Consider the following 61,362-nt stretch of genomic DNA (forward strand, 5'->3'; position numbering starts at 1 on the left):
GAGCTGTGGCAGCCATTCTGGGGCCATGAGGCAACAAGCATGAGGGAAAGAAAACCCAGCACACTGCTGGGCCTTTGATGGAATCGATGAAGAGCAGAACTGACTCAAGCCATCACCAGCCCCCAGAATTCTTTTTATAGGAGAAAATGAATCCCTGTTGTCAAGCTAGTGTGGACTGGATTCTCTGATACTTGTAGTTGGGTTGTTTGTATTCATTTCTGTGTCACTGCTTGTACTGAGCTGGTTCCCCCACTGGGTCTCTAGTAGCCCAAACAAGGGAGGGAACTTATGCCTCTTGGACAATCTTGATGCAGTAGCAAAGCCTCTGTCCTCGGGAGGGAAACAGCCCAGTGCTAGTTGCTGAGAAGCTCAGAGAAAATCGGAAAGCGTTGTCTCCACAGCCAATTTTTCCCCAACAACCAGCGTCGGGCTTTATGCCAAGGCATTGAATCCTCAAAGAGACCCAAAGATACAGACACTGTCGTTGCCCCCTTTCACAGAGGAGATGACTGAGGCCACAAGGCTGACTGTCTGCTCAAGGACACAGACTGTGCTCAAGTGACGCTAAGCTGGCCTCAGGGGTGTCTGACTCCAGACCCCTGTCCAGGCTACACTACCCCCACACTCCAAATCCTGCTTCCCTGGAAATTCTAGAAGGTCTGGGCACCTGGAGTCAATTGTGGCCTCTCCGCATCCCAACAGGGCAAGGTGGGGAGCTTCTGGAACCTTCTAGTAGATGCCAAAGAGAGGGAGCCAGCACCACTGCAGGGACATGGCTGGGCTCCCTTGGAGGTGCAGGTGGACAGGTGGGGTGTCATGATAAACAAGCTCCTGAAATGCAGGGGATCAAAGGGGGGTAACAAAGCAGGATGGAGCTAAGTAGACCACGGGCTCCATGTGGTGCCCGAAGGACACACAGCGAGTGTCCCATGAGGAAAGGAAGTGGGGGTTCTGTTAAGGTGATATCCAAGGACACCCACAAGGGATCAACTCATGGAAATTATATGTTATTTATGGGACCTCATGAAAAGGAATACCATCTAGCCATAAAAAGTCCTGTTTTCAAAGAATATGTATATTTTTTTTAATTTTTTTCAACGTTTATTTATTTTTGGGACAGAGAGAGACAGAGCATGAACGGGGGAGGGGCAGAGAGAGAGGGAGACACAGAATCGGAAACGGGCTCCAGGCTCCGAGCCATCAACCCAGAGCCTGACGCGGGGCTCGAACTCACGGACCGCGAGATCGTGACCTGGCTGAAGTCGGACGCTTAACCGACTGCGCCACCCAGGCGCCCCACAAAGAATATTTTAAGATACAAGAAGACATTTCTTCCATAAAGTTAGGTTAAAATCAAAACCGAGGGGCGCTTGGGTGGCTCAGTCAATTGAGCATCTGACTTCGGCTCAGGTCATGATCTCACGGTCCATGAGTTCGAGCCCCGCGTCAGGCTCTGTGCTGACAGCTCGGAGCCTGGAGCTGCTTCGGATTCTGTGTGTGTGTCTCTCTCTCTGTCCCTCCGCCACTCACACTCTGTCTCTCTCTGTCTCTCAAAAATGGATAAATGCTAAAAATTTTTTAAATTAAATAAAATAAAATAAAAACCAGGACCCAACCCCGAGTATCCAGCATCATTTCAATTTTGTGACATTTCGAGTTAACATATGTCAAAGACAATGCAAACAATTAAAAAAAAAAAAAAAAGCCAGTGGCCGTCCCTCGAGGTGGGATCAAGGACCCACTTTGATCCTCCTCTGTCTATTCCGTGCATTTTCTGAGTTTCCGTAATGCACAGAGGGCGTTCAAACCAGAAGGAAGTTGTCACAGCAAGTGCTGGAGGCTGGGTGGGCTGGCCTCACCTCCCTGGCCCCTCTCCTCCTCCCTGAGGACGCGCTGGGGAAGTGACAGCCACAGACACGCCAGGCTGCATCTCGTCTCATCCTTCTCTCCGTGCTTTGCCGTCCCAACATCACCGCCACTTAGAAACCCGTTCTCGAGGCCGGCCCCTCCGTCCGCCCAGGCTGTGGGACCCCGGGGTCCACCCGAATGACGGTTTCCCAGGAGGAACCAACAGCTGGCATGAGACCCATCGTTTCGGTACATGCTCCCCGTGTTCTGGAATCTGGTAGCTCTGCCTTGGGACCTGCCGCTTGAGAGAACAATTTTAATTGGAATGGTAATGATGGAGTTTCTTCTCCCCAAAGATGGCGTGTGCATGGTGAGCACTGTGTCCCGAGCCTGGAAGCTGGCCCACAGGAGGCCACGGAACACAAATCCCTACTAATGAGGGCTGAGCCCTGCCCAGGGCCCTGTGGCACCTGTGCCTGCGGGCAGACCCCAAGCTTGCCGCCTGGACAAAGGCTCTCTTCACAGCATCTCGTTCCGGAGACTCCTGCAGGGCTGGTCACAACGGCTGCCCCAGAAGTGACTCCCCGAATTCTAATGCAGGTGAGGAACCCACTCTCCATGGCAGCCTGGTGCCATCAGCCCACCTCCCAGAAATTCCCAGGGTTGGGGGGGGGTGACAACTGCATTAAAGCCCCTGTATGGCCTACGGAAGCTTTAGCAGATGTGAACCCCACTGATGACAATCGCCAGCCTGAGGCCATTCGTCCGGCTGAGGCATGTGCGGGGGTCGGGCAGTCGTGCGTTCATTCAATGAACATACAGTGCAGGCTCCGGTGGCTCTGGGGTGACACGGCTGGGCTCTTGCCACTAGACCCTTCTGGGTCAGAAGGACCCAGAACTAGCCCTTCTAAGTCTTCATGCCCTGCAAGGCTCCTCCCTTCCTGCTTTCTGGGGTCCCCACTCAGCTCCCAGGAGCATGGCTGCAGCGAGAAAATGTCTACCCCTCCTGACCCAAAGAGCTCCCAGGGGGACTGTCCCACAGCAACAGGTCATGGATGGAGCATGTCAGTGCCCTTGAATAGGCCACAACACCATTGCATGCTGACTGAGGGGGGTTTGAAGTCAGGGTTTGTCTTCACTGATGATTAGACTTGTGGCCCCGGTCAGGTCCTTTCCCTGAGCCTCAGTTTACCACCTACAAAATGCTAGGACTGTGCCAGACAAATGGTCCCCTTCCCGCCCTGCCCCCTGAGACGGTGGGTGGGGGTGGGGGTGGGGGTGGGGGTGGGGGTGGGCTCCCTCCCAGGTGCTCGAGGAGAAAGGCTCCAAGAAAGGAGGCCCCGGGAACCGCGAGATTTATCTCCTGGGCAGAATCCCTTTCCATTCCTCCATGAAGATGAGTGGTTTTCTGCATCCCAGGCTGTGCCAGCCTGTCCCATCCATCAGCTGGGCCGAGCAGTGCTGGCAAAACTCAGCGCTAATTCACGCGAGGGGATCTCAGGGCGGCCGCCCCTCGTGGGGATCCATCACGCCCCGTCAGAGGTCCCTCTGGCTGCGTGAGTGACATCACGTGCGGGGGGGACCCCGTGATGAACAGCCCGCACACGCCACCCCACCTTGGCACCCGAGCCGCCTGGGCATGGAGCCGCACCACCAGGGAGCTGGACGTCATGCCTGGACCCCGCTTCTCCCAGGGGGCGTGTCCCGGCTGGGGCTCCCCAGCTGCCCCCGACACTGGGCAGAGTTTCTTGGGGACGGGGCCGTGGACTCGGGGCCCAGCACGGAGCCAGCCCGCTCAGCGCAGCTGGGCACACGTCTGCGCATCCCTGGGGTGGTCAGGAAGCAGGACAGGAGGTCCAAGAGGGGTGACCGTGGCGAGCCTGCTAGGGCATTCGAAGGAGTTTACACCTCAGGGGATGGGAAGCCAGTGGGCGCTTCTGAGGAATGAGGTGTTCTGACTCACACTTCTAAAGGATCACTCTGAGCGCTGCCCAAACAGACGGGTGGCAGGCGGCCAGCGAGGCAGCATCCCAGAATTCCTCACGCAGGGGGCGGGTGGTGGTGTGGACCGGGGAGGCAGAGCTACCTTCCTGGAGGTGGTGCTGGCCAGATTTGCCGGAAGGTCGGCCACGGGACACACGAGAGAGGGGAACAGGGCGGATTCCAGGTGCGGCCCACGGAGGAGGCTGTCATTCACTGCAGGGGAGAAGCTGAGCGGAGCAGGTGCGCACACGGGGAGCCTGGGGGCCCGTGAAGGGAGCGGCGGGGGGTGCTCCCACAAGGGGAGTCCCGCAAGGGGGCTGCATCCCTGACTTGGTTCTCAAATGCTGCCACAAGCATGAACAAAAACCAAGATGTCGAGAGAGATCTTGGAAGGCGGGGTGTCACAGAAGTCCGATTCGGGTGGGTCGGGGAGGAAACCGGAGAGAAACGGAGGCGTCTGATCTGGACAATGAGACACGGAGAGTGAGCTCGGCTGGGGGGAGCCAGGGCATTCTTGCTCCAGGCGGGAAAGGCTGGCGACAGCAGCGGGTCAGAGGGAGACCGGTGAGCAGAAGAGAAGGTGGCTGTGCGGAGGCAAGAAAGGAGGACACTAAGGTTCCGTCCGGGGCAGGGCGGGAAGCCGGCCTCAGCAGGCACGCGTGGCCTGGAAGGAAGTGTGGCGACGAGGCAGAACGCAGGCGGGTGGGGGCTCGTGGGAGCTGGGGGTGTCCGTGAGTGGGGGGGGGGTTTGGAGGGGTGGGGGGTCGCCAGGGGAGGAGCAGTCCGGAGCGCTCGGGGGGGGCACAGGCCTCGACCACAGCAGGGGCATCCGGGCTAGCCGGCAGGTGGGCCAGCAGGGGTGGGGGGCTCTTCTGCAGCGAGGGAGCCCTGCGGGGAAGGGTGTGCGGAGAGGAGGGGCTGGACGTGAGCAGAACCGAGGTAGCTGTTGCAGGAAAGGCCGGTGACAGCGACGTGAAGGGCACGGAAGGAAGGAAGGCGTGTACCTGGGGAGGCCGGGTTACCACGACCAAGGCCAGGGAGGGGGAGGGGAAGGCGTGGGCGGGGAGGTGAGTGTGACCCTGGAAGCATCAGTGCCCCGGACGGTCCTGCAGAGCTGCAGATGGCCGGTGCCTGGTAGAGAGAGGCCAGAAGGAAGGGAGGAGCATGTGACAATGTTCAGTGGCTGGACGGTGACAATGCTTGACCCTTATCCGCGGGCCGGGGGCTGTCGGACCAATGGCCTGCAGTGGCTGGGCGGCCACCTTCCGTGGAGGAAGGACCCCGCCCCCCCCAAGACTCAGTGCCTCAGAGCAGCAGGTCATATTTCCTTCCACAGGGCTTGCCAGATACATCTCTCCCTGCGCCACGGCGCCCCTGGAGCCGGGCACGTGGCTGGCAGCTGGGGGCTCAGCTGGGGCTGCGATTGACACGCTTACACTTGGCCTCTCCACACACTTGGGCTTCTCACAGCAAGACGGCCAGGTTCTGGGGGGAAGCGCCGCAACCCAGAGTGTCGGCGTCCCAGCCAAAATCCGCATGTTGAGACCCCAACCCCCAAGATGATGATGCCAGGAGGTAGGCAGCCGGATTCAGACGGGGCCATGAGGTGGAGCCCCAAGATGAGACCTTTTGTCATCATCTGCCTGTCGCCTCTCTGTCCCACACCCCGATAAGCCCAGACCCTGAGGGCCGTGTCCCTCCCTGGCGGAGAAGCGGGACGGTCTCCTGCATCTGTGACTTTGCACACAAATTAGACTCTCTGATGACCTGGAACTTTTCCAAGAGCCACAGTCGGCGAGAGGAAAACAACGCAGACGTAATTCACTTCAACACCAGCCTGCTGTGTGTGCTGGGCAGGAGGGAGGAGGGAGGGGCGAGAACCGGCCGCCTCGGGCTGCAGGGAGGGGTGTGTGTGCGTGGGAGCCATCCAGGACAGCCGGTGTCTGACTCTCACTTCCTGAGCCAGGAGCTGTGACAGCCGAGCTTGCAGAGGAGGTGGGACAAGTCCCCAGGAAAGGCAGACAGTGTCCCCACTTTATGGAAGAGGAAACCGAGGCTGAGAGGAGTTAGTGTCCCATCTAGGAGCACAGACACCACCAAGACAGAGCGAACCTGCGTGGGGTCTTCCCCGTGCCCTCTGGTGGGCACCAGCCTTTCCGGCTGGCCTCTAACTGGGTTTGGGGGGGCATCACAGGGGGTGGGCATGAGGGAGGGGGTGGGAAGAGCTGTCCTCTGTTCACCAGCCTTTCCAAAGCAGCAATTCCAGAACCTTTTCCCATTGGCCCAGCCATCTGCTGGGGCACTTCTCAGGACCCTGTCGGAAAGGTAACGGGTTTCCCAGGCCCGAGAGCAGGAAGGCAGGGTTGAGGCTGGTTTCTGTCCTGGGTGCCAAGCCCTCAGCCCGCTTTGAGCCATGTGACCCCCGATGTGGTAGGACCTTAACAGAGCCAGGCAGCCCTCCAGGCTTTCCGCCAGCTGTCCCTAAGCTGAGTGTTCCCGGAGGTTCTGCTGACGCCACTCGGGGAACCCCAACCCCCCGGGGCGAAGGGATGTCACAGGTGCACCCCCACAGGCAGGCCCCTAGACAAGGGTCTGAGAGCTGCACAAGAGGTGGGGCCAGGCAATCACCCTTCAAGACACTCCCCCAGCTTGAGGAGAGGGAGCTGGACAGACATCCTCCTGCAAACGTTGAGCCATCATTATGGGCCACCAGGGGGGCTGCCTCCTCCCGGGTGCTTCCGGCTCCCTGTGCACATGGCCAGGTTCTCCTGCAGCCCAGGGAGGCTGCTAGAAGCAAAGCACACAGGAGCCAGGGGGGCGTGCACAAAGCCGCCAAGGGGATCCCAGGGCACCAGGAACTCCCCCTCCTCTGCCCAGTGCCTGCTGTGGGCCAGCTGAGAGTGCTCTGCCTCCCTGCCCTGCTCCGCTGACCCGGTCCTCCATGCAGACCTGTCTTCCAGGGGCTTTGGTTAGGGTCCCAGGAAAGGTAGGGAATCTCTGCTCTGTCCCTGTCTCTGGTCTCCGTCAGCAGATCAGGACACGTCACTGCAGAACTGGAAGGACCAGCCATGCTTACCCTACGAGATGGAGACCGAGGACAAGCCCCAGATGCCCTCAAACCCAGACCAGACCTCCTTCTCTGCCTCCCACCTCAGCGCCCAAGGTTAGGAACCCCGAACAGGAGCGAGCTCCTAAGCCCACCATTTATTCCTACCATAGTTCATTCCATACACGGTGTGAAGGCACCGTGGCAGACACAGAGCACCTGCTGGTTAGAGAAAAAATGGATTTTTTAAAAGTGTTCCTAATACTTACTTTTGGCTCAAGAAGTAGCATGCTGAGCTGAACTTTCAGCGTTCTAAAACTAGACTGACCCACAACAGGATCGGATCATCACCCTATTATCTGACCTGAATGGACTGTTAGCCACCGGCCCTTCTGGACCCTCTGGCCATGGCTATAAATTCAAGCGGAGTGCCCTGAGTTCTTGGAAAGGGTCCGGCTTCTAGGGGTGGACCCGGATGGTAGGCACACACTATTTGAGGCTTTATACAAAGCAGTCAGATGATAACCTAACAGCCTAGTCCACAGGGGGATTCCAAATATATCACTGCACGTGTGTATGGTCAAAGGTAATGAGAATGATAAGGGCTTCCCCTGGGCCGGGCACTGCCCCCAGCATCTTTGCTGGGCCATCTGCCGGAGAACCCTTGAGAAGGTATCAGAGCCTCAGGGGGCAGGGCAGAGGCCAGGGCACCTCCAGAAAGGAGGACCAAGTGGAAGTTACCCCTAAAAGCCAGACTTGGCTCGGGGGGCTGAGGCACGGGGTGATGGACGGGGTACGAGATCTGTGTCCGGCTCAAGAGGCTGTGCAAGCTCCAGCCTCTTCCTGCAGGGCCGCGAGGTGTCCAAATGGCCACACTTGGGCACTGATTTACTGTGTTTCCTAAAAGCTGGAGAACCGTAAAAGACACTTTCTGTGTCTATTGCAGCTCCATAAAGAGATATGAAACTTAAACCTACATTTCCTGGCACCCCAGAAGGGGTTAATAACAGCTGACATTCATCAGGCACCTACTGTGCACCAGCACTTGCCTTGTGTCATTTTTCCCTCCCAGCCACGGAGTAACCGGGACCAGAGACGAAACCGAGACTCAAAACTAAACAAACACAGATAAGATCTGAATTCAAATTTCTAACCTATCCTTCCGAGAACAAGTTCTCTCATCAGCGTGCGGAGGGTCCTGACTCAGCCGAAGGGGCCCAGCGCAGCCTTATTTATCGGTTTGAGAGTCCTTTGCAGGGGACTCGTGTGTGCCTTCTACTCATACATTCAGTACGTATTCGTTGAGTACCTACTATGTGCCGTGCATTGTTCCAGGGTCTGGAGGACAGAGTGGCAAACAGGACAGACAGACAGTTGCCCTCATGGCGCTTACGTGCAAAGCTACACCCCCTCGCATTTTCCTCCCGGTGGACCCTTTTGCTAGAACCCTTGTGTGTGTTCATCAGCTCAGATCAACGTGTCGCCAAACACTTACCAAGTGCGCACTGTGCTGCACACACCAGAGACACGGCGCTCTCTCCCGGAGCTCAGCACCATGGACAGCACCTGCAGGTGCGCTCACGGGACCGGGGAGGCACAGGGCTGAGTCTTCAGTAGTGATGGCTGTTATCAGAGTGATGACCTTTGTGTCCATGCTCTGGATGCGGGAAACAGCGAAGTGCTTCGCCCAGGGCCGTACAGCAAGCTGATGTTGAAGTCGTGGACGAAAACAACTAGCGGCGACCGTCTGTCAAGGACGTGTTGGGGGGCCAGGCGCTGCGTTGATACTTGGCACTTCTGACCCCTACGATGACCCCTGAGTTAGCACGATTGAGTCCTCAAACACATGCAGGGAATAAACTTGTCACAGAGCCCCTCCCATGAGCCCACGGCTGCGACATCCCTGCCCCACACCCCACACCTCGGGCCCCATGTGTTCCCACAAGGCTGGCTCAGGCTGGGCCCACCTGGGTGTGTCTGGCTTGCACAGGAAGCCGAATGGGGTGCCTTCTTTCCGGGGCCCCCTGGTGACAATCGGTAGCACTAATTAATTGACCAGCAATGATCTCCTAAAACCATGACTGGAACGTAAGCACACGAGGTGTGTTAAATCCTCATTGTTTCTGTGATTCGGTCCCGTGAGCTGAGACCCAGCAGCAAAGGGAGGCCACGTGACCCCAGCGCTGGTGACCACGCACCAACTTCCCCCTGAGCCAGAGATACTTACCCCCACTCCGCACCTGCATTATTCTCCTTCCTGACACTTCAGCCTGGACCACGGTCTCAGCCCACAGTCCAGCCACGTTCATGTTCCAATAGCTGTTTACCCGAAATAAACGGGAGGCTCCATGGATGAGCCAACAGCCCATGCAAAGGCCCTTGTGCATCCAATTTGCCGATTGCGGTCTAACTGCCCCACACTCCCCACATCTGCTTCTGGCATTTATGAGGCAGGCGTGGTGGCTGGAGACAGAATCAGCAACAGGACATAAAGGACTCTCCATCCCCCAACTTACCGGGAGGTCCCGGGGCCGCTGGGCAGGGCCCTCCCTGCTTCCCTGGGTCGGGGTCTCCCCACTCCACACCGTCTGAAAAGGACTACGGAGTAAGAAGCTGAGAGCGACAGTCCCCGGGGTATGTCATCTCCCTGCACCTCCCGACCACAGGAAGCCAGGTCGGGAGAAACGTGACTTCACCAGAGACAGCACCTGCCACCTGTTCCCCTCTCACCTGTGCAGACGCTCAGCTCAAGGTTCTTTCTGCTTCACCTCCCTTAGCTCTTCCTGGACTAGAGATGAGGCACTCTGGGTGCCCCTCTTCTACACACAGGGACCCTGAGGCTCCGGGAAGCGTCTTGACCTCTGCAGGGCCACACAGCTGGTGACTCGGAGGGTTGCCATTTAAACCTGGTCTCAGAGGCTTTGCAGCTCAGACTCTTACACAACCTCCCATCGCGGCCCCGCCTATAAATACAATCACTATTTGGAGCCTTTATGCTGTGCTGAGAACCACACAGGCACTTGCCCGTCCGACCTCACCCCTTCCTGCAAGGTGACTGCCATTGCATTTCACAAGAAGGAGGCCAGGAGCCGGGCAGGCGGGGGGACACTGAAGCCACACAGCCCAGAGGAGACCGGATCAGGCCAGCGGTACAAACGTGAACCAGGGTCTACAGAGCGAGCGTCCTATTCACTGGCAAGTCTGGCACAGCATTAAATTCACGTGGAGGCCTAGTGCCCAAGAAGCGAGAGGTATTTCACTAACTTGCAGAGAACACAGACCTGGACGGGGCCGAGCGGAAGCCGCAGAGGCTCCCCTTAGATGTGGGGAAACATTTCGTCTCTCTGGGCCTCAGTGTCATTCTGTGTAACACGGGGACCATAACACCCACTCGATGTGAAGATAAACCTTAGAACATAAGTACAAAGGGGAGAATATTTGCAGAGTGACTGGCTGGCTACAAACCCTCAGAAGATACAGCTCTTACCTTCTAATCCAAAAATCAGAAAAGTCAAGTTTATTCAGAGAAAAAAAAAAAAAAGGATATAGATTTCCCAGTCAATGTGCTACAAAATTCAGCTTTATTTTCATAAGAGAAGGGAGCCATTGTTTGGAGGCTGTGATTCAGTAAAGGTCCTGTAAAGCGGTGCCCTGAGGGCACATGTCTTCACGAGGCTGGGGCCAGAGTTTGGGGCAGCTGAGCCACAACCCTCAGGGACCGGGTTCCAGGCAGGACTGGGGGGTTGGCTGTGTAGGACTGGGAGTCCATGCAAAACCCAGACCCAGGTGGAGACCTTTAGGGGGGCCAAGCCTGCAGCCCCTCCCAGGCCAAGCAAGACAGGCAGGACATTGGAGGCAGGGAAGATGCCAGCCTCGGGGACTTTCTGAGCCCGGATCACATTCCACACCTGGCAGGAAGTGGCCGCTGTCCCCCATTGTGGCCAGGAAGTGACTCTGTAGCAGTTTCATGTCTGAACAGGCCCCAGGCCCGCCAATCTCAGCCTTGGACCCCGACCAAATCAAGCAGATGCTGGGCCCCAGGCAACCTTAAGAAAGCCATCAGGCCAACCCTACAGGCTGGTGGCATGAGCCCAAGATGAGGGGGGCAGAATACTCAGTGTGACACTGGGGACACCTGGATGCCACCCCAAACCAGAGATTATGGCATCTTCCAGAACAGGGATGCTGGTCAAGTGAGGCAAAGCACCACCCAGCTTCGTTACTGGGCAGGACCTCGTGTCCAGCTGTAGGGGAGTGATTCAGCGACAATGCAGCCATAAAATAAAAAGCTCTCCCACATTAACTATGAAGCTGGAGGAAACTAATGTCCGTAATAAGTCTGCTTATTTTTAGTAATTTTATAAGATACATCAAACGTGCAAGATAAAAATATGTTCCCCAGTTTAAGAACATCCCGTAGGAAGGTCACCGCTTCTGTTACAGGGGTGCCTCCACTCCGAGCAGCTCTCCAGTTATAATCCGCTCCCAACCTCCAAGAGGCACTCGCCAGCCTAAATTTGGGGTTACTCTCTCCTTTTTTCCTCTCATAATTTTTCCACAAACGTACGTGTTCCTACACAGCATGTTCCAAACGTAATAAATGGACTGTCTGCGTATGTTCCTCTGACTTGCTTTTATGGCCAACGTTGTTTTTCAGAGTTGTCTGTGTCTCAGGATGTCGCGTGGCCGTCACTTGTACACTTGGGGCCGTGTACTGCGATGTATTCAACCGTGTTACTGTCACTGGGACATTCAGCTTTCCTTTTTCTCGATTACAAAGAAGACTGCTGTTAGCATTCGTGTGCCCTCGAGCTTTTCTGGGGTTAAGCGCAAGGGCGTGGGATCGCTGGTGTGTAAGGGGGTACGTCTTCAAATGTGGATTTTGAAGGCAAATTGTTTTGCACAGTGCAGGTACCAGTCTGCACTCCCACCAGCAATGAATAAAGACTCCTGCTGTCCCGTGGCTTCTTCAGTTTCTGGTGTTGTAATCTGAATTAGTCAGGGTCCCGGCAAAAAGCAGATTGCTCCACAAAGAGGCATTGACCAACAGACTTCTTTCCAAAGAGCGGATGGGGTTAACAGAAGGGACAGAGGTGGTGAGGCACGGAGGGACTTGGAGCAGGAGGCTGGTACCACCCATAGGGGAGAGGGGGCCTGGGGAAGAGGTGTGGCTGGAGCCCAGTGACATTGGAAGTGAGGACGTAGCACATCTAGGCGTGGAAAGGCAGGTACCGTAAGGAGGGAACAGAGACGCGGGTAGGGCAGGATGATAAGCAGCCCATCACTTTTATATTTGTACTCATCTGTTGGGGGTGAGATGGTTTCTCGTTTGGATTTTAATTTATATTTACATGGTTAGTAATAAGGGTAGGAATCTTTCCATCAGTTTTATTGGAAATCCAGAAATCTTTTCTCCGATGAAATGCCTATTTGTAACATTTGCATACTTTTCTTACTGAATTACAAGATTTCTTTGTGTCTTTAAGGCACTAATCCTTGTTCAGTTAATGGACAGAAAACATCTTCTCCACTTGGCAGTGTCTCTTGCCCTCTTGATGATATCTCTGGATAAATAAAAGTATTTAGACGTTGATGCTGTTAATTTTATCAGTCTTTCACTTGATGATTTATTTCCTGACATGTGTTTGTTTTCCTGGATCACATGTTCACACATCCATTCTCCTACAAAAGCCTGAAAGTCTCTCAAACATTCTGCTTTTCACTTTTAAGTGCTTGATCCAACATGTATTCTTTCTATAAATGGCGTGAAGGGGTGAACATAGTGCCTTTACACAAAAATAAACAATTGTTACAGCATTACTGATTGATTAGCCCTTCCTTTCTCCACTGATCAACAATGTCACCTCCGCAATATGCCATTTTGTCCTCTGTGATACATCCTTTTGTCTATTGCTGTGATAAGACCATATTGTCTTGATTTCTATAGTTTCATAGTAGATCTTCATACCAGAATAGGCAGGTTCCCACACTCTGTTCTCTCTCCTTCAGGGGTATTGTATATAAATCTTGAAATCATGAGGTCAATTTCCACATAGCACTCTACTGGAGGTGTGATTGAAATTATACTGCATCTATAGACCGATTTGGAGATACCTGACCTGTTTATAATATTGTCTTGTCCTAGCCATAAATATGCAATGTTTCTTAATTTATTTAAGTATTTTAAAGATGTCTCAACAGGGTTTATAATTCTCAGTACAAGATCTTGAATATCCTTCTCAGATTTATTCATAGTTTCCTTTTATTGTCATTGCTGTTTATAAATTTTATTTAGTTTAAATGTGTAACTGATCATTGATGGTGTACAGAAATGCAATTTACTTGCATATAGATCTGGTATCCAGTACTCTGACCGAACACTCTAATTCACTCGTAAAATATGTCTATACATTACTTCAGATTTTTCTAAAACAAGCACATCATTCCACACATAATGACAGTTTTATTTATTCCTTCTAATCTGTATATTTTTACTCGTTTTTCTTGTCTTACTGCACTGTTTAGTTCCTCAATACATTGTTGAATAGGACTGGGGTTAATGGACATTCTTGGCTTGAAGCAATGCTTTACCTGTTTTTGTCATTGAGCATGATGTTTGCTAAAGGTGTTCAGAAACTGCATCACTGTTTTGGAGTCTGAGTAAGATAAGTTTCCACCATAACACAGCACTGAATTTAAGTAAATGCTTTCCCTGTATTTATTGAGTTGAACGTATATTTTTTTCCTTAAGCTCTTAATGTGGAAAAAGTTAATTAGAACATTTTCTATTTTTGCTCTCTGGAATAAAGCTGACTTTGTCACAATAGATTATCTGTTTTCTACCTTGCTGCTGTATTTGGTTAGCATATTTTTAGGAGTTTTGCACTCATGTTCATGTTTGAGGTTAGCCTATAATTTTCCTTTCCCAAACTGTCCTTGTTTTGATATCAAGATTATATACTTCCATACGTTGATTTTGTAAGAACTATTCTCTGACAATTTTTGTGTAAAAAGAAATATATCTGTTCCTTGAATAGTAAAATCTGAATGTAAAAACTTTCTGGGTCTGGTGTGTTCTTTATAGGAAGATAACTAAATTCAATGTTCTTAATGGTTATAGAAATATCCAGACTTCCCATTTCTATTCAGCTTTGGGAATTTATACTTTTCAAGGATTTTAGCCATTTTGCTTAAGTTTTCAAGTTTACTGGCTTAAATTTGCTCATAATGCTTGAACTTACGATCTTTTTTGTCTATGTAGCCTCTCTCCTCTACATGATATATCAGAGAATAAAGTGAGTCAAAAAGTAGCCTGTAAAGTATACCAAATTATGTGCCAAAAATGTAGGAGTACTTACTGCAAAGTAATTACTTCTGAATTATTAATGATTTCTGTGTTCTTCTTCATACTCTTTTACATTTTCCAATTTCCCATAATGAACATGTATTGCTTTCAAAACCAGGGGAAAAAATAAATATCACTTGTTTAAAGAAAAAAGACAAAAATATTTCAGAAAAGGGAAGCTGGACTATGGTTAAACAGCATGTATTCAGCCCTCCTCTGTATGTGTTTTGAACTCTCCCCCACAGACCCTACCCCATCTTCCAGTCTGTCCTCTTCCTTCTCCCACCACCCTGGCTCCATGAATGACTGATGGAAACTTGACCTTGAGCACAGGAACTACTTCCTTTGCCTGCCCCTAATCTCGCTGTTGGCCAGACCTGTCTGCCTGGCTACTTCTTCCCTTGAGCCTGCCTCAAATCCCAAGAGAGCCCCAAACCTGGCATGTTTATTGTCAGATAATAAAAAGTCTTCCAGTCACTTTTGGTCCCAGAAACCTGTCACTTCAGTAATTTAAATGCCCATTGTGATTTAATAGGCAAAAGCCCAAACATCCTTTGAGGTTAAAGGTCCCCACCCCCAGCCAGAACCAGTTTGATGCCTTCAGACTTCACCGCCTTCTGACTGAGCAGGGAGACAGGTAGGAGGGCAGGAAGCCTCCCCTTGTCCAGCACCAATGTCAGCAGGTGTTGGTCTCTTCTGGCCATGGACACCCTCAGATGATAAAAGCAGTGCCCACTACTGGGACTCACTGGGAGTCCTTTCAACACCCCCAAGGGAAGAATTGTCAATGTGATTCATGTCATTTACGTGATTCAGAAGATGCATTTCCCTCCATCTGGACACTTCTGTTTACTCGCCCCTCCCTGAGAACCTGGCTGACCACCCATTTGGGCTCTCCTTACATCTCTAGGAGGACGTGCTAGCCAGGGTTTTAAGTATCTCCAGGCTGGTTCTCTCTCCAGTGTCTACATCTGGTCTGAGAGAAACACAGAGACCCTTTCCCCATTGTTGGTGGTAGTTTGCCTGCCTCTAAGGTCAGGAGGGCACATGTCAAGTCTCTAAGTGGCCCACTTGAAGCCCCCTCACTACATTCAAAGCGAAGATGAAGACCCCTGCCACCCACCATCATGGGATTGAACTCACCACTGACTTTTGGTATTTAAAATCCAACCTGCCCAAAACTGAACTTCAATGTTTCCTGCCAGACTGGCTCCATCCATGTCCCTCCTTATCTCAGTTGATGGCAACGCCTTCTCAGGTCAAGTCTGGGGGGCCATCCTTGACTCTTCTCTGTCCCTTACAGTCTCATCCAGTGGAAATCCAACCTTCAAACTGTGTCCAGAACGCCACCACATCTCCAACCTGCCACGTGGTCTCCCAGCTTCTGCCTTTTCCACCCTCTGTTCATCCACGGTGCTCAGTGATCCCCTCACTGAAGGGTTCTTCACCCCAAACCCCAGAAGGCTCCCTGGTACAAACAGGGAAAAAGCCAAATCCCAATGTGGCTTCCAAGCTCCCCTTGCATGACCCCCAGGGGCTGCCTGACCTCACCCTCCCTGGAATGTCGGACTCCACCCCCAGCAGTCGCACTTGCTGCCTTCTATTCCCTGACTTTGCCAAGCCCACCGCCACCTGGGGGGATTTGTACCTGATGTTCTCTCTGCCTGGAGCAGACTCATCCAGTCGGCTGCTGTGCCAGTTCCACCTGTGACAAGCCTTCTTTCAATTACCATCTCAGCAAATTCTGCTCTGACCACATATTTGACACTTCCTCCTTGTCTCTCCCCCAGACACACATGCACACACCGTGGGCACGCACACACACACACACACACACACACCATAGACATGCACGCACACACACACTGTGGACATGCACACACACACACACACTGTGGACACACATACACACTGTGGACATGCACACACACACACACACTGTGGACACACACACACACATACTGTGGACATGCACACACACACACACACACTGTGGACACACACACACACACACACACACAGAGGCATGCACACACCAGCTTTTCCCACTTCCCTTACCCACAGCACTTACTAGATCTTAATCCACATAATCTCACTCTCTGTTATGTTCATTAGTAATTATCAGCCTCTGCCCTTGTGGGATGTGGGCTCCAGAAGGCAGCACCTTGGCCTACTTTGTTCACAAATGAATCCCCCCATCCCACCCCACCCCCAGCCCCTCTGCCCACAATCCCTACCCAAGGCAGACATTCAATTCCTGTTGGAAACAAAGAACCCCCACCCCCAAAGAAAGCCTTGGACTTCCCAATCAGCTGGGGGTTCAAAGCCAGTCTTTGGTGCCCTCACATGTCCAGAGCCTCACTGGGGATGTGGCTGTAACCAAAACTCAGTCAGGAAGAGCCTCCAGAGTGGCAGGACACCGGCCATAGACACTGTTTATATGGGATGCAAAGCCCAAGGCCAGACATAAGTTGGAGCTGGAAAGTGTCAGACCCCGGGGAACAGAAGTGAGAGAATGACACCCTTTGTAGGTTGGCCCTGGAGCCCTCCCCCCATGTTTCTTGCCTCTTCTCCCAATTCTTCCCCACTCAGGGACGTTGCACCCCACACCGTGCTGCCTAGGGTCCTACACTCCCCCTCCAGCTTCAATACCACCCAGGTCAGGAGGTCTGGGCCCCAGAGGTGGGGGGCTGTGGTCCTCACGCTCCCTCAGCCCCAAGCATGGAGATTTCCCACACATACCCTCAGTCCCAGGGCTCTCCATCAGGCCTGTCTTGCCCAGATGGGAAGAAGACACACTATATCCCTTCCAGACCCAACAGGCTCATGAAACTTGTTGACAAAAAGCCAATTCACCCGCTGGCTTCTTGGAGGCCTATCTTGATAAGTGGCTCTAATGTTCTCTACTTCTTAGTGATAAATATCAGTGACGGAGTCACAACAGGGCTGGATGCGCCTTCTTGAAAAACATTAGTTCAGGGGCGCCTGGGTGGCGCAGTCGGTTAAGCGTCCGACTTCAGCCAGGTCACGATCTCGCGGTCGGTGAGTTCAAGCCCCGCATCAGGCTCTGGGCTGATGGCTCGGAGCCTGGAGCCTGTTTCCGATTCTGTGTCTCCCTCTCTCTCTGCCCCTCCCCCGTTCATGCTCTGTCTCTCTCTGTCCCAAAAATAAATAAAAAACGTTGAGAAAAAAAAAATTAAAAAAAAAAAAAAAGAAAAACATTAGTTCAGATGTAATTCATCCAAGTGTCCTCAGTGCCCAGCCCCCATCCCACACCGCCGTCCCACACCCCCATCCCTGCCCCTGCAAGGCCATCAACTTTGCCATCCCATGGAGTTACCACCACCAAGGCTCTATCATGGCAAACTAGCCTCATGGAGTCCCCAGGACCTACGGGGTCACTGATGCTTCAGAAATTGGCCAATCTCTTCAGAGTGTGGTTACAAACCTCAGCCTGCCTTCGCTGGAACTATCAGAAGAGACATTCCTGGGGCACCTGGGAGGCTCAGTAGGTTAAGCATCTGACTTCAGCTCAGGTCATGATCTCCGGGTTCATGAGTTCAAGCCCCACATCAGGCTCTGCAATGTCAGTGCAGAGTCTGCTTTGGATCCCCTGTCTCCCTTTTTCTCTGCCCCTCCCCTGCTCATTCTCTCTCTCTCTCTCTCTCTCTCTCTCTCAAATAAACATTTAAAGAAAGAGAGAAACATTCCATGTTAAGACTGTCCCAGCACTTTCTAGGGCATTAGGTAGGGCTCCTTCCCCAAGGAGACCTACCAGGCTGGGGGTACAGAAGGAGCCCATTCTCCACCTGGATCACAGCTACTTGGGGCAGAGCTCAAAGTCACCTGCCTGCACCCCCCCACACACACACACCCACTGGGTGACCCCCTCCCAGGCTTCAGTTTTCTCACTACCAAATGGGACGATGTGATGCCTGGCTTCTGAAGCTATTGTGAGAAACATTCAGATAATCTGTCTGCACCAGTTAAGGTCCTTTGAATGCAGAATCTGACTCTGGGCAATTTAAGTATCTAGTGGGAGGACACAGGGACACTTGTTTTTATAAAACAAGAGGGGAAAGTGAGGCCCCAAATACCAGAAAGGACAGGGCCCAAATCACTTCCAGCCTCCTAGGCACAGGGGAACAGGCCCCTGAGGTCACTGAAACCATTTCCGGTTTCTGCGAAAACCAGAACTCCGGGAGAATCTGATTGGCTGAGCCTGGGTCAGGTGTGCATCTGGCCAAGGCTTCTTGGTTGACAAATCCACCAAGGCCACGTGCAGGTGGAGAGAGTTTATCCCACAAACCGAAGCTAGGAGAACGGGTGCTGGGGGCAGTCCGCAGGCATCTTCAGCCTGCTCCAGGTGATGGCTCTTCCCTCGGTGACCAGAGCCCTGTGAGCAGTCCAAGAAGCTAACCAATTTTTCGTATACTCCAAGCTTTCACATCAAGCTTTAGAAACACAGGCTAGACGGAAGGTCATGTGGGGGGCGGGGGGCAGGGCGCGGTGAGCTGTCCTTGTGTTCAGCAGCCAATCCAGCAACACGCTTCGGAAAACCTGCCCACATCACCCCTTGAGAGGCAGCACCAGCATCCAGATTCTATCCTCAGGCTGTTAGGTACTTCGACTTAGCACATCTTTCCATCTCATTTGCTTAGATTGACTCCCATTCCCACCCACCCTCCAGGTAGCCCACAGCCAGGCCAGGCTGGGAACCATATCCCCATGGATAATGGAGCCCATATGAGGCCCAGTGCCTGGAATGTAGAAATTCAATAAAGTCAATAAATTCAATAAATGGTGCTTGCTTCTGCTGTTGTGTAAACGGAGGCCCTGAAGGATAAGGGCTGGAACCTTACGTTTCTTCTATGCTGTGTTGAATGGCAACCCCCAGTCCTATGAGTGTGACCTTATTTGGAAATAGGATGTTACAGATGTAACCAAGTTAGGATGAGGTCATACTGGCTTCCAGTGGAGCCTAATGCCATGACCATTGTCTTTATAATAAGGGGGAAGTTCAAGGGAAAATGCCAGAGAGAATAGGAACATGGCGGGAGAAGGCTGTATGATGGGGGAGGCACGGTAGAGGGCCAAGGATGGCCAGCAACCACCAAAATCTAGGAAGGAGCAAAGAGGGACCCTTCCTGGGTGGTTCCAAGAGCAAGGCCCTGCTAACACCTTCACTTTGAACTTCTGAGTCTCCTTAACTGTGATGAAACATTTCCGTTGCTCTAAACTCCCCACTTTTTGACACTTTGTTATAGCTGCCCTAATGGAGCACCTAAAACTCACAACACCTGCATCCATACTTATAAGTGAAACCCAACGGACACCTGGGTGTCTCAGTAGGTTAAGCTTCTGACTCCTGATTTTGGCTCAGGTCATGATCTCATAGTTTGAACTTCTGGTTGGGCTCTGTGCTGACAGTGCAGAGCCTGCTTGGGATTCTCTCTCTCTCTCTCTCTCTCTCTCTCTCTCTGCCCCTCCCCTGCTCACACGGTCCCTGTCTCTCTCGAAAATAAATAAATAAACTTAAAAAAATTATTTAAAAAATCAAATAAGTTGAACCCAACATGAACTATATTCTTACCACTTGGCTCACTCTCGTGAACACCCATTCCCATCTATGTGCTCTGGAATACTTGGTGAGAGAAATGAGCAAAGCCCTGAATCTGGGGTGCCCCTGGGGCCATGCCAAGGTCTAGTCACCTGGCAACGAGGCAGGGAAGAGGGGCACTGACTCTCTCTCCCAAGAGAGCTCTCTCAGGGTGCAGAGGGATGGCTTTCTTTAGAAAGAACACACCAGCCGCATCTGACAAGGGATGGGGGCTGGTCCGTCAGGGTAGGTCCAAGGAGAGGATAGACGTCACACTCACCAGAGGGCTGCAGATTCTGCCACACGTTCCTAGTCCAAGTTTTAGGTTTTGGTGCTTTCCTGATCGGTTTTACGTACGAAACAGACTGAATTCCAGCGAGAGTGTGATTCAGCATTCTGCACATCAAGCTCAGAGGGTATTGGTTTGTTTGCTTTTGCTACTTCTGCCGGCTGAAAGATAAGCTCTTGCTTAGCGTGGCCATAGAATGTCCCTGAGCTTTACATGATGTCCGGATCTGAATATTTGCAGTTTTGAGCTTGACATCCTCTTGCCTTTGGTTAACGCATACAGTAGAAATGGCCAGTCCACTCATCCAGTCCTCAGATTGTTCACACATCCCGTGGTTTTAGGGTGGTACCAGTGGTGTCCCTCCTCCATATCTCTGCTCTACTGAGCACTGGATTCCAGGTCATTACAGGCAATCATTTCAGTAGCGGTGTGCTGTTGACTGCTACCTTCGCAGCCCAGAATGTTCCTTAGACTTTCCCTGACTTCCATCCCATCATGGAGCCATGATTTCTAATGGCTCCAAGTATCCAGTCTCTTCCTTATAGCATTAAAACACCCCAGCCACGTGCCAGGAGAGCACAGGGCTGGCCAGCTAGAGATCACCTTCCCGCCTCTCTTGCAGCTGGATGTGGCAATGTGGCTAAGCCCACGAGATGTCAGCAAATGGCATATGCAACTGTGCGGTCATGTTCCCAGGAAGAAAGGTTTCCCTCCAATTCCTCCTTCCTTCTTTTTTTAAAAATTTATTTTATTTATTTTGAGAGAGAGAGAGAGAGAGAGAGAAAGCAGGGGAGGGGCAGAGAGGATCCCAGGTAGACTCTGCACTGCCAATGTGGGCTCAACACGGGGTTCAGTCCCACAAACCCTGTGATCATGACCTTGGCCGATATCAGGATTCAGATGCTTAACCAAGTGAGTCACCCAGGTGCCACTCCTCTTTCCTTCTTACAAGTGGCTTGGAAATGGCATCATCTTAAACCCAGGAGCCCCATGTTGAGGAGGGAAAGGGCTTCCCAGCGCTCAAACTGTTACTTTTGAGAAATACAGGTTCACTTTGTGTCAGCCACTCTACATCAGGGCCTGTTCAACACAGCATCTTCCAGCCTGTCCTGCAACTGAGAAATCCCAGACTCTCTCCCTGTCGCTGAGGTTCTCTTGCCTCCTTGCTGCTCCTGGCCTCAATTTAGGCGTCAGTTCTTAGTTATAAGCAAAGAAACGGACAGGCAAACACACACACATTAGAAAGGTATGAAGTGCTTTCAAAGTCTGTGGAAAAGACGAAGGACCAAGCTTTACAATAGACTTTAAAACCAAAGGGGTTATGGAGGGCCAGCCAGGAGGTCACGAAGCAAGGTCACCTGCCCCACATGCCCACCATTGTCACCCCTGAGAACACTTGAATTTTCCCAGTGAGCATGAATCACTCACCATAGACACATCAATCTGTGGGCAAGCATCTGATTGGCTAATAATATGTCATGTATACACCAGGGGCATCTGATTGGCTGAGAGTAGCTCTTGCATCCACCAGCTGGCATCGGATTGGCTGAGAATAGTTCGTGCATCCACCAGCTGGCTGGGCCGGGGCAGGGAGAACACTGCTTCCCAGCAGGACAAACTCAGCTGGCAATTCCCTGAAAAGGAAAATCAGGGCCCTGCACAGGAATCCCATCTATCGTGATACACTGTCAAGAGGGCCCATCCCAGCATCCGGGGCTTTGTGCCACACTTGAGGGCCTGGGGACCTTTGGGAACCAGGAAGCCTTTGTTTTAGGAAAACAGGAAATTTTGAAATGTCGCACCACTTGTAAAAAGTTCAAAATGAGAAAGATTTGGGGTCTCAGTGAAGCAGCCATTCTGAGGGGGGGCTTGCTGCCAGAAAAAAACCTGTAGTTTTGTTTCCTAAGAACTTCCCAAGAAAACCTTTCTTGCTGTGGAGAATGTACCAGAACCAGGGTCTTACTCTCAGCCTGCAAGCTAAGGGACCGGGAACATGTGAGTCTCGCAGATGTGTGCCCTCGTTCACGGAACTGGTAGCTTGTCGTGCACGACCTCAACACCAGTGCGCTGGTTTACCAGGAAGCAGATTGCCCAGGAATGCCAACCATAATGAGAACGCTGTCTGGTGGGCATGCAGTCAGAACCAGGACAAGTAAACAGCCTGGGGGAGCCTGATGCTTCCACGTCATTGTAGAGACGATTTCCCAGGCCCCAGAATCCCCCAGATCCACTCGTTGAGACTCTTTCTTCCCCGGGCGGCGCATGAAACAATTCAGTCAGGTGGGAAATATCTGTTGAGAGCCTACTGTGTGTGTCAGCCTTGGGGACCAAGTGTTGTGTTCGAGGGGCACGAAGGGATCCGTCAGGAAGAAGACGGTGGCGGTGGGGCAGGGGGGAGGCAGAGTCTACATCGCCCTTCGGCCCAAAGAAGTGGATTGGAAATTCATTCTAAGGAGTAGGGGAACCCACCGAATTTGGTTTATATTTCAGTCAACGGGAGAGAAAGCAGGGAGCCCCAGTGGAAACTATCGCAACAGCCCCCAAATGCTGGCTCAGCCTGTAGAGGCGGTGGTGGACATGGGGAGAGGGAGGCTTGAGATCCCTTTGCCGGAAGAGCTGCAGGGCTGGCTGGGGGCTGGGCGGAGGTGAGGGGAAGGAGGGAGAGGGAGGTCCTGGGTTTCTGGCTCGAAGCACAGGTTGAAAGTGGTGCTGGTGCCCAACGTTAGGACTTCTGGGGGGTGATCCCTGACCTGGGTTCTCCACTTATTGAGAAACTAGTTAAGTGGCAGGTGCAAGTCGAAATGTCACCTGTGTTGGGTGACAAATCAGAGGACTGTGCCCCGGGGGCAGAGGGCTCCCAAGAGGAAGGGTGGACCCGAGTGGGCACCACTTTGAGTCCTTCCCAGATAAGGTGGCCCCTCCCCGGCACAGAGCCACTGAAGGGAGCGAACGAGACGGTGAGGGCCCGAGCAGTGGAGCCCCCACCCAGTGCCCCCCCCACCCCCCCCCACCACGTCCAACAGGGAAGGTCGAGCACAGACTGGCCTGGGGGACGTGAGTCTGTGGTGTTGGTCAGCGATCCACGCAGAGCCATCAAGAACACGGTCTGGGAAGCGGCTACGGACACAGACACCTGCGTCTCTGTGTGTTGTTCCAAGCCGCGACACCAAGTGAGACCACCAGGGCAGAGGTGCAGAGGGAGGGCACGAGGTGGCGCGGGGCCAAGCTGTTGGCAAGACACAGGGTGGGGACCCCTGATCATCTGTGCATTTCCAAGCAGAAGGGCCCCTCCTGGTCTTTCTCTGCCTCCTCCCGGGGCATGAAAAATACCTCATTTGTGAGTTTGGGAGGAAGAACGGATCAGCCTCCCCCAGGGAATGTGTGTTCAGTTTCACTAGGGTCTGACTTGCCAGGGAAGGCTTGGGTATCCAGCACAGCTCAGGAACACCAAGGAAGGGGAAGCCACCTAATTCCGGGCTCGCTTCCAGGAAGTCCACATGACTGCAGCCACCAGCCACCTCCTCCAGCAGCCAGCTGTGTCCAAAACAAAGACAACCTAGGGTCTCCACCTGCCTCATTCTGTCGTCTGATTTCGCAGCTGATGCACAACTCAGGCAGCACAGTCACCGTTGAATGCGCCAACTCAGACCCCAGCACAAGCCCTGGCGAAAAGCATTCAGATGAGCCCAGCCCTACAGATCTCTGGGAACCTCCTTTCCTGTGCTTCTGTGGCTGAGAATCCTGACCCAGTCCGTCAACCCATCTACGCATGTTCCAGGACCCCCTCTGCATGTCTGCACACTCACTTGCTTATTCTTACCCGACATGAGATCATTCTATTTCCACGTCTCTGTGGGGCCCCCTCCGCATGCCCAGAAGCTTCGACGCCCATATGCTCAGCTGGAATTTGGGGTAATTATTAGGGGGACCAGGCAGACATTTTGTCACGAGCTGTCTTCATTTGTCATGAGCTTGCTCGTAGGTGGATTGGGACAGTACTGGAGAGCAGTCTTCAAACCTCGTGGAAGGATACGCAGTCGTCCAAGGGAAGGGATGATTACAGATAATTATTAGGCTTCGTAGCCTGGTTCGTACTGCACATACTTGGAAATAACAAAAACTTTGCTTCTTTAAAAAAAAAAAAAAGAACATACTCCACAGTAAAATTTTCTCTTTCTTAATGTTGGTTATTTTGAGAGAGAGAGCGCGTGTACAAGCAGGAAAGGGGCAGAGAGAGGGAGAGAGAGAATCCCAAGCAGGATCCGTGCTGTCAGCACAGAGCCTGACGTGGGGCTCGAGCCCATGATCCGTGAGATCGTGACCCAAGCCGAAATCAAGAGTCAGAACCTCAGCCAACTGAGCCACCAGACGCCCCCACAGTAAAGTGTTCTTAAAGTCCCTAACCCTTCTCCACCACTGAGTGGCTCAAGCTGCTGATGTTGACTATGTCCCAACATACATATATGTGTGTATATGCATGTATATAAGTATGTGTTTGGGCACATGGCTAAATCACTCATTGCTTCATCAAATGATCCATTTGGGGGAAGCCTGGTTCAATCTGGGCTCGTCTCCACTCTGATACTTGCTGATCAGAACCTCATGTGCATGAAGCTATCGCCCTGGAGAACTTTCCCAGAGCTAAAGCATCTGATGATGAAACCCCGTATCTGAACGTTCTCTCTCGCCTCCTCCTGGGTTGGCCTTTTCTCCTCAGCTACTTATGAGCCACTTCTCCAGAAGTTCTACCTTTTATTTCTCCGGCATTTCCAATAACACCGGAAGTGGTCTGACAGGTGATTAGTACTCAGCCTTGATTGCTATTGGTATTGTCTCTGGAAGAATCTAGAAAAGAAGTGGTTTAGAGCCTGGACTCTGGAGGCAGGACCTGGGGTCAGAAACCTTGGTCTCACACTCGCCAGCTGGATGTCCTTGGGACGGTTGCTCAAATTCTCTGTGCCACAGCTTCCGCGTTTATAAAAGAGCAAGCATAATGATACTATTAGTAAAGTATATACCATTGTGGTTGTAGGAGGACAGAAAGGCAGGTGTCTCTGTCCGTCTATACGCATGTGTGTGTGTCAGACATAGCGACAGCCCCCGGAGACATCCGTGTCCGCGTACGTGCAGCCTGTGATACGTGACCTCACATGGCAGGAAGGGACTTTGCAGACACGAAACGTCTGCAAACATGGGGAAGTTATCCTCCATTATCCAGGTGGGCTCACTGCCATCATCAGGATGAAGGCGAGCAGAGGCCAGAGGGAAGATGTGACGACAGAAGCAGGCCGGAGGCAGAGAGCGAGGGAGACTTAAGATGCCAGGCTGGCACCATCAGTCGGCGGAGGAAGGGGCCCCAGGCCAAGGACATCGGCCGCCTCCAAAGGGAAACCGATTGGCGGTCCCGGAGCTGCCTGAGCACGAAGCTGGCGTGTGGCACCCTGGGCCGTGAGCTCCACAGCTGCCTGAACAGCTGGGCACAGCAGCTGATGCAGAGCCAAGGGGTCGAACCTCCAAGTGGCCTGAGCGAAGGCACACGCTGACCGCACGGACGGTGGGTTCAGCATCTCCAAATCCCCTCCCCAAAGTCACCGAGGATGGCCCCAACCTGTGTGGCCAAGGCAGTTCAAGTTCAGCTCTGGGGTCCTTGGAGGATCCTCCATGGTGCGTGCCACACAGGGTATGTTTTCCGCTCCGTCTGGGGGGCGGCGAGCATCTCCAGCAGCAGGGCAGAGGTGTGAGGTTGCCGCATTAGCACCTGCTCAGGGGTCAGTCCGTAGGTGGGAGTTCTGTGTCTCTGTCTCTGTGTCTCTGTCTCTCTCTGCCCCCCGGTTGTCTTCCTCACCCCGCTGCAAAAACCCTCATGCGCCCCATGTGTCCCTCTGCTATGGTGTCAATATTCATCCACTCATAAACAAGGACATCGGGTGCATGGATGTTTACTTTTAAATTTTAGTTTGTTTTACTAAAATGGCATCGTATTGTGTGCACTTCTCTGTGAGGGACAGAGGGACAGGACGGGTGCGGGGTTTACACAGAGGGGTGGGGACGGCCACTGTGGTCCTGGGGAGGAAGCAGAGGGCCCTGGCGGCTGATCCCCTGAGGGCGGCCAGGACAGTGGAGTAAGAAAATGCCAGCCTTGGTCAATGTGAGCAGCACCCCACAAGGGGACACCATGCAGGACGCCTGGGTGGCTCAGTGGGCTAAGCATTCAACTTTGGCTCAGGTCATGATCTCACTGTTTGTGGGTTTCGAGCCCCATGTCAGGCTCTGCACTAACAGTGTGGATGGAGCCTGCTAGGTATTCTCTCTTTCAAAATATATAAATAAACCGGGGCGCCTGGGTGGCTCAGTCTGTTAAGCGTCCGACCTCGGCTCAGGTCATGATCTCATGGTTCGTGGGTTCGAGCCCCACATCAGGCTCCACACTCGGAAGCCTGCATGGGATTGTCTCTCTCTCTCTCCCTTTCTCTCTGCTCCTCCCCCACTTGCACTCACTCACGCGAGCTCTCTCTCTCTCTCTCTCTCTCTCAAAATAAATACATAAACTTTTGTAAAAAGGTGGGAGGGACAGCATGCTGGGAACATTCAGGAAATCCTGGTCTGGGGGAGGAAGAAGGAAGGAAAAGAGAGGGGGGAGGGAGTGAGAAACAAAGCTGTAATCCCATCACCGTTATGAATTGGTACCTTTTGCATTGACAGAGGCAGAGCATCTACAGTTCACTCCCAGGGGTATGAAGTTGAATGGGGAGGAACAAAAACATAATTCGCTCCTACAAAACGAGCTAAACCCACACAGCCCAGCAGGAGACCCTCTGGAATTGCCATCAGGGAGCACATGCCTGGTCCCAACCGACTCCCCCCAGGACTTCAGTGTTGTTCTGCCTGATGCACACGTCTTTTTTTTTTTTTTTTTAATGTTTATTTCTTTTTGAGAGAGAGAGAGAGAGCATAAGCGGGGGAAGGGGAGGGCGGGGGGGGGGGGACAGAGGATCCAAGCAGGCTCCGAGCTGTCAGCACAGAGCCCGATGCAGAGCTTGAACTCACGAACTGTGAGACTGTGACCTGAGCTGAAGTTGGATGCTCAACCTTCTGAGCCACCCAGGTGCCCCCAGATGCACGTGTTTCTGTCTCACGTCTCTGGGGGCCCGACTGTAGTTCTGCACAGTACTAGGGGGCCACCCTCCCCCATAAACCCTGCTCTCATCAAGAGCAGATGTCCCCAAACCCCCGAGCCGCTGCGTGCATGAGCCAGTGAGCAGTGTTGCAGAACACCTGTCGCCAATGCCGATGTCCCAAGCCCCACACCCCCAGGGAGCCGACAGCAACCAGAGCAGAGCCTGGTGGCCAGTAGGGGTGACTTCGACTGACATCATCCCTACCGAAAGAGCCTCCTCCACTCTGGTCCTCTCTTCGGGCTTAAGAACATTGAAAAAAAAAAAAAAAAAAACCCCCCCCAAAAGAAAAAAAAAAAAAAAATAAAACCAAGTTTGGCAGTTGCTCAAAAAAGCAAACTTTGAAATTCCACGTGGTCCAGCAATCTCACTCCCTAAAGAACTGAAAACAGAGCCTCAAACCAGTACACATGCACAAAGGCTCACAGCAGCGAATGATGGAATGGTACTCGGCCGTACAAAGCAGTGAGCCTTGGGGTGCAGTGCATCATGGAGGGACCTTGGGGACATCATGCTTAGTGACAGATGTCAGACACAAAAGCGCGTGCATCGTCTGACTCCATTTCTACGAAACGTCCAGAGTCGGTAAATCCGTAGAGACAGAAAGCAGCGTTTAACCAGGGGTGGGGAGGGGTGTGACCGCTCATGGGGACAGGGTCTCCTTTGGGAGGATGAAGATGTTCGGGGACCAGACACAGGTGGTGATTGCACATCACTGTGAAGGCACTAAATGCCACTGAAGTGTCGACTCTCAAATGGGTGATTTTATGATGCGAATTTCACCTCAACGGAAAAACAGTTCAGAGCAGGAAGAGGTTGAGGTGGGATGTGGCAGACGAGAAGATTCCGCCGAAGGACAAGGGACGTGCAGGTAGGAGCCGCGTGGGCAGAAGGGAGACCTGAAAGTCTGGGAGGCACTAGGGGACGGCAGGACCCTGACAGTGCATGGGGGGCGCCCCTGGAGACGGGCTGGGATGGCCGGTCAGGACGAAATAGAACCTCTGACCTCACTTGGCAGAAGGGACCTTGCAGATGGGATTAAGGATCTTAAGGAGCTGGGGAGGTGATCCTGAATTACAGGGAGACACTAAGTGCCATCACAGGGGCCCCACAAGAGGGAGGCTGGGGGACATCGGACACTGAAGAGGAGATGGCAAAGTGGCCACAGAGACAGACAAGAGTGATACAGCCACCGGCCGGGGGCCAGAGACGGCCACCAGAAACTGGCAGAAGCAAGGAGCAGACCCTTCTGGACAGTTTGCAGAAGGAACTAACCCCACCAGCACCTTGATTTGGGGCCCGGAAGACTCGAATCAGAGACTTCTGTCCTCCAGAACTGTCTGGGGTCACTAGCCCCAGCAGACATAGGGGATGAGCCATGTGACCAGGCCGGGGCTGAAATCCTGGTCTCCAGACCCTGCCACCAGCTACCAACAAGACCAGGAACATGGGAAACGGTGTTCCCAGACGCATCCTGCTCGCACCCGCCTAGGTGCGCCTGGGGGTACTTCTAGCAAAGTCTATAGCGCCTGGCGTACAGAGAATATGACAAGACCTGCAGTCTGGAGTCCAATGTGCGTCCCCCACTCACAGATGCAAAAGAGGACACGGAGGTGGGCGTGTGGCTCCGATGTCCGAGTCACTCGCTGTTGTATCATCGATTTACTTGTGTGTGTGTTTTTTTTTTCCAGAGAATTTAACCAGCAGAATTTTGGAAACATATTTATTATCCCTTAAAAACTCACAGAGACACATTTCCTTTCCCTGGCCACATGTCCTTCCCTGTTAGTTAAGAAAATAAGAATAGTCACTCTGGGCTGAGCCCACAGCCCATCCAGCCCCGGAGCTGGCCTCCCAAATTGGTGCCCAGGGATGATTTAAAAGTGATCTCCTTTCAGTTAATTACGGATCTCTCACTTGAGGCCAGTTGGTTGGAATATTAGCATTCGTAGAACAGGAAATTGTCTAAGGCAGCGATCCCAGCCCGTGGCTCTCCAACGGGGCTCTATTAGTGGAGAAAAAGGAGCAGTTGCCCCACATACCCTGAACCCAGGGCTCTAGCCGGGCCAGCTGGCAGGGCTAGCTTGTGACAGCCCCCAGGAGCAGGTGAGTTGGAGGCGGGGCAGCCTGCCAGTGGGAAGAAGGGCTCTGGGTGCCGACAGAGCAAAGTCTGCTGCAACCCCAGAATGTCCCTGCTGGAGGACACCCCACCGCCCCTCATCGAGCCCCGTGTACCTGCGTCAGTGCGCTGGGGCTGACAGACTGAGCACCGCAGGCTTGCATTTTCTCACTGTTCTGGAGTCAAAGATCGAGGTGTGGGCAGGGGCAGCGTCCTCGGAAGCCTCTCTCCTTGGTGTGCAGATGGCAAGCTTCTCACTGGTATGGCCTTCCCTCTGTTGGAGAGCATCCTTTTCTCTTCTTATAATAAGGACACAGATTAGATTAGGGCCCAGTGGTCTCATTTTCACTTATTCACCTCTTTAGAGACCCTGTCACCAAATATAGCTCATTCTGAGGCAGCGGGGGCTGGGACTTCACCATACGAATGTTTGGGGGACTCAATTCCGCCCAGAGCAGTGGTCCAGCTACGCACCCGGCTTAGGGACCACCCTCCAGCTTCCCATCCCCCCCACTCAATCCGTAGCAACTGCCATTGTGTCCCCCCGTCTCCATCATTCAGAAGGAAGGGAAAGAAAACAAAACAGACGTGAAAATCCAATGAAACTTCAATCGCAGGAGATGCCAGCAACGTTCTGGAATTGCCGGGGAGTGGTTTACCCCATCCTGCTCCGGGGGTGAGAGAGGCAGCTGACAAGAACAGCTAACACCTGCCGGAGGGCTTGCTTGAGACATGAGAGAGCCATGGGGTATGTCCCAGGGCCAGAAGAGAAACAGCCCAGTCCCCTACACTTCCGACCTGCATCCTTCAAGAAACTGCTTTCGGAACGAGGGCCCGACCACCACCAGCCCGAGACTCCCTGCAGCCCAGCCGGTTGCCCAAGGCAGGGAAGCAAACCACACTCCGTGATTTTCCATCACAAAATCTGCAAACAGGAGGCATTCCTTTCCCCCAGCCCACCCCAAGGTGACCAGAAAATTAATGAGGCAGAATACCCAGGTCCTGAGTATTCCAGGGACCAGAGGCCACACTCTGATGAGCCCAGGGATGATCAGAGGCCCGGGGATTAGCTGTCTATATTGATCCGGCTCCCCGGAGAAACCTTGATTCTGCTCTTGGATTCTGCTCCTGACTCAGGCCCCCACCTTTGTCCAGCTCACCGAGTCTCCCTCCGGGTGAAGCCAGGGATTAGCTACGATTTGCAGGTAGAAAGGGCTCCATCCAGAATAAACACGAACACCATTCCACCCGGGTCTCCAGCCAGCCCGGGATCCAATCGCAAAATTTCCTCACCCTTTCCATGGGACGTGGCCAGGAATAGAGAGAAGGAAGCATCGCTTCAGCACCCCGGGGCACAGAGCCTTCTCTGCACAGAAGGAAGAATGGGCATCTGGACTGAAGTCAGTCCTGAGCACAAAGCCCCCCAAGGATGCAGGGGATATAAGCCCAGCGAACTTCTCCCAAGTCCCACCTGGCAAAGGTGGAGCCACCACAGATAGTGTCACCTGGGTGCATATTCCTCCCAAGACCGGGCCCCTGAGGGCCATCCAGAGAGGAAAGGGAGACCCAGACTTTGAGTCAGGAAGCTCCTAATCCTGGACTTCGACCTCCCTGATGCACAGAAGTCCTGGGCTGGAGCTGCCAGCTGTGGGCCATGCAGCCCGGGGAAAACAGAGAACGTTCTATATGCAGATGAGGTCGTTCCTTCACTGGTCAGGTCACCGTGAGGCCCCCAAACAATCAGAGGCTGAGGGCAAGAGTAAAACAGAGGCCCATGCAGAATCAGGCCAGCAAGCTTCGATGGAACATGTTCTGGCCTCCTACCTTGACAGGTAAGCTCACCCTTGACCCAGAAGGCCAGGCTCGAGTTCAGAATTCTCCACTCCTTGAAGCGAAGGGTCAATTGTGCAGGCAGCACAGCAGAGATGGTCTGGACCCCTGCCGGCCCCCAGACCAACCCCTTCTCCACCATCCTACATCTGTGCTGTGGGGAGGCAGCCCTGCCCCTGAGGGGAGCACCTCACATCAGGCTCTGGCTGCACTCAACAGCCCCTTGCTCCCGCTCACTTGTCCCAGAAGGATGGACTCAGATGCGCCTTGGAAACAGGCTTGGGGCCTCAGGACCTGAATTTCCAGGGCCCAGAGCACGAGTACATTGGGGCTGTGGGGGCACAGGCGGCAAGTGAGAGTGCTCCCTGGTCGTAAGGACCACGCACTGGGCTGGAGGTGAGAGTGCTCCCTGGTCATACGGACCACGCTGGGCTGGAGGAGGTGAGAGTGCTCCCTGGTCGTATGGACCACACACTGGGCTCGAGGTGAGAGTGCTCCCTGGTGGTAGGCACCTCGCTGGGCTGGGAGGAGGTGAGGAGGTCCTCGCAGGTCTGTGGCTGCACACGGTCCCGGGGCCAAGCAAGCATGCACGTGCCGCCTGAGTCTCCTCCCCCTCCTCCTCCCCGACTGAGCGTCTCTCAGCCAAGAAGTGTCAGAGGGATGTGGGAGCAGCCGTCCCAACTCCCCACAGCAAACCCTTTGGGTACAAAGTGAGATGTAAACAAATTAATAATGTGAACAATGAAAATAACAACACCACATTTCCCTGACTCCAAGTCACGCTTTTTTTTCCTCTCTTTTTAGCTTGTCTGGAATCGGGACACATTTGTAATTATGATGAATGCTACATACGATGGGGCTTCACGGTCTCTCCCAGCATGCTGTTGTTAGGTCGATGGTGCCCTCTACAGTCAACGGTATCCCAGAGTCAGGGTTTCTCAGGGATGGTGGGGGAGCCCTGGTCCAGGCCCCGGGGGCAGAGACCCTCCATGGAAATCTGGTGACCAGAGGCATCAAGTGAGGGGCGCTGTGGGTCTCTAAAGGGCCCTGGGAGCTGAGGGTGAGGGGAGTGGCCTGGGGGGCAGGGGGGCTCCCTCCTCCTCACCTGGGTCCTGAAGACTTCTTACCTGAAGCAAGAGGTGGGGAATCAGACACCTGGGCATCAGGGCTTCCCACCGGGTGTGGGACAGAGCTGCCCTGTCCCCAAGGGCATGCGTAGCCCCATTTCACCTACGTAAATATCGTGGGTGTGGCCCCTTCAGCATCACTTCAGCCAAGCTGACTCGGGCTGTCCCTGCTTCTCTCCCACCAGTAAATATTCCAGAAAGAGAAGAAGTTCATTTCCTCAGAAGCAGACAGGAGCAGTGGCTCACCCTTCCAATCAATAACTGATTATCTTGCTTGCAAATTCAATTCACTGCCGAAACCTGCCTTCCCTGATGGGTCCTGACAAGTCCAGTCATGTCAGTGGTGTCCATCAAAGGAAAGGCCTCCCAGAGCTGGCGGATTCCACTCGGGCCCAGGTGCGTGGGGGAGCAGACAGGGGAGCCCCCTACTCACACCCTCTGTCTTCCCAGACCCACCAACTGGCAGCCCTCTGGCCTGGGAGACTCCTATCTCAGAAAAGCAACAGAACCCCAAAATCACTTCTTCCAAATTCAACCTTCAGCTCAAAGGCTGGGGCTGCACGTGGGTGCCCCGACCATGAGGAATGGGCACGGACGTTTCTGGTGGGACTAACTCCTTTAAGCGCTGGGCAGCCAATGATGCAGTCTGAGCTGAGACAGCAGATTCCTCGGGCCGGTCTTCTAAAGCCAAGGACCAGGCGACATGATGATGGCACCAGCTCCCTTCCCTAACAGGGATGCATGTTGCAAGGACACAGGAGGCAAGGACCCTTTCCATTCACTCATTCACTGATTCACTACCACTTGACAGATCCTATGCTTAGTCCCTGGATACCAAAAGAATGACTATTCCTTGTCCTTGAAGGGGTCCTACATTCATTCATTCATTCATTCATTCATTCATTTCTCAGGTATTTATTAGGCTTGTAACAATGGCCCTAGATCTTTGCTAAACTCTAGTTTAGGAAAGCGACTCTACCTCTGGGATAACTCAGAACTCATAACCACAACCCAAGGTGGAGTGAGAAGGACGTCCCAGGAGGGGTATAAATGAGTTTCCAAACCACACAGCCCGGGACCCCTCAGAATTCATTCAAGGATTCCAGAAATGATTATACAAAATTTCATTGTAATTATATTTCAACTATTCTGAGATATAGTGAATAATCAACACATTCACCAAGGTGTTGCATGGGAAGTTTCACACCTCGGAGACCAGCAGCCAGGTTGGCTCCTCTCCGGGGCGGACTTGGAACAAAGTCTCCCGTCGTTGCAGGAGGGGCTGCAAGTGGGTGGCAAAGCCAGTGCCCTCGACACACCTGCATGCTGGCCAAGAGTCTGGCTCCCTCTCGTTACAAATAACCGGTCGGCATGGATGCTGGGGATGATGCCATGCCGGAGATGGTTTAAATGGGTCCTTAAATCTGATGGCTTCCTGTCCAACTTTGGTCTTGACAATAAGGAACATAGACCGCTCTTTCAAGCCTCAGCGACAGTTTAAGGAGAGTCTTGAGATTGCCGGGGGGGCTTTCCTGCCAAGGTCCAACTCAGGAAGCTTCGGAAATAAGTCGGATGCTGAAGGGGCTCCCAAACCCCCCCCCCCCCCGCTGGCTTCAGATGTCACGTGCATCAACATCGCTCCATTCTGACTTGATGAGAAGTAAACGTTGTGAATCTCAGCTACTAAGCCAACAAAATACGAATTTAATCTCTTATTTGCTTTTTATTTTTATTATGAAAACTTTCCAACCTCCAGCAAAATGCAGATCGCAGCCCTAACGAGCACCCACACACCCACACACCTGGATTTCAGCCCCCAAGGGTGTGATCCTCAGGAGAGCAGGAACTGTGTGTGCTGTGCTCACAGGTAGTAGAACCCCATCAGGACCTGTTGAACCAGTGAGTTTAACCACTATCACCATTTTACGAGGGAAAATGGTACAACAGTTACAACCATGGCTACTACAGCCAGACGGGCTGGGCTCCAATCTTACATCTACCACACATTAGCTGTGTGACCTGGGGCAAGTCCCCTACCGTTCTGTGCCTTTCATGCAATGCCCCCCACCCCACCCACCCGGTGGCCATCTTTGCCTGAATCGATTATTCCACTGGGGAATGAAAAATGGTTATTTTCTGATCCTGACGAGCCTTCCACCCCTTAGTAACTAAGATTTTTTTCTCTTAACTTTCTCTCATCAACCAAAGCAATCCAATTCTTAGAGGAGAGAAAGAACTTCATGCTGCCAATGAACTTTCCTTCTCCCCCAGCCCTCCCCGCTCATCTCTAACACTCTTGTTTTGTCCCTACTCTGCGTCCTCTTTGGGGAACATCATTATAAACTTATGGGGTTTTATGTATTGCACACATTGCCATCATTATATTTCAGGCTCAGATACTCCCATCTTTGACCAACGGAAGTCCTGTCATTGGCTCCTGTATTCTTTGATAGAACCCCAATAGTCTTTAATAACTTCCCCGGTTTGGGGCGTACACCGTTGCTCTATGGCAGGCACATCTTGTATATTTCCTGCCCCAGAACTGGAATCAGACTCTTTAAAAATGTTTTATAATGTTTATTTTTGAGAGAGAGAGAAAGAGAACAGGGGAGGAGCAGAGAGATAGAGAAACACAGAATCAGAAGCAGGCCCTAGGCTCTGAGCTGTCAGCACAGAGCCTGTCGCGAGGCTTGAACTCACAAACTGTGAGATCATGACCTGAGCCAAAGTCGGATGCTTAACGGACTGAGCCACCCAGGCGCCCCGAATCAGACTCTTTTTTAAATGTTTACTTATTTTGAGAGGGAGATAGAGCATGAGCTGGAGAGGGGCAGAGAAAGAGGCAGAGAGAGAGAGAGAGAAAATCCCAAGCAGGCTCTGTGCTGTCAGCTCAGAGTCCAGTGGGGGGCTCGAACCCACGAACCATGAGATCATGAGCTGACCTGAAATCAAGCATCAGACACTTAACCAAGTGAGCCACCCAGGTGCCCCTGGAATCAGACTTCTTTTCTCAGACCACAGTTCCTGTTCATAAGGATTGGGATACAGACACCACAGTCCTGATGCTAAGGATGTTTTTCGCTTCTGGGCATTCTTAGCGGGTAGCACCAACTCTCACATTTTATAAAGACCAAAGATAGTGTAAGAGCATACTGATATTTCCAACGCAAACTTCCCAGTAGATGGGTTTTATTTAATTTCTTTGATTTCATAATGATGTCTCTCTCTTTTATCCACTAGAAATCTTGGACCTTAAAAATATGAACGTAATTTATGAACTTGCTTTATTTTCTTATATAATATTTTAAAGAGTAATACCAATATTACTAAAAATAATATGACTTTCAAAATGAAATTTAAGATTTCTTGGCAACACTACTTGTCCTTTGCGTGAATCAGTGTATCAAGTAAGGATATATGATCACAGTATTCTGAAATGACATGAAATAATTCTTTCCACTATTTCGTTTTTTCCCAGCTCTATTGAGATTCAGTTGGCACAGACACCGTGCACATTTAAGGTGTACAATGTGTTGATTCGATACTCCCGTATTACAACATGATTGCTGTCGTAGCATTAGCTAGCACCTACACCACATCTTGTAATTACCATTTCTTTTTGGTGGGGGATCTACTGTCTTAGCAACTTCCAAGTGTATAACACAGTATTATTAGATATGTATGTTTTTTGTTTTTTGTTTTTGTTTTTTTTAATTTTTTTTTTCAACATTTATTTATTTTTGGGACAGAGAGAGACAGAGCATGAACAGGGGAGGGGCAGAGAGAGAGGGAGACACAGAATCGGAAACAGGCTCCAGGCTCCGAGCCATCAGCCCAGAGCCCGACGCGGGGCTCGAACTCACGGACCGCGAGATCGCGACCTGGCTGGAGTCGGACGCTCAACCGACTGCGCCACCAGGCGCCCCTAGATATGTATGTTAATAAGCGCTATATTGTGCAGCTCTTTCCCTATTTCCAATTTTCATTTCTTTTGGAATTTTTTAAACTTATTTATGAATTTAATTTTATACATGATACCTAGGCAAAAACTATAGAACAAGATAAATTCAGAAAAGGATCACTTTCTTCCTGCCATGTCCTCTGTTTTTCATCTGTGCCTTCAGGGGTGATCTTTTTTTAAAGAGGTAATCTTATTAGTTTTATTCAAAAACAACAAAAATGTTCATAGGTTCCCACCTTGAGTTTTTCCATTTGATAATTTATTCTGGAGATCATTTCAAATCTGTGAATAGATATTCCTCTCATTTATTTTAATCAATGAAAAATTTAAATTTAGTATTTTGCCTAGATCTTAAGTCTAAAATTCAATAACTTTGAATTTGACAAGTATATATGCCAATGTTATGAACACCTCAGTCAAGATATACATTTCATACAATTTATCAATCAAGATGAATGTTTAGATAGATCATCTTAGAAAGTTCTCTTATGCCCCCTTCAATCATTCCCCATCCACAGGTATCCCACTCCAACAGGCAACCACAGGTATGTTTTCTATTACCACAGATTATTTTTGCCAGTTTTCAAATTTCATATAAAATAGGATTAGCATGGACTCTTGGTCACCATGACATTTTTGAGTTTCAAATATGTTGTTGCATGTATCAGTAGTTTTTTGGGGGGTTTTGATTTTGGGGGGTGCTTTGTTTTGATTTGTTTTGTTTGCTGAGAAGTATCCCAACGTATGGATATACCACACTTTTCCCAATCACCTATTGATGGATACTTAAACTGTTTCCAATTTGGGGACAGTACCAACAAAATTGATGTCAACATTCTTGGATGCATGTTTTGTGAACATATGGTTTCATTCCTCTTGGGTAAATACCAAGAGTGGGACTGCTGGGTCATACAATGAATTTGTATTTAACTTCATGATAAAGTGCCAAAATGTTTCCCAAAGCATCAGTACCATCATGCGTTCCTGCAACCAGTCACATGTGACAATTGCGGTTGCTTCGTATCCCCGTCAACACTTGGTATGGTCAGCTTGTTGTTTGTTTCTTTGTTTCTTTGTTTACTTTTAACCATTCTAAAAGGCATGTAGCGGCATCTTGTGATGGTTTTAAATTGCATTTCTGATCATAACTAGTGACATTGAGGCTTTTCCGTGTACTTGTTTGCTTTTTACATATATTCTGTGATGAGGTATCCATTCAAATCTTTTGCCCATTTTTTAATGAGATGTTTTCTTTTGATTGAGTTTGAGAATTCTCTACATATTCTGAATACAAGCCATTTGTCATGTATGTGACTTGCAAATACCTCCTCCCAGTCCATCACTTGTCTTTCCATTCTCTTAAAAGTCTTTCTTAGAGAAATTTCTAATTTTGATAAAACAGGAAGTATCCATTTTTTCTTGTTTGGATCATATTTTTAGTGTCATCTTTGAGGAACTTTTGCTTAGTCCAGTGACACAAAATTTTCTCCAGCGTTTTCTTCTGAACCTCCATTGTCTAATACGGTAGCCACTACATGGGGTTGTATAATTTAAATTAAGTAAAATTTAAAATTTAGTTCTTAGGTCTCACTAGCCACATTTCAATTACTCAAGAGCCACAAGTGTCTGGTGGCTCCCATACTGGAAAACACGGATATGGAACAGCATTGCTCTATAAATTGTAAGGTTTTAGGTTTTACATTTAGGGATTATAAGGAGAAAAGGATGGGTTCAGGTTTGGGGTTTTGGGGGGAGGCATCTTGCACATGGATGTCCAGTGGTTCCAGCATCATTAATTGAAAAGATTCTCCTTTCTCCTTTGACTTGTCTTTGCGCCTTTGTCAAAATCAATCAGCCCATATTCGTGTGGATCTCCTTCTGGGCACTCTGCACTATTTTTTTCATCAGCATGGTGATGTATTAATGATTTTAGCTTTGTAACAAGTCTTGAAATCAAGTGGTATGAATCTAAGTTCAGAAGGGTTCCCTCCTCTTCTGTTTTCTGAACAAGTTTGTACAGAGTTAGTATTAATTTTTGTTTAAATATATTGTGGAATCCGCCTATCATGCTGACCAAGCCTGGAGTTTTATAGCAAGATTTTTAACTACAGGTTCAATTTCTTTAATAGACATATGACTATTCAGGTTACTTCTTCCTGAGTGAACTTAGGTAGTTTGTGTCCTTCGGGCAATTGATACATTTTTTTCCCCAAATTGTCAAATGTATGGGCATAAAATTGTTTATAATATTCCCCTATCATCTTTCAGTGATGTAGTGTCTTCAGCGGCTCTACTCTTACATTCATGACGCTGGCCACTGGTGTCTCTTTTCTGTCATCCTTCTTTAGTCTCACTTGAATTTTACCGATTTTGCTGATCTTTTAAATAAAAAACAATTTGGTTTCATTGCTTTTTTCTATTAATCTTTCTATTTTCTGTTTCATTGTTTTATTCTCTTTATTGTTTTCCTCCACCTATAATTTTCCATTTAATTTGCTCTTTTTTTTTTCCATTTTCTTAGAGTGAAAACTTAGGTGATTGATTTAAGGCCTTTCATTTAACTGATATAATTAACTAAATGTTGAATCAATTGAATCATTTTTAGTATTTAATTAATTAATTTTAATGCTTGAAACTTCCCCCTAAGCTCTGCTCTAGCTGCATTCACAAATTTTGATATGTTGCATTCTTAGTTTTACTCAGTTTGAAATATTTTCTAACTTCCTTTTTGTCTTCTTTTTCGCCCCAAGGTTATTTAGCAATATGTGCTTAGTTTCCAAGATTTTCCTGAGACCCTTCTTTTATTGATTTTTAGCTTAAATCTTTAGGATCAGAAAAGATCATTTCTATTATTTCAACTCTTTTAAATCTTTGGAATCTACTAAGGTTTTTCATAGAATAGGGTTTATCTTCATGAATGTTCCAGAAGCACTTACTAAGAGTGTGAATTCTACAGCTTTTGAGTTATAAAACTCTGCAAATATCCCTAGGTCATATCGGTTGGAAGTGTTCCTCAGGTCTTCTGTATTCCTATTGATTTTCTATTTGCTTTATCAATTGCTGAGAAAAGAGTTTTGAAGGTCTGAATATAATTGTGGGTTGTTTATTTTTCCTTTCAGTTCTGTGTTTTTGCTTCCTACATTTTAAAGCCTTATTGTAATGTGAGCAGCTACTTAGAATTATTAGGTCTTCTTGGTGAATTGACCCTGCATAATTGTGCACAGTCTCTCTTTTTTCCTGGAAGTATTCCTCGTGTTGAAGTTGACTTTGTCAGGTATTAGTGTAACCACCCCAGCTTTCTCTGTATTGCTTTTCATGTGAAATATATTTTTCTATTATTTTACTTTTGGCCTATTTATATCTGTATATTTAAAGTGGATTTCTTAAACAAATAACCCAGTGAAGAAATGGGCAGAAAGCATGAATAGACACTTCTCTAAAGAAGACATCCGGATGGCCAACAGGCACATGAAAAGATGCTCAACATCGCTTCTCATCAGGGAAATACAAATCAAAACCACACTCAGATGCCACCTCACACCAGTCAGAGTGGCCAAAATGAACAAATCAGGAGACTATAGATGGTGGAGAGGATGTGGAGAAACGGGAACCCTCTTGCACTGTTGGTGGGAATGCAAACTGGTGCAGCCACTCTGGAAAACAGTGTGGAGGTTCCCCAAAAAATTAAAAATAGACCTACCCTATGACCCAGCAATAGCACTGCTAGGAATTTACCCAAGGGATACAGGAGTACTGATACATAGGGGCACTTGTACGCCAATGTTTATAGCAGCACCCTCAACAATAGCCAAATTATGGAAAGAGCCTAAATGTCCATCAAATAATGAATGGATAAAGAAATTGTGGTTTATGTACACAATGGAGTACTACGTGGCAATGAGAAAGAATGAAATCTGGCCCTTTGTAGCAACATGGATGGAACTGGAGAGTGTTATGCTAAGTGAAATAAGCCATACAGAGAAAGACAGATACCATATGTTTTCACTCTTATGTGGATCCTGAGAAACTTAACAGAAACCCATGGGGGAGGGGAAGGAAAAAAAAAAAAAGGAGGTTAGAGTGGGAGAGAGCCAAATCATAAGAGACTCTTAAAAACTGAGAACAAACTGAAGGTTGATGGGGGGTGGGAGGGAGGGGAGGGTGGGTGATGGGTATTGAGGAGGGCACCTTTTGGGATGAGCACTGGGTGTTGTATGGAAACCAATTTGACAATAAACTTCATATATTGAAAAAAAGTGGATTTCTTGTAAATGATATATAACTGGGTATCATATTTTTATCCAATCTAACAATCTCTGCCTTTTATTTGGTTATTTAGCCACATACACTTAATGTGATTATTGGTATGGTTGAATGTAGCTTACCCATGTTATTTATCTTGTTGGTCTCCTATGTTTTTTGTTAATTTCTTCTCATTTTTCTGCCTTCTTTTGGACTATTTTAATGCTTCATGGGTTTTTTTTTTTATTTTATTTTTTTCTATTGGATTTTTTGGTTATACTCTTTTGTATTATTTTTAGTGCTTGCTACCTAACCTGTAATGGTCTACTTAAAGTTAATATTTTTGTGTCAGAGTTATTCTTCATCCTTGCCAACCGCTGGTATGGAGAGTCTTTTTAATTTTAGCCAGTCTGGTGGGTGTGTAGTAGTATTTCACCGTGATTTTAGTTTTAATTTTTGTGTCTAATGATGTTGAACATTTTCTCATGTGTGCATTTGCCATTGGTATATCATCTTTGGTAAAATGTCAGTTCAAACCTTTTGCCCATTTTCAACTGGGTTCTTTTACAATTGAGTCATAAGAATTCCTTATATATTTGGTACACACAGTCTTCAGCAGATATATGTCCATAATATTTTCTTATTTTCTGCATTATTTCTACATTAACATTTGTAATATCTGCAGAATTCTTCCTTTCCCTTTTTTCACTCCTTATATTGGTAAGTGTTTTCTCTCTTTTGTTCTTGATTAGTTTTATTAGGAGTTTATCAGTTTTATTGATGTTCTCAATCTACTTTTGACTCAATTGGTATTCTCTATTGTATACTTGCTTTCTATTACATTTATTTATGCTTTTGTCTTTATAATTCCTTCCTTTCTGTTTTCTTTGGAGTTGGCTTGATTTTCTTTTTCTTGCTTCTTAAAATGAGAGCTGAAGTTATTGATTTTTCAGCCTTTCTTCTTTTCTATATAAGGCTATAAATTTCTCTCTAAGTACTACTTTAGTTATAATCTACAAGTATAATATGATGTGTCTTCATTGCCATTTAGTTAAAAATATTTTCTAATTTCTGAATCTCCATTGTGATTTCTTCTTTGAACCATAGGTGACTTATAAGTGTGTGGCTTAATTACTAAGCAGCTGGAGATTTTCTAGTTATCTTTTTGCCATTGATTTTCTAGCTTAATTGCACTGTGGTCAGAGAACATTCTCTGAATTATTTCAATTCTTTGAAAATGGTTAAGCCTTGCTTTATGAGCTACTGTACGGTCAATTTGGGCAAATGACTCATGTTCATTTATTCGAGTGAAAAGCAGGCACATTCTGTCTTTGTTGGGTGCAGGGTTTTATTTATGTCAATTAGGTCAATTTGATTAATTGCGTTGTTCAGATCTTCCATATCCTGACAGATTATTTTGTCTGCTTGTTCTATCGACTATTGAGAAATATGTCTTAACGTCTTTTTCTATGATGGCTATGTCTCTGTGACTTTCCCATTTTTTATAGATAAAAGCAGCAGTTTATTTTTTTTAATATAATTTTTTGTAAAATTGGTTTCCATACAACACCCAGTGCTCATCCCAACAGGTGCCCTCCTCAATGCCTATCACCCACTTTCCCCCTCCCCCCCTTCAACTCTCAGTTTATTCTCAGTATTTAAGAGCCTCTTATGGTTTGCCTCCTTCCTTCTCTGTAACTTTTTTCCCCTTCCCCTCCCGCATGGTCTTCTGTTAAGTTTCTCAGGATCCTATATGAGTGAAAACATGGTCTCTGTCTTTCTCTGTATGACTTATTTCACTTAGCATAACACTTTCCAGTTCCATCCACGTTGCTACAAAGGGCCAGATTTCATTCTTTCTCATTGCCAAGTAGTATTCCATTGTATATCTAAACCACATCTTCTTTATCCATTCGTCAGTTGATGGACATTTAGGCTCTTTCCATAATATGGCTATTGTTGAAAGTGTTGCTATAAACAATGGAGTGCATGTGCCTGCATGCATCAGCACTCCTGTATCCCTTGGGTAAATTCCTAGCAGTGCTATTGTTGAGTCATAGGGTAGTTCTATTTTTAATTTTTTGAGGAACCTCCACACTGTTTTCCAGAGTGGCTGCACCAGTTTGCATTCCCACCAACAGTGCAAGAGGGTTCCCATTTCTCCATAACCTCGCCAGCATCCATAGTCTCCTGATTTGTTCATTTTAGCCATTCTGACCAGCGTGAGGTGGTATCTCAGTGTGGTTTTGATTTGTATTTCCCTGATGAGGAGTGACGTTGAGCATCTTTTCATGTGCCTGTTGGCCATCTGGATGTCTTCTTTGGAGAAGTGTCTATTCATGTCTTCTGCCCATTTCTTCACTGGATTATTCGTTTTTTGGGTGTGGAGTTTGGTGAGTTCTTTATAGATTTTAGACACTAGCCTTTTATCCGATATGTCATTTGCAAATATCTTTTCCCATTCCGTCAGTTGCCTTTTAGTTTTGTTGATTGTTCCCTTTGCAGTGCAGAAGCTTTTTATCTTGATGAGGTCCCAATAGCTCATTTTTGCTTTTAATTCCCTCGCCTTTGGAGATGTGTTGAGTAAAAAAATGCTGCGGCTGAGGTCAAAGAGGTTTTTTCCTGCTTTCTCCTCTAGGGCTTTGATGGTTTCCTGTCTCACATTCAGGTCCTTCATCCATTTTGAGTTTATTTTTGTGAATGGTGTAAGAAAGTCGTCTAGTTTCATTCTGCTGCATGTTGCTGTCCAGTTCTCCCAGCACCATTTGCTAAAGAGACTGTCTTTTTTCCATTGGATACTCTTTCCTACTTTGTCAAAGATTTGTTGGGTTTGTCAAAGGTTTGTGGGTCCAATTCTATACTGTCTTGATGATTACAGCTTTGTAGTAGAGTCTAAAGTCTGGGATTGTGATGCATCCTTCCCACCTTGGTTTTCTTCTTCAATATTATTTTAGCTATTCCCATTTTTATATTTTCTTAGATTTTGGTCTGCACCTGAAGTGTATACTTATAGTGTCATCCTGACCAGAAATACCCTCTTTTGTCTGCTTTATACATTAGAGTTCATGAAATATTTGGGGGAAATATGGTTTAAAATTGGCAGAGAGGGTTTCAAGAGAGGAAACGTTGATGGTGGGGTCTCTCCAGCCTAATAAGTAGGAATAATGTAAAGCACTCTGTGTCTCCAACAAAATCTTCCCTCCTTCCTGAAATGCCATCTCTTGGGAAAGATTCCGTTAGAATGCCTAAGACTTTGAGCTAGAAAGCTTTTCCAAGCTTTTGGAACTGGGGATTAAGATATAAATGAATCATCCACTAAGTTGATATTTTTTATTAGTCAGTCGAAATCAAGATAGAAATCTAAGCTGTCTGGACAGATAGGGAGATTCCAGGGACCCCCAAGCAGGGAAGGAAAAGCTATAGAAACAAAGGAACATGACAAAGTTACTTCCCTGACAATAGGCTCTCAAGGAGCAGACCACACCGGATAGGGGATCGATGGTTCTCCTATATTGGGAATGATGTCCCCAGGGCCAGCCCATCCTGCGTTATAGGGGGCCTCGGGTATTCATGCAGCTAGGAGCTCCCTCTAAAAGAGAGGGACCTCTCTGAGTAGAAGCGAGCAGTAGTGGCTCACAGCAACTATGAGCAGGTCACACCATGATTCAATGAGTCATGAGCAAATCAGTTATGTGCTCTTGTATGGATCCGCTCCCTGAGTCAGGGCCAGGGATGTTTTCTCTTTGGTGTGATCAATGAGTCAAATTACCACATTATTAAAGGTATACATACCCCACTCTCACCTGAACACCACAGGGCTTACAGGTGCAGGACCCACAGTCCTTGCCCTAGAGCAATGTGTGATCTATTTGGGAAGGCAGGGGACTCATAAACAACCAGATTATAAGGCAGGTAACCCACTGAGACTCAAGACCCAAAGTTATATACTATAGAAACTCAGGGAAGAAAGGACTCAGGGGAAACTAGTCATCAGGAAAGGTTTGGGGAGGGGAGTAGACTTCTACCAGACTGTAGAAGATGGTCAGGACAGAAAAGGGCAACGAGGAACCATCCCAAGCAGTGGGAACAGTGTGGCCAGGGCACCAAGGGAGGCTGAAACAGTCTGTATAGGCACTAGTCAAAGCAGCAATGAGAGGGGCGCCTGGGTGGGCAACTGACTTCGGTTCAGGTCATGATCTCACGGTCCATGGGTTCGAGCCCCACGTCAGGTTCTGTGTTGACAGCTCAGAGCCTAGAACCTGCTTCCAATTCTGTTTCTCCCTGTCTCTCTGCCCCTCTCCGACTTGCAGTCTGTCTCTCTCTCAAAAATAAATAAACCTTTAAAAAAAATTTTTAAGCAGCAATGAAGAAAGGCTGCCAGGCATTTAACTGCAAAGAAAACACTCCTTTTCTCAGATGTTCAAGGATCTCCTTTTAATGAGATAGAATTCAAATACCATAGAATTCGCCAATTTAAATTTTACAACTCAGTGCTTTTAGTACATTGACAGAGTTGCATGGCCAACACCACAATCAACTTTAGGATGTGTTCGTCACCCCTAAAAAAATAAACCCCTACCCACATTGGCAATCACTCTCCACTTCCCACAAACCTTCCCAGCCTTGGCAACCACTGGGCTACTTTCCACCTCTGTGGATTTGCATATTCCGGACATTTCCTATAAACAGAATCTGTTTGGGGATGTGTACCCCCAAATTTCCTACACTGAGGTCCTAACTCACAGTATCTCAGAATGTGATCCTGCATGGAAATCATGTCATTCCCCAGGAAATTAGTTAAGATGAGATCATCATGGAGCGAAGTGCATGCCTGGTCCAGTATAACTTCTGTCCTGATAAAAAGTGGAAATTTGGACAAAGACCCACACAGGGAGAAGACCATCCACCAAAGATGGCCAGCAAGCCACCAGAAGCCAGGAAAAAAAAAAAACGTGAAATAGATTCTCCCTCACAACCCTCTAAAGGAACCAGCCTTACCGGCACCTTGATTTCAGACTTTTGGCCTCCGGAACCCATAAGGGACTGCATTTCTGCTGTTTAAGCCACTGGTCTGTGGCGTTTTGTTACGGTGGCCTCAGGACACTAATGCAATCTGTGGTCTTTGGTGACTGGCTTCTTCCACTTAGCATAACGTTTCCATGTGTCATCTGTGCTGCAGGGCATCAGGATTTCATGCCTTCCTGTGTCTCCACAGTATCCCAGCATATGGATCGACCACATTTTCTTTACCCGTGTATCAGTTGATGGACATTCAGGTCGTTTCCACTTGGGGGCTAGCGTGAACGATGCTGCTGTGAACGTTCTTGCACGAGTTTTTGCGTGGACATATGCTTCCATTTCTTTCTGCTGTGTTCATAGACGTGAGACTGTCCAGTCTTATGGAAACTTTGTGATTTACTTTCTGAGGACCCACCAGACCGTTCTCCAAAGGGGCTGCTCTATTTTCCCCACCAGCCATGTAGGGGGGCTCTGGTTTATTCACACCCTCACCGGCACTCGCTGTGGTCTACCTTTTTGATTGTAGCCATCACGGGGAGTGTGAAGTGATGTTCAAGAACCAGCTTTTAGCCTTTTTTTATAGACAAGGCCACACACAACCACGCCTCTAAGACATCATACGCCATTTACAAGCGTAAAGCCAATGTCCTTTCTCATCAATGCTACTTTTACCAAACCCTAAAACCCTCTGCCTTCCTCCTGAAGACCAACCAAGGGGACACAGCCCCAAGTGACCTCGTCACTTAGCCCGGGGTCCCCAGGCCTGCCCCTTGCTACCAAGGGGGAGGGGGGGGAGGGTGGCACAGATTTCTCCAGCTGTGCCTCCCTTTTCTTGTTGCAGTTACTATAGAAACTGTCGTAGCTACGAGCCCTTCCTCGCCTCCTGGATGTTAATAAACAGCCTCATTATTTTGCAGAAAGCACTTTGAAAAATCAGCAGCCCCACAGTTTCATCCTGGTCCAAATTAATGAGGAAAGATTGGGGCTTTTTTTTTTTTATTATTGACCATGAAAAGAAGGAAGAGTTATAGCTCATTTGTGCACTTTTGCTGTATTTATGTTTTATGTATTAGAAAGTGATTTCCACCTCCATTACGCATCCCTAATGTCCTCGTTACATTAAAGGTACGGACCAAGAATCTTTTTTTGCCCATCAAACCACCAAATAAATCGTGGTAAAAGATATCAGGAAGGAATAATGTTTAATGGTCAGCCGGGCTGTGCTGCCTGGGGAAAGAGAAATCTGTTTCTTGGCCGAATGTCACCGAGAAGAGGGAATCTAGCAGCTTCTTTGGAAAATGGAGGACTGGTCAGGGGTGGGTGCGGGCCTGCAGTCTGGGAGAGGCCGCACCACAGCTGTGACCCAAGCCCCAGGTTCCTTGGCAGTGAGTGGGAGTCGTAACAGAACTGAACGTGCACTAAATATTAGGAGTTCCCCCACACGCCGGGAAATGGCAGGATTCAAGTGGGAGGGAAAGGCCCCTGTTTCAGGCAGTTTGCAATCAGCATGCACAGGGCTCTGCGGAGACAGAATGAGGCACATCTGTAAAGCTCCTGGCACCTAGCAGGTGTCGAGTAACCGTCAGGTCCCCCCTCAGCCAGGACCCGACAAGCTGTCACCTGTCTCCACGGAAGGCACGTGAGAAAGGATAGGAAACGGGGAAGAACACAGCCCAGTGAAAAACCGTCAGTGAAGGTCACCATGCCTCCATGGTCAGGAGCGCAGGCTCTGGGACCCGGGCTGCTCGGGGTCTAATTACAGGGCCACCACCGACCGACTCGCTACCTTCGAAGCCCCAAGCAGGTCCTCACTCCCCTTCTCAGCTTCAGCGTCTAAAAGGGGAAGGCCACCGGGAGGCCCCGATGAGAAAGGACACGCACAGTGCTTGCATATAGCAAGCGCTCAGACATCTGACAAATGTTACCTGATCGTATTCCAAGTGACAGCGACAGCAGTGGGACAGAGGCGGCTTTTGAGGCCAAAGAGAAATAGCCTGGGAGTCGGCGACCTCTCCAGCCTCTGAAAGAGTGGCATGAAAATGTCCCTGGTGCCCCTTCTGAAGCCTCATGCCGGTCACTGACATGGTATCTGCTTCCTCTGCGGTCAGTTCCAGGAGCTGAAGGCGGTGAGAGGGAGAGAGGCTTCCTTGCTTTGTCTCCAACTTCCTTACCTGCCACAAGGCTCTCGTGGGCCTAACGCCAGGATGGGAGGTTGGGAAGACGGCGTACGTCCCTGTCCCGCCAGCCCCCGTGTGCCTTGTCTGCTCCCCTGTGGTCACAGAACCCAGACAAAAGGCTTCCACTGAGACTTTCTCCTGGAGTCTCCCCTAAGCAGTCTGGGGGAGCTTTTGTGCAGGGAGACAGGACTCTGGGCACCAGCTAGGGGCCACGGTGCATGTTCCTGGGTCAGTGATGGCCCGTGGAGCTGAAGGAAGGAGGTGGGGTTGGAAGGAAGAAACTGATTCAAGAGTCAGCAAAGGCTAGAACGACCACTAGATGTACAGGGAGCAGAACAGAAGATTCCAAAAGGGTTCCCAATTCCAGCTGGGGGCCCACTCGCGAAGACAGGGCAGAGAGCAGAAGGAGGATTCTGTGTGAGCCCTGGGCACACCGGGAGGGAGGCATTGGTGGGAAATGGTGGGACTGAGTACGATGGCATGAGATTCCTGGAGTCAGCTCTCAAGGACGGGCCCTGGGGTGGAGCATGGAGGGGCCAGGAGCCCATGGCCGGGACAGGAGGAGAGAGCAGTGGGAGGTCAGGAGAGCAAAGCTCTGCACAGGCAGTGGTCTTGCAACATCAGGTAAAAGGGAAGAATGTTCCACTGGATTTGGCGACAGCTGAGGGTCATTGGTGTCTCCGTGTGATCAGGCTGACAGAGAACAGGTGCGGTGTAGCAAGGGGTGGAGAGTCCACGGCTGGCAGCCACAGGCCTCGACCCAAAAGAGAAAGAAGCAAGAGCGTGGGAGGATGAACGTGCCCCAGAGAGAGCCCAGAGGTGCAGAGAGCTCTGGCCAAGTCGCCCTGCCCGGGCCCGCCAGCCTGACCTCAGGGAAAGGGGCCCGGGGAGGGGCCTGATGGGGGCCGGGGAGCCACAGTCCACGTCCGCAGGGGCCTCCAGAGCCCACCCAAGTGTGGCCCGATCCACTCCCAGACAAGGGAAAGGCCATCAAGATGGGGACTGAGCCCGTGTACATGGCCACACAGCACCGACTCCCAAGACGTGGTCCCTCAGAAACAACAGAATCGCACACGAACCGGTAGAAATGGTAGAAAATAGCCCGATGCTTGCCTGCCAGGCTTCCAGCAAGCATCAGCCGGGACCACTCTGCCCGCCCCACCTCCCTCAGACCCTGTCCTAACAGCAGCGCTAATGAGCAGTGAAATGGCCAATAAAGACTCTGGCAGAAGGAGAGCAAGGAGCCGGGCGGCCCACAGACTGGAAAACCACCACATGGTCCTTGGACATTGGCCTTGGCCAATGGTCTACTCCGCCAGCTTGAAGCCACAAGCAACAGCAGGATCTGGCAGCCTGCTTGTTACACAGGGTTCCCCCTTCTTCCTTTTTCCAGGCATTTCCTCACCACAGAGGCTGCAGCACCCACAACTCAGCTGCCTGGGAGCCCCGGGGGCGCCCGAACTGCACTGACCTCCAAGAGAGGGGCGCAGGGGAGATGTCCCAGCCGGGGGGCCCCCACAGACGTCCTTCACCGGACCGCCGTGAACACTTCTGCTCACGCACCCGCCCTGCTGCCAAGGAAGCAGAAAGGGCAAGGGAGAGAGAAGGTGCTGTTCAGTGGGCAGATCCGGACCCAGAATGGAACCAGCTTCAGGCCCCAGGAGACTGTCCCCACTCTCCCGACAGCCAGATCCTGTTGCCTTCATTTGCATTATCATACGTGTGTCACATGCATAGGGACCTTGCTCTAAGGCATTAACAATCTGGGTACACAAGCAATTATGCACTTCCCTTCCCCCGTGTTCACCTGTTGTGTTTCCTAAATTCCACCTCTGAGTGAAATCATAGGATATTTGTCTTTCTCTGACCGACTTATTTCGCTTAGCACAGGACACCCTAGTTCCATCCACACTGTTGCAGATGGCAAGGTTTCATTCTTTTTCATCACCGAGTCATATCGCATTGTGTATATACTATATCTCCATCTATTCGTCATTTGATGGACATTTGGGCTCTTTCCATAACTTGGCTATTGTCGATAGTGCTGCTATAAAGACGGGGATGCGTGTGCCCCTTCGAGTCAGCATTTTTTTAAGTTTCTTTATTTACTTTGAAAGAGACAGAGACAGCGTGAGCTGGGGAGGGACAGAGAAGGAGAGGGAGAGAGAATCCCACGCAGGCTCAGCACAGAGCCCGACATGGGGACGTGAATCAGCATTTGTGTACCCTCTGGATAAAAATACCTAGCAGTGCAATTGCTGGGTCGTCACGTAGTTCTGTTTCTAATTTTTTGAGAAGCCTCCATACCGGTCTCCAGAGTGGCTGCTCCAGTTTGCATTCCCACCAACAGAGCAAGAGCATTACCGTCTCTTCACACCCTCACCGACATGGGTCTTTAAAGGATCCTTTGGCTGCGTTGAGAACAGGCTACAGCGAGACAGGGTGGAAGTGAGGACACAAGTTAGGGTGCTGCTGCTGTAATCCAGACGAGAGACGGGGTGGGGGGGTGGCCTGGACCACGTTGTCCCAACTGCGGGAAGCAGGGGATATTCTAGGTCAGTCCTGAAGGGGGAGCCGAGAGGGCTTGCTGACAGCTTGGATTCCTTCACCTGGTAGCCCGGGCTCCCCCAAACGAATTTCTGTGCTCTGGTCTCAGATCATTCCTTCCCGCTACCTGGCACTCCTCGATGCTGCGCGTTGCAATGCCATTAGCTCTCAATCCATCAGCAGGTGGCTGGAGTGGCCATGCTGCAGCCTGAGGGTCTGCTCTCATCCATCACAGCCTTTGGCCCACGCAGCTCGGTCCCCTCACCCTGTCTGGGGTGGAAGGGGCGCAGCCCGTGTCTTCCTGGCCAAGGCAAGTAGCAGATGCGTCCTGGGACGTGGACTGAGGCGCTGGTCCTGGAGCCCAGACCACCTGTTGCCTCTGTGTGATGGCGCAGAGGACGGCCAGCCACGGGTGCACATAGTAACCCTTAGTAGGTGACGGTGGTCCCTCGGCATCCTCCAGAACAGCCCCCAGAATAACCACAGTCCTGATACCTCCTGTCCACTGAAGCACCAAGCTCCCCGGGGCAGGAAATAAATGAAAACTTGAGCGCCTGGCACGGAAATCAAATTGAGCATGTCTCAGAAGCCCCTTGCGAGAGTTCTGAGCTGGCTTACACGTGTCCACCCAGCTGTAGACGCTTTGATAAGGGGCTCCACCCGGTAAGGAGCACGATGTCCTCTTAAGAAAAACACTGGATTTCTTTCAAGGGAAAGAAACTGCAAAGCAGCTGTAGAGACCGTGGGTGTCCCAGAGATGGTCCAGAGCGACTGGAGGCAGGACCCCATGAGTAAGCTAGTATATGAAACAAACCACCCTGGGTTCTGTTTAAATCCAAGGAGGACCTGTCTCACTCCCTCCCCTGTGCAAGCCTCTGGGGGAGACGAGGAGACAGAGCCCAGTCACCCTGCTAGGCCGCTGCAGGCTCTAAAACCCTGTTAAATGCTTACGTCCCAGCCCAGCATCCAAGCCAGAGCATAGAGGCTTTGGGAACCGCACCCCGTCTGCCAGGCCACAGGGGACACTTAGCAAGGCCTCCTTGCTGGACAAAAACTCCCCTGTGGTTTTCAAGATTTCACTTCTGGCCAGAGAGCCGAGTTCCCCAGATGTCTGGAAGGCGGGGGAACCCAGCAGCCTTGCCATGGACAGAGTGGCGGCCGCTCCGGGGATGGGAGACACAGGGTAGGAAAGGATCCTGCAGCACAGCTCTGATGGGAGTGAGGAGTGAGTCCACGCCTGCCTCCAAGCCGCCAGCCAAGAATCAGATGCCCAACCTAATCCACCAGGCAGCTGGGAGTTTTCAGCCTCTTCTGTCAGGTGCAGCATTCATGGGCATCACCGGGCCTGGCGAGGACGCCCTGGGCGCCCTCAGAGCCCTCACGGGGACACAGACCTCGTTCACCACAAGGGCTCAGAGGAGACGTGTTTGTGCTTTATCGTCCTGGCAGACAATGGGCTTCGAAACCTGTCTTCATAGGCAGCCCCCTTGGGGAGACAAAGAATCCCAGCATCGGCTCCTTGCGTGGACAGCGGGGACTCCGCCTGAGGGACGGTCCTGGCTTTTCCCAGATGCCGCTCAGTAGGGGAGAGAATAGACAGTTTTCAGAGCTAAAATTTTTTCAGATATGTGTAACCATAGAAATACTTGCACAATTTGCCTTAAATTCTTTTCGGAACAGGTCGGGTTTACACGAATAACAAAATAATAACATATTCATATAGTTAGAATCATAGGTTACCTGTATCCTAATCGTACCTTTTCACTTAGCTCGAAGGTATAAGCTTTTCCCCACATCATTATGGGCTCCAAAGTTTAATTTTTAATCACCATTCAGTTTCTTCAAGCACTATAATTTACTAAAGCCCTTTTCTGGGGCTGGTCATTTATCTCTAGGGCTTCTGGGTTGTAAATGCTTCAGCAAACCTATAAACCAAATTATTAATTATCAAAGCATTCACATTTCTTATTCCCCCAGTCTTGTGCAACTGGGTTGGAAGAGGAACCAGTATGGCCTCTGTCCTCAAGGAGTTTGTCATCTATGAAGGGGGGGTGGGGGGGTGGACAGTGATAACGTAGTCAACGACGACCCGGTGCCTGGGGGGCTCAGTCGGTTAAGTGTCCGATTTCAGCTCAGGTCATGATCTCACATTTCATGAGTTCGAGTCCCCCCGTCGGGCTCTGTGCTGGCAGCTCAGAGCCTGGAGCCTGCTTCACACTCTGTGTCTCCCTCTCTCCCCCTCCCCCACTCATGTTCTGTCTCTCTCTCTCAAAAATAAACATTAAAAAAAATTTTAAAAACAATGATGGAGCACATAGAGGTGGGGGAAGGTGTTGGTGCAAAAACATTTAAAATAGATGAATAAACTATGGTAAAAGATAGTGCCAACCCTAAATAAAAGTGTGTGTGTGTGTGTGTGTGTGTGCATGCACCTCACACTCACTCCAGAGAAATCTAATTCCAGAGGAAAACTGAGAGGTGTTGAGGGTTGTAAACAGCAGCCACAGTGGAGCCAGTGCAAAGGTGCTCCTGGGCACACGTGGAGTGCTGCAGAGAATCGCTCCGGCCTGTGATGTCCGAGTTGAGCTTCCGGGCGGCCAGCAATGCTTGTAGGAATAGAGGAAGACCAGGCTGGGGGCTCTGAAGGCCCAGGGTGCTCTCTGCCCTGTGGCTGGTCCTCCAAGAAGCTGTCTGGCCCAAGGGGGAGGGCAGAGGAGCTACCAACTTGCTCCCCACCGTGGGCCCCGGGCCGCAGGAGCAGGACTATGCCCGGCAGGTCGTGCTCCCCTGGCACCGAGCGGGTTAACGTTGGCCGCACTGGGCAGGTTGCCGTCTGGCTGTTAAGATTCACAGCTATACATGGAACACAACAGACTGTGAAATGTAATAAATCTGGAGTTGCCTCTCAATTTCACCAATAATAATTAGCAAATTAAAATGGAAATGTCACCACAAACCCATAAAAATTCGTAAGTGCAGCATGGAAAACTGTCTCGGGAACAGAAATGGCTTTTGTCCGTGCAATACCCAGGGCAGACACGCCGTCCAATGTTCCTCGGGACGGCCATTGTGCCCAGAGAGCCCAGCGCGGAGCTGATTAATCCCAGGGTTGGCTGTTTTTACGTGTCAGCAAGCTAACATAACTGTGTCATCAAGCCTGCTTTATGGAGCCTGTAATACGTGGACAGGGGCTGAAGCTGTTACTCGAACAAGGCAGAGGGCAGCAGAAAACATGCCGGCCTCACCTCTCCTTCTCCGTGGCCGGCACCCCAGCCGCTGTGCAACCATTTGGCCTAACTAGGGGAGGACTGGGAAATTTTGAGCAAACCGTGTACCATCTGGCTTGTGTTTTGCAGTTGAAAGCCGAGAATGCCCACCCCTCACAGCAGAGTGCCACGGAAGAGTCCCCTCCAGCCGGCCCCAACTTGCCACTCCTGACTACCAGCCACGTCTGTCAAGGTGGCCATGAGCTCCCTCGAGGGAAAACCCAACCGTGAAAACCCAAACTTTCCCCAAGTCAACAAAAGATGGAGACACTATCCACGTTATGCAAAACAATTCTTTCTATCAGGAAATAATGAGACTCAGCCCTTGCACTTCTCACAGGGACCAGTCTGATCCTCGTACCTGAAACAAACAAAAGTCTGTAGTAGTCAGTGTTCTCCAGTGAGACAGAAACAAAAGGAGAGCCAGAGAGCTTGCGCGCAATGTGTCCATGGAAGGAGATTTACTGTAAGGAATTGGCTCACATGATTATGGAGGTGGACGAGTCCCAGGACCTGGGGGAATGAGTTGGCACACTAAACACCCAGGATGACCGATGTGTGGTTCCAATACAAAGGCTGGCAGGCTCTGGACCCAGGGAGAACCAATGTTCCAGCTCAGATTTTCAAAAGAGCAGAAAAAGTTCAAGACTTTGGACACCAGCAATAAACTTATCCCTAAGAGATGGGAAATGAAAGAGGCAAGCCCTAAAATCACCCCCCACTGACTGCCTCCTGTTTCCAGGACGTGGCACAGACAAGCGTTGTGCACTCCCCAGGTGGAGAAAGCCTCGCTGAGAGTCTCAGAAAACCCAGGCAGGAAGAGGTTGCAGGACAGGGTATCAGAGGAAAGACAGCTTCACAGACATAGAGACCTCTGGGGATCTGCAAATGGTCCCCTCGAGTATTCCACTGCGTACTGGCCAGCACATGAGTGCAAGGAAACATCTCAAGTCCTCAGAAAAAAAACCCTTTCTAAAGATTGGAGAGAAGAGAACCCAGTGCTCACACAGAGCAGGGATGCTGCCTATTAACCCCAGGTGGTCTAGAGAACCTCAACTTCCCAGGGCCTGGGGGAGACTACACAGAATGTCTTGCCTCGGGGTAATAATTATCCATAGACTGAACAGTAATCAATGACCTGAGCTTCCACTTGAAGAAACTAGAAAAAGAAGAGGAAATTAAGCCCAAAGGAAGTGGAAGAAAGGAAATAATAAGAATCAGAACAGAAATCAGTGATATAGAAGGAAAAAGTGGAGAAAAATCAATGAAACCAAAAGTTGGCCTTTGAAAAGGCCAATAAAATTGATAAACCTCTAGCCAGACTGATCAGACTAAAGAAGAGAGAATACAGAAGTTACCAGTATCAGGAACAAGACAGGTGCATCCCTACAAATTCTCCAGATGAGTAAGGGAGTTTAGTTAACCATTTCAGGACACAAGATCAATATACAGAAGTTAATTGTATTTCTATATACTGGCCACCAACAATCAGAAATTAACATCAGAAAGAATAAACCATTCATGGAATATCAAAACTGAAATGCTTAAGGATAAATCTGATTTTTTTTAAATGTGCAATATCCATACACAGAAAACTATAAAACATTGCCATGCGAAATTAATGATGACCTAAACAAACAGAAAGGTATACAGGGTGCATGGGTCATAATATGCATTCGAGTGAAGACGACGGTTTCCCCCCATCAGATCTACAGATCCAGCGCCATCTTGTTCTAAATGACAACACGCTTTTTGCTGGAAATTGACAAGCTGATTCTAAAATTCATGTAGAAATGCACATGAAGAAATTAGAATAGCTGAAACCATTTTTAAAAATAGTTGGTTGCTTTCAAGATTTACTATAAAGCTACAGCAATCAAGACAGTATGTTATTGCATGAGTATCAACAAACTGATCAATGGGATAAAATAGAGCCCAGAAATAGATCCACATACATATATGGATAACTAGGGTTTTTTTTTTTTTAGTAAAGGTGCAAGGCAATTCAGTGGGGAAAGAATAACCTTTTCAACAAATGGTGCTGGAGCAGTTGGATATCCAAGGACCAAAAAAAGTGAGCTTCTATTCATACCTTGCACAGTGTATAAAAGTCAACTCAAAACTGATAAAAGTGTACAACCAAAAACCTTCTATCAGAAAGCTTTTGTGCTCTTGAGTAGGCAAAGATTTTTGTGCGACACTAAAAGCACAATCCACACAATAACAAACTGATAAATTGGACTTCATCAAAATTTAGAACATCTGCTTTTTGAAAGATACAGAATAAAACGAAGAGACAAGGTACAGACCCAGAGAACAATAGTTGCGACGCATATTTCCGATAAAGACTAAGTTTCCAGAACACTTAAAGGACATATAAAAAGAAAAGAAATTACCCAATTTTTAGCAACAAAATATCTGAATAGATACTTCACCAAAGATGTCCAGATGGCAAAGAAGAGTGTGAAAAGATGCTCAGTGTCATAAGTCATCAGAGAAATGCAAATTCAAACGACAGTGAGATCCCACTGCACATCTATTACAAAGTCTACAGTTGAAAAGATGTTCTATACGAGTGTTGTGTGTACATGGAGGAACCAGAACTCTCATACTAAGGGATGTGTAAAATGGTACGGCTATTTTGGAAAATAATTGGGAATTTCTTCACGAGTCAAACCACATGATTCAGCCATTCCAAACTCAGGTGTTTACATTTATATAAGCATGTGTTCATGCCAAAGGCTTGTACACCAATATTTCTAGTAGCTTTCTAGTAATGGTCAAAGACTGGAAACAACAAACTGTCCCACCAATAGGTGAATGAATAAGTCATGGTACATCTACACGCTGGAATACTTCTCAGAAATGTACAAAGGAATGAGCTATTGATACATACTATGTGAATGAATCTCAAAATAATTATGCTGAATGCAAGAAACCAGACTTCCACCCTTCCTAAAAACAGAGAGTATATACAATCTGATTCTATCTCCTATAAAATTCTAGAAAATGCAAACTAATCTATCATGCCTAGGCATAGTGTGGGAGGGGCCACAGGAGGGACAGAGGGGAAGGATTCAAAGGCACCATGAGGAAACATCTAGAGTAATGGATGTGTTCGTTACCTGCATTGCTCTGAAGATGTCTTAGTTTGCTCAGGCTGCCATTACAAAGTACCACACACTGAGTGGATTAAACCACAGAAACTTGGCTTCTGACATTTCCGGAAGCTGGAAGTCTGAGATCAAAGGGTCGGCAGAGTTGGTACCTCCTGCGGCCTCTCTCTGGCGTGTAGATGGCCGTCTCCTCCCCGTGTCCTCACCTGGTCTTTCTCTGTGTCCTAATTTCCTCTTCTTGTAAGGACATCCACCATATTGAATTAGGGCCCATCCTAATGACATCATTTCAGCTGAACTACCTCTTTCAAGCCCTTGTCTCCAAATACAGTCACATTCTGGAGTATACGGGTTAGGACTTCAGCCTTGGAACGGGGGGAGGTATCATTTACTTTCTGTTAGCTATACTTCAATAAAGCTGACTTTCAGAAAATACTACTCGCAGATTATTTTGTTTGTGCTTGTTTAATAATGAGTTCTTCCACTGCATGCAATCTGGTTCATCCGAGTGCGGTTGGGGCATAATTGTTGGGAATAAAATAGTCTTCTATGAGAAGGCCTGCCCGTATGTTTCTTTTCCACAATTTCTTGTAACTTTTCATGCTTTTCTGGGCTCGCTCCACCCTAGAGACCGACCGCCCTGAGTTCCACACGGAGAACAAGAAGGACTCACTGGTCTTGAGAAGGAACCGGTGTGGGATCAAGGCTGCCGTTTCCGCACTCAGCTCATGCTCGAAGGGCGAATACTTGTTAACCACTTACCTTGACTTTTCAGATGCTCTGGTAGCTGAACAGCCTCCCTGAGAGTCTTCCTGGACCCAAATCCAGGAGGAATTTCTCCCCCCACCCCCCGCCCCCGCCCCATAAGCAACCTACAATTCCCGGAGGGAAGACCTAAACCCCCATCCTCCTCAGTCTGTCCACAAATGCCCACAATCATGCATGGTCTGTCCACAAATGCCCACAATCATGCGTGGTACCGTAATCATTCTCAAGAAAAGGCTGATGTCTTACAGATGTTTCCTCCTCCCTCCATCCTTCCCAGAAGGTGTCTCTGCTCCCTACTTTGCCTCGGGAACCCCTGGGGCATGCATCCGCCCAGGAATCGTTGGACAGGATCCCCCCAAACCCCCCGCCTGGGGCAGTGCTGGGGCTTTGGTCCAGATGACACGTGGCTCAGAGAAACAATTGAACCAGGGAGAGAAGGACTCCGTCCAGTCCAAATACGTAAGTCACTGAGGACAGGTCTTAAGGAAGCAGCCCATACCCTGTCACTCTACCTCATTAATTAATCTGTTTATTTCCTTTGCACCACTTAGCACGCATGTCTGTGTCAGTCACTGAAACGTAAGCCCTATAAAGCAAGGGACTTGTTTTCCTCATCCATTACAGTGTCCCAAACACCTAACAAAACCTGACACATGCCGGGTGCTCAGTAAATGTTGTTGTTGTTGTTGCTTAATGAATAAATTGGGCTGTGAACTCTTAGGGGAGGTCCTGAGCTTCTGGAAAGCTCCTACCTAAAGCACATGGGGCGCTGGGGCCCCGTTATTTCTAACAGCAGGCTGGAAATCTGGCTCTAGGAGCTGCCTCGGATGTCGGGGGTGGGGTGGGGGGATGGGTGTGCTGCTCCCACCACAATCAGAATAACTCGTTTATGCCTCTTTTATCTACCGCAGTTCCATGAACATTTTTGTTTAAAGAAAAAAGGGATAGCCTTGTTTTTGAGTATCTACAAGTCACAAATGTAGGCTTAAAATAAGAAAGACATCATGCTATTTTTATTAGACTTTTTTTGCAAAGCCAAAGCAGTGACGCCCTTCAAGATGCTGTTCCCTTTAAGATCTCACAAACGGAGTCTGCAAATATCTTCTCCACCGTTGTGCGTGAAGAACGTTTCACGAACCAACGAATGTGCTGATTCCAGAGCCTGAGGTAGGAGGTTGGACCAGAGAGGCTCTACTATGTTTAACTGGTGTCTCTTTCTCTCTCCTCTGCTTCCATCTAAGGCTGGCGGGATGGGCGTAATGCTGCCCAGATAGAAAGCAAAAGATAAAGCAGATGGGGACAAAACAGGGCCAGAGGCGGCCTAGAGGAAATCTGCTGTCTGCAGACAGCGGAACAGGCTGGAAGGTGCCAGCAATGACAAGGGGGGTGCAGGGGGCTGGAGAGCAGGAAACAAGCTCCAGTGCCAGGACCAGGGAGAGAGAACTGGCTTCTTCTTCCAGGTACAAATGGCGCCTGGTTTTCCCATCGTTATGCTCTCTGCTATGAGCGGTTTGAACCTCTCCAGAGTGATCCGTCCATCACATGACAGCTCAGATCAGGTTTGCTTTCTGGATGCAAAACCCACAGCTACAACAGGAAGTGGCATCATTCACGGGACATGACAGTGTTCCCTTCTCTCCCTCTCTCTCAGTCTCTCTCTCCCTGTCCTCCTGGTGGAGAGTGGTACTTACATGTGGGGCAAAATGCTCCAGGCACAAGACTCAGGACAAGATGGTAGGATTGGCCCCTGGACTTGCTGAACTTTACAAAGCGGTGCATTCAGGGCTGCAAACGGAACACGGGCAGCTTCTCTGAGCTCAGCTCCAGCCCCGCCATGAAGGCAGGTGTCGTAGACTCCAGATGGGGGCTGTAGGTCTGCGAAGGCCAGCGCCTGCTCCCCGGGGAGAGAGCGCCTGGCTAACTGCCAAGCCTCATCACCACATGAGCATCATCCTTTGGAGTCCTGATAAAATGAGACAGGACAGTAATGACCAGCAGGCAGAGAGGCACATGCTGGAAGCACACACTGGATTCCCATTGGGAAAATGCTAGAAGGCTGCCCTTTAAAAAAAAAAAATCTGACACAAAAAATTTCCTGTGCTAACTGTCCAAGACCTCAGCTCTTTCTGAGTAACTTGGGTACCATTTAATCCATTCACCTCAGCCCATCAAGGATCTATCTGCATGAGTCATACCTATGGAAGCCCAGCCTCAACGAGGCGGCCCCAGGAACAGGATGTTCACGGCCTGGCTGGGTGGCCTATTGCAACTTTGAAGAGCTCAGACTTTTAGAAGCTCCTTTCTTTTATCAGTTGAAAACCTATTTCTCCACAATGTCAATTCTGCCCTCGAGGTCGCACAGAGAAATGAGTTTTTTCCCATTCATAGAAATATCTATCCCACATCCAAAGGCAGCTACCATGCCAACTACTCAACTTTTCCACTCCAGCATAAACACTGCTTGTTGCTTCAACCCTCTCCAGAATCTGTTTAGATTTATAAATGATGGTTTTACATGTGTGATCAAACATTAAAGGCATCCCAAGTAAGTCTAACCAGTATGGAATACAGTGAGCCTGTGAGTTCCCAGATTCTGGCCACCCAAACGCTTTCTGGTTTGGAGAGTTTCTAGAATCTGCCTGTCTCCCCATTTTGAAATTGGAATGTGTCCTTATCTCTGATTCTCTGGAGCCTCCCGCATTCCCCACGATTCGTCGCGTTACCAAGAGCTGTCTATGTGCCAGGATGTGATTGGGTAAGAGCCGGAGACACGAATCTGCTCCAGCGAGGCTCTAGAGGGTTCTTCCTGCTCAATTCAAAGCGTCGTGCACAGGTCCATTGTTCTTCAGATCAACTCTATCAGGACAAATGTGCTACTTGCTCATTTTACTGGTAATAAAAGCAAGGCCCAGAGGCATAAGTGACTTCCAGGAGCCCAAGGCCACTTGGTGAAGGGTCCTCAATCTTACCCGAAACCTTCAAGCCCCTGCACCCCACCCTGAACCTCATCCCTAGAAAGAATGACTCTTCACCCTTCTGGAAGGCACCTCCCATGCGGCAACTGCAGAGACCAGAGGCTGCTGTCCATCACCATCTCCACCCGCAGATGGGGAGGGTACCAAAGGTACTGCCACCGAGGGAACACTTGGAGGCTGCAGATAAGGACTGAGCCTGAGGCTTGAAGAAGTGCCTTTTGTTCTCTGACTCCTCCCGCGCCCTCCGACCTCTTACTCCATGCCCAGGAAATCTCACTCCTCCCGACACAGGGGACACATTTACTTCTTCTTGATAACAGAATCCTAAAGGCAGCCCCCAGTCTGTCCCTCCCGGTGCCAGCACGGAGGCAGAGACCTCTGGTGACAAATGAGTCGTGCGTGGAGCCTCAAAAGAGGCCCGAAGGTGGCAGGAGCCGGAACTTTCCAGTGACTTTTATGTTCCCTTTCCGAAAGGCTGTAAAGAAAACAAGACATAAAATGCCTCCCCTGTATAATTTGCTGGTTTATAGGTGGTTTCATCACTTTTTTTAAATGGCTATCCCAAGTGATCTTTATGTTCCCCTTATGGTGGGTACTGCACGCCCTGAGAAAGCTGAGGGAGCGGAGGAAGTCGGGCGGCCCCGGAACAGGTGCTCACCACCTCCCCCGCCCGTTCTGTGGCCTGGCAGCGATGGGTGGCGGGGCGCGGGCCGGCCTCACGGACCTGCCATCTGGGATGCTTGCACCCTGCCACCCCCACAGGGAAGGTAAGTGGGCTCCCCCGAATTTGAATTTACAGCTGAAAGGACCATGCTATAGAGATATAATTAGAGATGGAGGTAGAGGCGGAACATGCCCCAGCCTGCCTCCCCTCTACACCTGATGTGGTGAGACCATGCCCCAGCCCGCCTCCCCTCTACGCCTGGTGTG

General features: G+C 49.7%; 1 long non-coding RNA gene across 1 annotated transcript; it reads left to right on the forward strand.

Annotated features, from left to right (window-relative positions):
* The first annotated feature begins 33,907 nt into the window (after positions 1-33,907).
* Positions 33,908-59,521, forward strand: LOC121019732 (uncharacterized). Its single transcript, XR_005785750.1, has 3 exons — positions 33,908-34,260; positions 57,735-57,916; positions 58,478-59,521. It is a non-coding gene; the product is annotated as an uncharacterized LOC121019732 (long non-coding RNA).
* Positions 59,522-61,362: the final 1,841 nt, after the last annotated feature.

Source organism: Herpailurus yagouaroundi, unplaced genomic scaffold (assembly GCF_014898765.1).
Source record: "Herpailurus yagouaroundi ecotype Mexico unplaced genomic scaffold, PumYag 77, whole genome shotgun sequence".
Classification (NCBI taxonomy): Eukaryota; Metazoa; Chordata; class Mammalia; order Carnivora; family Felidae; genus Herpailurus; species Herpailurus yagouaroundi.